This window comes from Mercurialis annua, linkage group LG3, assembly GCF_937616625.2.
Source record: "Mercurialis annua linkage group LG3, ddMerAnnu1.2, whole genome shotgun sequence".
In the NCBI taxonomy this organism is placed as follows: domain Eukaryota; kingdom Viridiplantae; phylum Streptophyta; class Magnoliopsida; order Malpighiales; family Euphorbiaceae; genus Mercurialis; species Mercurialis annua.
This window is the reverse complement of record NC_065572.1, coordinates 60,112,395-60,184,146: the sequence shown is the minus strand read 5'-3', so window position 1 is coordinate 60,184,146 and position 71,752 is coordinate 60,112,395. Positions and strand designations below refer to the sequence as shown.

The 71,752-nt window shown below is 32.2% G+C and overlaps 8 protein-coding genes and 1 long non-coding RNA gene across 12 annotated transcripts in view; 3 read left to right on the top strand and 6 right to left on the bottom strand.

The window, feature by feature from the left end:
- The window catches only part of LOC126672780 (two-component response regulator ARR12), a 4,934-nt gene extending 2,230 nt beyond the window's left edge, over positions 1-2,704 (bottom strand). Inside the window, exons 1-3 of the mRNA XM_050366732.1 lie at positions 2,584-2,704; positions 1,181-1,330; positions 138-665 (exon numbers count right to left, since the gene is read on the bottom strand). Of these exons, the coding sequence (XP_050222689.1) occupies positions 138-665; positions 1,181-1,330; positions 2,584-2,704 (799 nt within the window). The remainder of the gene's footprint in view (positions 1-137; positions 666-1,180; positions 1,331-2,583) is intronic.
- Positions 2,705-23,195: 20,491 nt separating this feature from the next.
- Positions 23,196-27,600, top strand: LOC126675378 (uncharacterized). Its single transcript, XM_050370012.2, has 7 exons — positions 23,196-23,349; positions 23,460-23,535; positions 23,611-23,678; positions 23,762-23,907; positions 25,082-25,298; positions 26,154-26,357; positions 27,258-27,600. Exons 1-6 carry the CDS (start codon positions 23,347-23,349, stop codon positions 26,319-26,321), a joined length of 678 nt encoding a protein of 225 aa, XP_050225969.1. The 5' UTR covers positions 23,196-23,346; the 3' UTR covers positions 26,322-26,357; positions 27,258-27,600.
- Positions 27,601-29,461: 1,861 nt separating this feature from the next.
- On the top strand, positions 29,462-34,088 carry LOC126674825 (putative zinc finger protein At1g68190). 3 transcript variants are annotated; one of them, XM_050369347.2, is made up of 6 exons: positions 29,464-29,604; positions 30,077-30,609; positions 30,787-31,092; positions 31,794-32,021; positions 32,166-32,479; positions 33,815-34,088. In XM_050369347.2, the coding sequence occupies exons 2-6, from the start codon at positions 30,166-30,168 to the stop codon at positions 33,942-33,944; spliced, it is 1,422 nt and encodes a 473-aa protein (XP_050225304.1). In that variant the 5' UTR covers positions 29,464-29,604; positions 30,077-30,165; the 3' UTR covers positions 33,945-34,088. The 3 variants fall into 3 exon arrangements, with proteins under 3 accessions (XP_055961197.1, XP_050225304.1, XP_050225305.1); XM_050369348.2 differs by lacking the exon at positions 29,464-29,604 and adding an exon at positions 29,708-29,841; XM_056105222.1 differs by lacking the exon at positions 33,815-34,088 and having other exon boundaries at positions 29,462-29,604; positions 32,166-32,484.
- A 3,991-nt stretch (positions 34,089-38,079) lies between these two features.
- On the bottom strand, positions 38,080-40,697 carry LOC126672779 (uncharacterized). Its single transcript, XM_050366731.2, has 4 exons — positions 40,634-40,697; positions 39,312-39,494; positions 38,686-39,224; positions 38,080-38,606 (listed from the first exon to the last, which is right to left on the bottom strand). The coding sequence occupies exons 1-4, from the start codon at positions 40,695-40,697 to the stop codon at positions 38,130-38,132; spliced, it is 1,263 nt and encodes a 420-aa protein (XP_050222688.1). The 3' UTR covers positions 38,080-38,129.
- Positions 40,698-46,473: 5,776 nt separating this feature from the next.
- Positions 46,474-49,458, top strand: LOC126673035 (zinc finger CCCH domain-containing protein 15). Of its 2 annotated transcripts, none has more exons than XM_050366988.2 (3): positions 46,474-46,691; positions 47,106-47,674; positions 48,699-49,458. In XM_050366988.2, the coding sequence occupies exons 2-3, from the start codon at positions 47,108-47,110 to the stop codon at positions 49,026-49,028; spliced, it is 897 nt and encodes a 298-aa protein (XP_050222945.1). In that variant the 5' UTR covers positions 46,474-46,691; positions 47,106-47,107; the 3' UTR covers positions 49,029-49,458. The 2 variants fall into 2 exon arrangements, with proteins under 2 accessions (XP_050222945.1, XP_050222943.1); XM_050366986.2 differs by having other exon boundaries at positions 46,476-46,691; positions 48,690-49,453.
- Positions 49,459-49,741: 283 nt separating this feature from the next.
- On the bottom strand, positions 49,742-50,955 carry LOC126673034 (cytosolic sulfotransferase 12-like). Its single transcript, XM_050366985.2, has one exon. It carries the CDS (start codon positions 50,829-50,831, stop codon positions 49,836-49,838), a length of 996 nt encoding a protein of 331 aa, XP_050222942.1. The 5' UTR covers positions 50,832-50,955; the 3' UTR covers positions 49,742-49,835.
- Positions 50,956-51,788: 833 nt separating this feature from the next.
- On the bottom strand, positions 51,789-53,025 carry LOC126673033 (cytosolic sulfotransferase 12-like). Its single transcript, XM_050366984.1, has one exon. The coding sequence runs from the start codon at positions 52,944-52,946 to the stop codon at positions 51,939-51,941; it is 1,008 nt and encodes a 335-aa protein (XP_050222941.1). The 5' UTR covers positions 52,947-53,025; the 3' UTR covers positions 51,789-51,938.
- A 3,736-nt stretch (positions 53,026-56,761) lies between these two features.
- Positions 56,762-58,136, bottom strand: LOC126673031 (cytosolic sulfotransferase 15-like). Its single transcript, XM_050366983.2, has one exon. The coding sequence runs from the start codon at positions 58,034-58,036 to the stop codon at positions 57,029-57,031; it is 1,008 nt and encodes a 335-aa protein (XP_050222940.1). The 5' UTR covers positions 58,037-58,136; the 3' UTR covers positions 56,762-57,028.
- A 3,206-nt stretch (positions 58,137-61,342) lies between these two features.
- On the bottom strand, positions 61,343-63,139 carry LOC126673037 (uncharacterized). Its single transcript, XR_007639255.1, has 2 exons — positions 62,653-63,139; positions 61,343-61,867 (listed from the first exon to the last, which is right to left on the bottom strand). It is a non-coding gene; the product is annotated as an uncharacterized LOC126673037 (long non-coding RNA).
- Positions 63,140-71,752: the final 8,613 nt, after the last annotated feature.

The following is a 71,752-nucleotide window of genomic DNA, read 5'->3' as shown; positions in this document are numbered from 1 at the left end:
AATCACAAGTGCAGTCACAAAATGACCGCTCGTCTTTATATTTTAGTTCTGCCCCCTGTTGATCAGATTCGGTCACGATGAATAGTTCATACGATATATTAATACGTCATAATATATATGAATTGTAAAACGCGTACTTTTGTCGCCTAATGCACTAATAGCAGCAGTAAATTTGAGGTGAAGTTCAGAATTCCAAATATTTCGACAGTTTTGTGGCAGCGAGCTAATTTTGTGCCCTAATTCTTCCTCAAGCATTCTCTTCTTCCACGACAAATTCTTATTATCATATATGATAATACCTCCTTTTCCTCTTTCTACCTCTTCATTTTCCTCCATTATCCCCTTCGTTTTCTCATCGCCTTTCTTTTCGCCATTTTCCGCAATTAAACCTTCATCGACATCTCTATTATTTTCGAACTCAGCCCCGTCTTCTTTCCCAACTTCAACTTCTATTAAAGCATTATGATTATTACCACATTGCGAATCTTCTGCGATTGCTACATTATTAGTAAATTCATAATTCTCGTTTTGATCCATATCGTTCGTGTATGCAAATTGCCACACATTTCTTAAATCGTCGACAGCAATCGGTTTGAAAAGAAAAAATGATGCCCCTTCAGCTAGGGCTTCTCTAGCTGCACTTACACTTGTTCCTGACGCCATCACTGTATCAAAGAATAAAAATTATGCTACCAACGATGATGATTTTTGCTAAGTGAAGGGTTAATTATTTTTGCGGATACTCAACTATAACATTTTTACAAAACGGTTACTAAATTTTAAAAAATAACAAAACTGTTATCAAACTACATACTTTCGACAAAATGATTGCCGGATTATAAAATTTAACAATATGACTACCAACTCGTACTTTTTTGCTCAATAGCTATCAAATTTTTCTTTTTACAAAATGATTACCGACTTGATTCTTGACTATACATCTTTGACTTATCCACATCAGTAAGCTAATGTCCACATCAAAACAATTATAATCCAATAACCGCTTTATAACTTTTTATAATTCGGTAACCATTTTATAGAAAACCTACAGAACGGTAACCATTTTATAACTTTTTATTATTCGATATCCGTTTAATAAAAAGATTATAGTTCGGTAGCTGGAAAAATATTAAACTCGCTAAGTGAATATGAATGAGAAGTTAATTAGTTGACGGCTTACGAATAACAGCAGTGTTCATTTTGAAAAGTTTGCGAACGAATTCAAGAATGTCCATATCTGGCATGTTTGCATTAGCCATCACAAGTTTGAATCTCTTATTTTGTTCTTCAACCATTGATAAACCATCCTTTGCTAATCCTGTAGCCGTAACTGAAAAGGGGAAAAAGGAAATTATTAATTCCGGGTCAAGAAAAGTATATTATTTTAATTTTTTTATTAAATTACATGTGGAGTACATTTAAATTGTTAACAAATACCAACTCGGATATTTAAATTCTATCCATTAAAGTTGACTCAAAAAAAAAATTCTTTTATTTTTTATTTTTAAAATTTAAACTGGAATTTTGATATAATTGAAATCAACATCAACGTTATTCAACAAATTCACAAGAAAATGAAGAAAATTATTCCTGACAGGCGACAACCCGATTAAAAAAAATTAGTAGCCTTAGCAAGAGAGTGTAATATTCTGTTCGTAGATCTTTTAACAAACGGAATTTTATAAACTTTAACATTTAAACAATTCTAAAAGTTAAAGATCTATGCTAAAAATCTTTAGATCTATACAAGTAACTAAAAGGAGAGAAAAAAATATTAAATCTTAAAATTTTATACCAATGACTCAATCTTGATCAACACATAAACATTTCTATATATATGTAGCACATTGTATAGAATTATGGAGATTTTCATAGGCATGGAGATCGCTATGCGAATATAATTCAAAGAATGAAGAATCTATTCTAAAATAAAATTATATGTATATGTATAATGAAAAGAAATTTTAAATAATACAACAAAGTAACCCAAGTATGTATATCTAGCAAAATTCTTATTTAGATTTGATTCATAGAAAGCCAAATAACATGAGTAAATTCTATGATTAAGAAATTCTCATGTATATGCTTTCGAATCTTTTCTCCAAATATTTTCATTTTTTTATTTTCTCTTCCCCCATTTTGTTTACAATTTGTTTTTCCTCCTAAAACTATTTAGAGAAAATAATTTAAAATGGTTGGGGAGGCAAAAAGAAAAAGCTAGAATGTTTTATTTGGGGTAAGAAAATCTAAAAAGAATACTTTGGGGTGAAAAAACTAAAAAAAATACTTGGGGGGCTAGTTCCCCTATTAGCCCCACCTTGGCTCCCCAAGAAACCGACTCGAATATTATCTCTCACGTTTTAATGAATTATGGCAAGATTTGAATAATCCGACAACAATATTATCGCTCATGTTTTAACACGAGAGAATCCTAATAAAAGTACTTAAGTTAAAAAGCAATCTAATAGTTATAATGATTTTTTTATGACAAAGAGTTAATCAAAGAAATACTAAACTAAAAATTAACCATAATTAAAAGTGCTAATGATTAACATCAATCTAATTTTTTCATCATCAATTTACCCTTGAATGCATATTGTTCAAGCATTGATGATAGGCCCATGAGTGAAGCTTCATCACATTCCACCAACAGAACATTGAGTCCTCGAGCAAAGCTAGGTATTAAACTACTTTTATCTTCCATTTTCTTATATAGCTCCAACAAACACTAAGAAGATGAAAAATGAACAAAGAGGACTCAATAGGCCTAAGTAATTGTAAAAAGATGCATAGAAAGGAACTTGAACCCAAGAGTGTTTTATAGGCATAAAATCAATAGGCCTAAGTAATGATTAAACTTTTTTTTTTGTGTTTGGCTCATCTTTTAGAATCCTCGATTTTAGTCTAATTTTCAGTTTCAATTGTAACCATTTGCTCAAACATGAGCGAAATTTTTTTCTATTGCCTCATATTGTTTCAAATTGCATTTTTATCATAAAAAATTTTAAACATAAATAATATGAAAGATATATATGAATTTGTTTTCACTCCAATTTAAACAAATGTTATAATTAAAATTGATATTTGAAAAATGAACTAAAATTAAAGATTTTAAAAAATAGAGCTATAAACAAAAAAAAATCATAAAGATGGAGTATTTTTTAATGATTAATCCCAGAATCAATGGAAATACATAATCCTATCTTTACTTTTTGTATGGCTAAATTTTTTTAAAAAAATAAACTTTAGTATACTTTGTAATTAGCTAATGACCAAAATTTTCTAACCCTTTTTCAATTTCACCTGACGTTGCAATTTCGTCATTTGCACCCAAATTCACAATGTTGGCTTTTAATTTCACCCGCAAAATCAAGTTGGACTCTTTTTCACTTGAAAAAGATTCATAAACACCCTTATAAGTACTTATTGAACTCTTTTCCATTCAAAAAAAATGTCCATTCAAAAAAAAATGACTTATTTGAACTTTTTCCAAATGAAAAAGAGATCAATTTAGTATTTGAGAATGGAATTGAAACCCTACATAGTGGATTTGGGTGCAATTGACGAAATTGCAATGTTAGGATGAAATTGGAAAGGGACTAAAAGGTGGATGGTTTTTTTGTCAAAAGCCCTTTATAATTTTAACACGAATTTTTCAATTTTGGTAATATCAGACATAACTTTTAAAAATTTATAATTAGAAACAACAAGCAATTTTTCTATCAAAAAATGTTGATCTAGACATCAGAACAATATTTATTAGGGTGTCACCTCATTATTTTTTTAATGGAAAGTTGTTTGTTGTTTCGAATTGTAAAAAAAATCATATAATAAATTGTCAAAATTAAAAATTCATGTTAAATTACGAAACACGTTAAAGTTTATGACTTTTAAAACAAGTTTAGCATTTTTATATTGGCAAAATATATTTATCTACTAACTACTACAGTTCATTTTCATATATATCATATTTTTCAAATTTTGTTAGTTTGTTCTATTATTATTCTTTTCGAGCGTTGTCAAACTCGTTTAGAGCTAACGTGGCATGATGTTTTATATAAAAAATATGATAAATATTATACACGAAGGTGTACAATATTGTGTCACATCAGCTCTTAACAAGTTGTAAATATATTTGATAAAAATTGAAAAATTGATAGATCAAACTTATAAAATTTATAGATCGTGATACATTTAACACTATAGATAGATGACTTTTTTTTTGTCTTTCTTTATTTAGACAAATATAATTTACAAGAAATCAATTTTTTTCAAACAGATCTGATTAAACTTTCAAATTTTGGTTGTATTAATTCAAGTTAAAATGTTTTCTTTTATATAATTAAAGTTAAAATGTTAATAGTAATTTTACTCTAATTTCATTAATTATTCATATTGAGCGACATATATTTCTAGCACTTTCAATCGCAATTAAAAAAAATCATTTACTACGACAAAGTTATAGCTCAAAGTGTTGGGCAACATTCTAGCAAAATCGTAACATTATTTTCTTTTACAAGTGCCATTTTTTTAATTATTATTATAAAAAGTTTAAATAAATTCACATAGATAAAAACTTTCAACAGTTGCAAATTTAAAGTAACATTAATATATACATGTATATTAATTTTAAAGAGAGAGATAAGGTGAATAAAATTATGCTAATAATTTTTTTATTTCTTGATAGTATTTAAAAAAAAAATTATACGATGAATAGATATTTATTATAATTAATGAACTATAATTTAAATGGTATACATACTAAATATCAAACTTTTAAAACTTGTGTTCAATTTCTTCCACAAACACTCTCTCTTTCTATAATAAAAAAACATTTATTATAAATTTGTGCAGGTCCACATATATTTGACTGTAGTTTTACTCTAATTTTAAAAATTGCTCAGTTGTAATGGATTAAAAAAAATTAGTTACCTTATTAAAATTGCTGGCCAATAACTATCTTACATGTGTGTCCTAATTGTGAGAATTCAACCTTTTTCGTGTGTTAAGACCTGAATTGGCTAACAAATTGCTGACTATCCGTTACATTTATATTTCCGACGTGGTTTTCCATTTTTGTATTTTAATTTTAATTTTAACTTTTATGAGTTTTCTTAATTTTTAGAGAAAATAAAATGATGACCGATTGAACCTGATAATTTAGTTTTAGACCCCTCCATTTGTATCTTAATGTTAAATTTCCTTAATCCACTACATTATTTCTATAATTTTCTTAAAGAAAGAGATATAATGCAACAGTTTAAATTGATTCAATATATGTTAAAGTTTTCAATACTTATCATTTATATGTTATGGTGAAGCCAATAAAGTAACATGTGTATTAATTTTTTAAAAATCAAACGACTACTTTTTTATTTAAAATAAATTGCGAAATTTCAAATATAAACGATATTGGTCGAACTAAGTTCAAACCGAGATTCGAAACTTTAAGTTTAATTATATGATAAAGGCGAAATGCTCATATCTATCCATAATATTAATATATTTGTCAATTATACCCTTTTTTTGAACTCGCGTCATATTTATTGGAGTATATGTTTAAATTTATTATAATTTTATATAATTGAAGAGGGTAAGCGCTTGTGGGAGAATTTGAACTCACGATCTAACAGTTTACTGCTCAACACTTATACATTTGAGAAATAGTTAGGGGGTTTATTTGTGCCACATTAGCCTCAAATCGATTGAGAAAATATTTAACGAAGGTCAAAAAAAAATATTGATACTTATGACAATATTTTAAATATATAGTATATCTAACAAAAGTAGTAAAGTTGTGGTTTAAATATGAAAATTTTACCTTTGATAAATTATGAAACTAAAAAATATGGTAATATTTTGGTTTCTATCAAACATTATTACCTTGTTTAATTTGGATTCAACGCAATTTACATTCACAAATCATTACATTTAATCAAAATTTTGACCGCTGGGTTGGCTTAAAATATTACTTATTAAAGTTGATATAATACTAAATACAAAACAGGAAGTAATGAAAAAATTAATTCTCTACAACCTACTTTCCATAAAATAGAATTGATTACTCTTATTTTAATTTTGAGTAATTATTATTTTTCCAATTTGTAATTTTTGAATTGGACTACAGCATAAAGAACGTGTCCTTCTAATTTATTTATGGAAACAAAGTACTTAAAATATGCGTTAAAAATTAGAGCATCATAAAAATATTTGCACATGAACTTTTCATTTGTTTTCCTCTACAAATTGGGAACATATATATTAAAATAAAAAAAAAAGATGATAAATCCATTAACATTAAATAACAATAACACAGATAGTCTTTCATTCAATTTAATCATTTATATTTATTAATTTATTTAAAAATTAAACAAATTAAAAAAATTATTGAATTCATTAAACTATTAGATCTTATAAAAATGCAATTTTTGTTTTTATTTATATTAAAAATAAATTTACCAATGAGTTAGATCTCAAACGGTATAAGCGTTGGACATCAAACTATTAGATCGTGGGTTCAAATCCTGCCACAAGTGCTCCCTCTTTCTTTATTATCAAAAAAAATAAATTTAAAAATCACTTTTTTGACTTAATTGACGAATAGTAAAAATAAATAAATGAATAAAATATTAAAAAAAATAGAGAATCATATCATTTGATTTTTAAACAAGCATAACAAAATTGTGAATTATATCATAAGTGAAGAATGTCCGAATAATTTGTTCTAACATTATTTATAAAATAAAATTAGAAATTTTTAGTTTAGATAACATTATATGAGAAAAAATTATGTAAAAACTATTACCTCAAAAATATAATCAAATAATAGTGTAAAATATATTAAAAAAATTAATTAAATGAAGAGCAGAATCGCATCCCACCTGAAGAAATTTTAGATATTTTTAATTTTATCCCAGATGAACTCAAGAAGTTCATAAAAGCAGAATTTAGAAATACCTGCGAACTCTAGAATGTTAGCCTGAGGTAAGAATCTACACCAACTCGCTTACCTATCGCTACTTTTATAGCTAGAATCAAATTAGTCGAAGCTAAAAAAAGCAAAATTAAACTTTTATAAAACGCGTTGCTTGTCAGATTTATTAATACAAAAAGTATAAATTCTACTTAAAAACTATTCCATATATATCGTAGATATTTGTTTTAGAATATCTATCGTAGATATCAAATGCTGTAAATTATGAATATTTTTTTTGCATTCGATGTTTTGTTAATTTTTGGTATATATTCCGTTAATTTTATTGATATTAAATGTACATAGTCAATGTTCCATAAATGTCTTGTAGATATTTTGTTAATATTTTGGATTGATATTAGTTTAAAATTTTATGGATATGTTATTGGTGTTGCTAATTTAAAAATCTCTTTATCCCCAAATTTATATGCATCTGTTTCAAATTACAGACATTTTATTATCAATTAATTGCTTAAATGCTATATGTCTTAGGTTTTGGGTGTACTCGTTTTTTGATTTCAGGAGCTCTAATTTAGGTCAGGCTTCGGATTTGGATTTAGACCTTGGGATTTCACAGTTGTTCATCTAACTTGTGTCTCATTATTCATGTTTCCCACTATGGTCATTATTACTCTGCATGTTTCTTGAGGTGATCCTTAGGTTACCGGCTTCGGCTTATTTTCTCCTCTATTCATATTTTAGCATTTTTTAAGTACTATTTTCAACTTTTCTCTTTTCTTTCGTACTTCTTCTTTTCTAATTTTGATATTTTCGTTACTTTTTTTCACCTTTCTTAAAATTCTTACCTTTGCCAGAATTAGTAAGTTGTTTTTCTTTTGATGGCTTCAATTTTTTGCATTCGCTTGCTTTGCTTATTTTGGTGTTTGTGAATTTTGAGTTTGTTTCTGGATTTCTGTTTGTTATTCTTGTGTTTTCTTCGCCTTCCTAAGTTTAGGTGGGTATAAGTTAGTTTTAGGTCTTTTGATTTTGTGTTTGTGTTCTTCGCCTCTTTTTTTTTATAATGTCTGGTGAGGATTCCCAAAATTGCCTTGACCTTAGAGAAGCGGGTGGGTCAAAATATGAGGCTACGTCTTCCACTCGGCCTGATAAGAGGTAGACTACCCGCACTCGGAGAATTCAAATGAAAACAACGTCCGCCGAGGTGTCACAAAGTCAATTGGCCTATTAATCTCGGAAATTTAATATACCAGACGATCATAAACCGGAGTTGTCTCCTCAGAGCGTCTATATAAATGCTTTATTGACGCGGACTATATGGTGATATGTATGGAGCACCTATAGTCGGGTGTTAGGTTTTCTTCAGATACTTATCTACTAGAGGCTCTAAATTTTTACCAATTGTCATCAAGTGAGTTCCACTCGGATAGCATTAGGCATTTCTTCACTTTTCTAGCCTTATACTGCAAGAATACAATTCCTTTTTCAGACTGGTTATGGGATAGCTTATACACACTCATTTTAAATGGTCAGTATGACTTTTCTTGTTTCAAACTCTGTTGATCTAAGTCCCAAAAGGTGGTGAAGGGTAACATTAATTCCCTCAAGTTGTTTAGGGTCGTTTGGTTCAGGGTTCTTCACCCTAAAGCTTTTATTTTGCTTCCCTTCCGTTGGTCAGCTTCAAGTCCTGAACATAGATATATGGATTACGGGAAGTCGAAGGCTAAGGCTTATACCAAGGTTTAAGCAGTCTTGGTAAAGAAGGGGGCTACTCATGCTAATAAATTGGTCCTGCGAGTTGCTCTTGTTCCGATTTTCAAGGTTGACTGTTTTTGCTAAGTTTTTATCTCAGTTTGTTTTTGTGGTATTATCTAACTGTGCCCTGCCTTTTTTTTAGTTTCGGATATAACAAAGATGTAATAGGGGTGAAAAAAAATAAAACAACCGCCAAAGATTTGAGCCCACCTCATGATGTGGTATTTCCTCCTAGTGCAGGTGGCGCTAGGGTTTTATCTCAGCTTGTGGGGATTAATGATGTTGTTGCTACTGATATGCCTTCTATTGGTGGAGCTGGTTTTGTTGTTGTTGCTTTTGGCGGCCATCCAAAATTCTAACCTAAACCTATAGCCCAAAAGGGTATAATTGCCCGAGTCGTATGTTATTGATGAGGATCGTGAGGTTCCTACCCCACCAACGAACATAATTGTTTGTTTGGGGGCGCCGAGAGTTAGAGCAAATGATAACCCGTCTTCTTCTAAGAGGAAGCGCGTTGGTACGGATAATGTCGAAGTTGCGAATTTGGAAGAAGACCTTGTCCTCAACCCTACCATTTTGGCTAAGTGGTTGAAGAAAAAGACCAAGGGTTCTTTTGTTGAGAATTCTAAAATGGCCCTCAAGCTGGCTTATGTGTCTTTTCTTCTAGATGACACAAAGACTATAAAGTCTACTAAACTGAGGGAGTTGGGGGGGACTTTGGATATATGTCTTTTGCACCAAGTGAGTTTTCCTTATCTCTTGATTAATGATTCATTTTTTACTTACTGTGTCTGTTGTTGCAGGCCCTGAACCATTTTTTATCTCAACACGAGTTAATTAATCTTGCTTCCGCGGACCGTATTAAGCCCGAGGAGGCCATAATCAACATGGAGAGCGAGTAGATGTCTCATTGTAACGTGGAATCCCTACTAGAGTATGAAAGATGCAAGTATTATAAGCAGATAGATGATCCCAAGCTGCAGCTCTCAAAATCATGAAAGAAAAATGAGGAGCTTTCTCAGAATTTTGACTCCTTAAATAATGAGAAGTCTGCTTTACAACTTTAAATGAAATCCGAGTTGGAGATGAAACATGCTCATTATGAGACTCTTCTTGACAATAAGAATGAGAAGACTAAGGACTTGACTGAAGGAATGGATGTTGTGTCGATTGAGGTGACCAATTTTTGGAAGTAGTTGTTCCACAAGTTCGACAAGTTCATAGACCGCGTGGAAGAAGAGATTAAGCGTCGCGTATCTTTGAAGTTTGGTCCTGATGTCGACCTTTCTTTTTTGGAGGTTGATATTGGAATTGCCTATGCTCAGATGATAGCAGCTAAGGAGCTAGAGGCCGAGCTTGCTAAAGATGTGTGTGTAATAACCCATAAATTATTAAGGTATTGGATCGTGCCACGTGTCCTAAATTATGAAATTTAGGCCATGTAGGTTGGTAATGGAAGCCGACTTAAGAAATATAATTAGAATAAGATAATTAATTGGACCACGAAGTAATAATTTGAAATAGAAATTATTATTTGTTAGAGCGGGTATTAAAGGGACTAAGAAAAATCCGAGAAAATTAATATAAATTAGAGTTTGGGTCCCGAGCTAATAATTTTTATGCCATCGCCCGCGAAATATTTTTAAGAAATTATTGGTAAAGTTTCGTATAATTTTGACACTGTTTTAAAATTGGACGCGGACGTTAATTAAGTAATTGAGTTAAAGTACGAGATTGAGCCACTTGAGCCTAGTGGTACTTTAGCCAACCCATACGTTAATTTACCTTCTTCTTCATTTGAGAAATGGAGTATCAGAACCAAACCTTACCAAAACTTCATCCTTTTCACGACAAATTTTGCATCCATCTAGGTTTCTCGTTTTTGATTCGAAATTGATGATTCTTGTTGTGATTTAATCGTGCTTGGACGTGGAATCAAGGTAAGCTATCGTTTTGTGGATCAATTGAGTTTATTTGATGTAAGTTATAGTGAAACCGTATCGATTACGCGTATTTGATCCGTTTGAAGCGTTTTTCCTATATTTATTATGGCTTGGAGTGTCTTTGATGATGGGTGGGTGCGGAAGTGTCGTTAGCACGTCGGAATCAAAGTCGGACTCATTTTCATGGCTTTCCCGAAGTAAGGACGTCTCTCACGATGTGAGAAGAAACTCTCACGACGTGAGGGCGGTTCCTCACGACGCTAAGGGACCACTCACGACGTAAGGAAGTCTTTGCAAGGCATGCTAAGCCTGTTTCGTCACGGGAATGACATCCTGAGGCCCGTTCGATGCGTTTCAGCTTGATTTTGACCTACGAACTCCTAAAATGAGAAATTTAGACATAGAACATGAAGATTATTATTAGGTTTTGATATACAGAGTTAGACGTTTAGGTTTAAGGTCTAAGTTGTAAATCTAAAGCCGTATAGAGTTAGTATTGAAGATGGATAAATAAAGATGGATTGAGATGAGATTAGACGCGATTAGAACTCGACAAGTTACGAATAAGTTTATGTCTAGAGTCTAGAATGTCAATAGAGTTAGATTCTTACTCGAGTTATGTTTGTTGTTTCCTAGATCCGGTGAAGCAACCAGCTACCGGACAAGGAGGTCGTGAAACTTGACGGGGTTGGTGTGATCAAAGTTTTTGGAATAGCAGAGTGAGTTTATATGTGTTTACTTTTGATGTATTGAAAATGCATTGTTTTCTAAATGCAAAGTGTTTATATGAATTGTATAGCATGATTTATTATCGAAAATGCTTTGTATGAAATGCACGCATCAATATTTTGAAGCCAATATAGATCTGATGAAACATGTTTTCTTATTGGGCGGCAATAGAAACTACGTGATCACTAGGTAAGTTCAAGCTATATGCTTCTTCGTTGTTTATGAAGACGATACAAGGTCATCTTAGTGGAACTATCCCGCGACCTGTATCTAATGAGTCACCCAGGTTGAACTATCTCGGGACTCATATCGATCGTTGGATTTGAGTGATGGTACTAGTCACCTTAGTTGAATTATCCCAAAACTGTACTATATATATATATATATATATATATATATATATATATATATATATATATATATATATATATATATATATATATATATATATACATATATACACACACACACACACTAGTACGGAACCCTCGTGTTGCTTCGGCAAAGTTTTTTTTTTTTTTGCCAAAGATAGAGTACGACTCTTAAATTCTCAGTTTGTTAGTAGTTAGTTACGGATGTAGGGATCGAACCCATGACCTCTTAATGCACTTGGAGACGCCTTAATCATCTAGGCTAGGCTCACACTGGCTCAGAAAAAGTTAGTTAACTAAATAAAATACAACATATATAATAATAATCTTAATTTAATAATATTTCTAAATTTTAGTAAAATATATCATTAAACATTGATACATCTGTTCAAAATAAATATATGATATTACTGAATATGAAAATAAATATATATAGAGTTGTACATAAAAGCTGCAAGAATAAATAAATTAGTTTGGATATTCATTCTTTAGTTTTAATAGTTAAACTGATATTTGAAAATTTTAATTTACAAAAAAAATTCTGAAAAAGACCCAAAGGATAATTTATCAATTTATATAACCTGCAGAGGGCAATGCTAGGATGGCTCTGATTGCCTTTTTGCTAACTCTGGCTCCACCTAAATTTTAATTGATTTCATTAATCTAATTAGCTAGGCTTATATGTGAAGGGTTCTAAATATGGAAAATCGTAAAATTTACTTTTCTTTACTTTTTATATTAATATTAAAAACAAATTCAAAGGTAGTCCAACATCTACCAAAAAATAAAAACTTCATTTAAAGATATTTATGTGAATGGGCCTGGAAAGCCCAAATGCTGGATACATGTTGATGAATTATTGCGGTTAAAAATCTCAAGAAAACTTAACCTAACTCTTTATTATTTTACTTGATATGTAATATATTAAAACATTAATTTTTTAACTAAAATTTTAATCTAGGCGACCTCTCTTTTTTGTCATCATTTCATTCCCGTCACAATATATTGTTTTTCAGGCTCTCTCTCCCTCTCTACAATCAAATGAACCAATAAAAGCATTCTAAGTAAATCTAGAAAACCATATAAATAGATGACGACGACCATTCAATTTCTTAGGTGGCTCAAAGCGTCTGATGGACGTCTTAAACAAACCAAATACATATCAGATTTCATAACAAAATTCTCAAACTGGCTATGTTGTGGTTTGTACAAAGCCATGGAATCTCACCGGTAACTCCACAGAAAAAGAGGAAAATTATCTAACACACTCATGATAACTTTTTATTTAATTTCTTAATTGTTGAAGCATATTAAAAATGTTGGCATGTTTTGTGAGCCTTATTATATGCAATAGACTATTAGATTGAGTCCAAAATCAGAATTAGATCTACTACAACCCATGTTCATATAAATGGATATTTGTGTAAATATATGTGGAGATGTCCAGCAATTATAATAAGAAAAGTTATTTTAAAGGACTACTGAAACACTCTATATCATAGAACCGAAGCAGAAAAAATAACATTTCATAGTAGGAAAAAATAAGAATATATACATAAGAAATTTAAAAAAAGATTGCAAGTGAAAATTACTGCATTGAAATTGATACAAATATAAACTACTTTAAAGAATAAAAAAATTATTATAAACAAAGTAATTGTAGTGCAAGAATTGTAATCTTGCTTTGTTCCAATAACTGATTTATATACTACATAATAACAGGGGTATAAGAGTCATTATATTATTATAAGTGGCTGAAAAGAAGCCAACTTAATGTGTCTATTGCCGATCCAAAAGGGCAAATGTCAGTAAATATAATAATTTAGCGTCCTCTAGTTAACCCCTAAGTTACCCCCTATGAAATATAGAAGGCCATTCTCATTAACACAGCCATGCCAGCATGGCACAATTTCAGTTAGTTTGTTAAATACGTGTCCATATACCATCCAATGCAAGCAACTCAGGGAATATTATAAAAGAGAAGTCATTTCACTGTTCATTGTACAGTGAAATGACTTCTCTTTATACTATGTATATAGATACTTTGAGCTGTTTCTGATATATATTGATGATATATTCGAGATGTATCGAAAATGTATCTCGAAGGTATTTAGGTACCACCATTGACAAGATGATGCGTATATTATTAAGGATATATCTATCATGTGTAAATCATATATCAAAAAATTTATCTAACAAATACAACTGAAAAACATGTCAAACACATTTAATGAATCAATATATATTTAAAAATGAATGTATTTAAGCTTTTTATGACATGTATCTGAGATGTATAATATATGTATCTGATATGTATCAAACTTGTATCTTGAAGATAGTCACATACTATTAATGAAACATATTTGATACATAATCTTATAATTATTTAAAAAACAATATACAAAACAATATATTCACATAAAAATATATAAATAATACATCTCAAATACATAAATATGTATAGAACATGTATGGATTATATGATTACGAGATCTAATCTACATTTAAAATCCAAAAGTAAGTTTGACAATGATCTATACTAGTTGTTTTTGCAGCTTTTGCTCTTCCTTTATTACCATTTTAGGAATGTTTCATCTTTATTTTTTTCTTTTTTCTTCACTTTATAAATTCTTGAAGAACGTATCACATTGAAATGTTTGTCTATTTCCCATAATTATAAAGTGAAAAAATAGGAGCCTACAATATGGACAAGTTATTCTACAACTGTAACGGTTCTCAGGAGCTAGCAGATAATCCCAAAATTTACAAAAGTTAAAAAAACACCAAATTAGAAATACTAAAATATAGAAGATACATCACAGATACATATGGTATACATAAAAAAATACAAAGCGTACAACATACATTAAAATAATTTATATATTTGCATAAACCAAAAAATACAAATCGACATAATATATTTGCATGGACCAAAGAAATATTAAAACACTCATTAAAATAATTTACAATCTGCACTGAGCTCATTGTAGGAGGGCGTTCCTTTGCCTGCTCAGGCCGGCCCGAGACATACATGCCATTGCTCAACTGATGAGATTGGAACCGAGAACCCATCTAGCTGTTTTTGAAGATTGCATGAGATGAAATGCAAAAATGTGCTTCTATTTGAAGTGATGTAGAGGTCAATGTCCTCCTATCAACAAAAATAGCTACGCAATCAGACAAGTTCTTCACTGCCGAAAAATATTAACAACAGAAAAGAAGATGATGAATATAGTACTGCAGCACATCAGTCAAGCGAATAAAAAGATCAAGATTTCCAGAACCTCAGTAGTAGGTGTTTTCTTAACAACATAATAAGCTACATAAAACTAATGATGGTAGAATTAGGCTGATTTAGTGAACCAGAGAACTAACACAAAACAGATGGTATCTCAACCTTATCTTAACAAAAAAAAATTAATAATAACAAATTATAAACACCTAACTGCACAACTTCAGATCACCTAGTAATTAATAATTCCCATGACACATCAAGAATGCCCACACTCATATTTTAGATGACGAAAACCTATTCAGATAGTCAACAACCGAATCATCGAGTATCTTAATGCCCACAGTCGCACCAAGATCTAATAAAAAAACTACACATTTTCATGACTAAGAGATTTAACAATTACCAAACAAAAAGTGCATCACTCAAAAAAATAATAATAACATAACCATTTGACAGAAAAGAACAATAATTTACTGGAAAAAAACGACTTTAGAGCACACCCAGATCACATTTTAAACAAAAACCAAAAAAATGGGATAGATCTAAACATGGGATGGGCAAAATAGAAAACTTTCCACAATTTTATACCTGAAGTTGTTGAAATGAGGAGACAGTTGAGCAACATGGTAACATGGATTCTTGACAATGGATAATAATAATTAGGAGTAGAGATTTAGAATTAGTGTGTCTAATAATTTGTATTATTATGTAAATGTAAAAAACCCAACAATGGTTGTTAATGGAAAAATCAGAAAAAGGAAGTGGAGAAGAGAAGGAACAAACCGCGTGTTTAAGAAAAAAAAAAGAATAAAAAATGACAAGTGGAAGGCTGAGATCAATCACGTATGAAATGTAATTTTTTACCGGTATTAGCTTAAAAAGGTAAAGAAAAAATTAACATAGGTGTAAGATTTAGGAAGACTTGGCATTTCTATAAATAAAGCCCATTTTCAGCCCAGTTCTGTAATTTTTCCTTGACTTTTTTAGAGGGATTACGGAATTAGCCCAAATTAATTAGATAATTACCACCCTAAGTTTGAAACTTGAGATTTGTCATTTCATCTCTTATTATTCGATTTTTAACCTTTCTAAATTCAATTTTTATACTTTCAAAATGAGAAAAATACGGTTCCAAAATCTGAGAGATTGTATGTCGTGATTCTTGCGAGATTTTCACCTTCCTTTTCTCCATTCAAACTCCAGTTTCCATTTCTTTCAAACTTCCCATTTCAGTAGTTTTTCATAATTTGAATTCAGAATGGTTTCAACTAGGTCAGCCTCCTAAAATCCCCCTGCAAAAAATGAAGAAATCGACACTTCGTTGCTTCGCCGGAGCTTCACTTTGTCTTCCTGCATCAATAATCCAGCGGCTTCTCTCTGTTTATTGCTCAGGTTCGATCATTTTTCTTTTAGTTTATCTTTAATTTTTAATATTATTGCCTACTTATTGTTTGATTTTATGTAGCTCCGTTCTTATGGTTTGTAGTTTGCTGTTTTTGATTTGTATTATGCTAGATCTGATGCATTTCATCTCTAGTCTATAGTGTGTGTCATTACTTTTAAAGTATTGGAATATTAATTTTCAAGTTAGTTGAAAATTATGGCATGTTTATTGTTTGATTTGTTTGCTTTGTGTAGGCTGTTGCTTCGCCGGAGCTGATGAATTTCCAGCAGTGGTGGAAAAGTAGCTGCGAGTGGCAGAGAAAGACCTGGTACTTGAAAATCAATGCGAAGGGAGATTTTGTTTAACCAATGGTTTACTAATGGTTAACCAATAATTTTAATTTTTGAAAAAAATGATTTAAATTTTCTCTGATGGTGGTCTTGAGTTTTGTTGGGTTCTTGAGTTTTGAACTCTAACTTAAACTTTGTCTTAGTGTGCAACAGCATGTCCTGATTTCAAGGTTAAATTTAGTGTTTATTTAATGTAGATAATTATTTTTTGGGCAGGTGCTTTGTGTATTACCAGCAAAGTTTTTACTGAATCAAGATGAAAAAAATGCTTATGAGAATAGGACGTTATATATGTGTAATGTTTTAGGTGTTGGTTAACTAATTGTTAACATTAGGTTAACTGCTAGTTAATTTGTAATACATTTTTTGGTGTTGCGGTCATTTTCTATTTTTCTTTTGTGAACGACGATGGTGATGTGGTGGTGGTTCGATTTTTTCGTGTTGCACAGCCTGCACTTTTGCTGTTTGAAGAAATGTTTATGAGAATATCTATTTATGTTTGCAATATATTAGATATTGGTTAACCAATGGTTAATATTAGATAAACCGTTGGTTAACTTGTAATAAATTTTATTTTAAGTATATCATTAATAAAATGGTTAGTAAACTGTTGCTGAATTTTTTTTTGTTACTAGTTAATCATTATACCATAATTGCAATACAGTGTATGATTTCAGATTGTAATATATTTTGATTTTGTTAGCTATATGTTTTTAGCATAAAATGAGAACTTTCATTAATGGTTAACATTGGGTAAACTTTTGGTTAACTTGTAATAAATTTTATTTTGAATATATCATTAATACAATCGTTATAAACTGATGCTGAATTTATTTTGTTGCTAGTTAACCATTATACCATAGTTTGCAATATAGTGTTAAGTTCAGATTGTAATGTATTATGAGTTTATTAGCTATACGTCTTTATCATAGATAGAATGAGAACTTCAATTAGTTAAATTGTGTGTTAATTAATTAGTTCACAATTTTTTAGCACATAGTTGGTTATTGTTTGGTATAATAAAGTGTTGATGAATTTTGTTTTTTTTATTGTATTATATTTTATTAAATTAAATATTTTATATACTATTAATTGTACAATTGGTATTATATTGGTAAACCAATAAATAAATCATTTTGTTAGTATGTATAACATTTGATCAGTTTTTGGTTTACTTTTAAAACACTAATGAACTAGTTTAATTCAGCTTATAGTTGGTCATCGATTGGTTGACCATTAGATAACTAATTAATAGACTATAATTTTATTAGTGTTTTACTCACAGTTCATTAATGGAGTAAAAAATAAAATTAATAATTTATTTAAAAGGTATGTTTAAAATACAAAATTCAAGTTTATTAACAATCTACTAATTCAGTATATAATTGGTCATCGTTCGGTCGACCATTAGATAACTAGTTAATAGACTATATATTTATTAGCGATTAAAAGTAAAATTAATAATTTTTTAAAAGGTACAATTTGTTTTAAATACACAATTCAAGTTTACCAACAATTTACTAACGATATATTCACAATACACAATTCAAGTTTACTAACAAGTTAACCAACAGTTTACTCAATATTAACCATTGGTTGACCAACACCAGAAACAATACAAATTCTCATAGGCATTTCTTCAAACACCAAGAGTGCAATATCAAAATCAGACCACTACCGACAATGCTTTCTTCAAACACCTCAGTAACTCATTTTTCTATGAAAGAATGCTTTTTAAGATGTACATGACAATTATGGAGCCTTTGAAAATTAGAATCATTAGCCAAAACACTATCGTTTCATTCATCTTCAGATCTAAAATCTTTGGCAGCCATACAGACAACATAAAATTAAATCAAGATCTCCAGGCGGCTCTGTATTTCACTCATGGCTGCACTGGTTTTTTTCTTCAGCATTAATAGTGTTTCTCTCAGCGGCAGCGGCAACGATGGCTTCCAAAAAACGGAGACAAATCTGTTCAACTGGTGGTGATTTGTGCGTCGGCAGAATTTCTTCTTTGGCAGCAAAATCTGGATTCTTCAGCTTTTTGAAAGATTTTAATTGTAATTTTAAAATTTGATTTTTATAGAGATTGTAAGAGAAGATTTGATTATCAAGTGAAACTTACCTTGTTAAATAATATCGTATTTTGCTAATTTAGAAAAGTTAATTTTGAAAAATAAAAGATGGACATGATAATTTTCAATTTTGAAAGATAGCCTCGTAATTGTCTAATTATTGTTGTATAAGTTAGGTATTTCTCAATTTTTCTCTTTTTCCTTAGCATTTTTGTAAAATAAGCCCACTTTTAGCCCATTTGTGTAATTTTTCCTATGAGGAAATTAGACTGGACGCGGTATAAACCAATTTTATTCTCAACGGCACGGCTCCGCAAGTTTCATTGCAGAAATACGACATTATTTCTTCCTCCTTTTTTTTACGTTTTCACTTCCGGTGACGCCAATTCTTGATTATTGAATTACGATTCCAGTCTGATTTGGGTCGCTTCTGCCTTGAGTTGTGACCATGTTTTTCTGGCCGGAATTGGGCCGACGAGCGTGGATGTCGCAGTCTTGTAAACGACGGCGGAGTTCCCGAAGATGAAATCAACTGTTCCTGTGATGAAACAGTTGATGAAAAATTGACGCCAACTCTTAGTGCTACTGTTTGGTGCTTAGACGCCGACTTTTAGTGCCAATGCTTGGTGCTTCGACGACGGAGAAGTAGATGTTTTGGTAGGATGGCCATTTAACTGCAGAAAATGTATATATTTGATTGGAAAGGTTGGTTGCTGACTACTATCCAAGCTTTATTTTTATTTTTTTCATTTGCGTAATTTTTAATCATTTTTTTTAATATTAATTCTTCTTTTCACACTTCAGTCTACTTTTTTGCATTTTAAAACAAATGTTATAACACTTTTGTTTTTGGTCTCGGTGATCTGTTCGGTGGCTTTGGATGGTGATTTTATTAATATTATTAATGATTTTGTTATGTTTTGTGATTTTATTTTGTAATTTATGGTTGTAATGATTCTGTTGTCGGTTTACTAATAGTTTATTAATAGTAGACCAATAAATTTAATTTTAGTAGTACCATTAGTAAAACTTGAGTAAATCATTGGTAAATTTATAATTATTTTTTGATGATGCTCTTGATTTTTATGTAATTTATTTTTTCACTTGTGTATCTGTAATGATTTTGTAGGTGGTTAACCAATGATTTACTAATGGTACACCAATAATTTTAATAGATTAAATAATATTTTATTTTAATATTTTTTAATTTAAAAATAAAAAATAGTAATTTGATTTTTAAGTATACCGACAGTATACCATTAGTAAAATACATCATGATGTTTTAAACTCACTCTTTGACGTAGGCAAAAATTAAGAGCATGGAGTCACAACTCAATGAAACTCTTCGTTCCAATAATGCTACAACAGAGAGATTCGAATCGGAAGAAAAATGGAGTCTCCACTTGAAAGAGAAAAATCAAACCCGTTATGTTTTGTGATTTTATTTTGTAATTTATAGTTGTAATGATTTTATTGTTGGTTTACTAATAGTAAAAAAATTAAATCTGGATAGTATTGCTTTATGTTTGTTAATAGGTTACTAAAGGTTTACTAAATGGTTACCAAATACTTTTACGGATAGGTTACACTTTCAACTATTAAGCAATTCAAAAATAACCAATAAATATCTCTAAAGTTTTCTAATAGATTTCTAAAAGTTAACCAATAAAATTTATTTTACATCCTTTTAACATTGCTATAAATTTACTAATAGGTTACTCAAAGTATCTTAATAGATTACTAAATGTCAATTACAACCAGTAAACAATTACTACTGTTGTTAGTATATTATATAAAGTTTTATTAAAAGTTTACTATTAGATTACCAAATAGCTACCAATAATTTTTTATAAAGAAAAATTAATATAGTTTACTGCAAGTTCACTAACAGTTTACTAAACAACTATTAAATTTATAAAAATTAAAATACTAAATCAAGTTATGTAAGGATATTTTTACTATTTATTTATAGAATTTTAAGTGTTTACGAACAGGTTATCTAATGGAAACTAATATATATCCCAAGATTCAACAATTTAGTATCAATATATTTTAAAAATATGTGTACTATTAAGATATCCAAAGTTTCCAAAAAATGTTTACTAATAGTTTTTCTAATATTCGCCGATAATAAAACAATTTAAATCGGGATAGTATTGCTTTATGTTTGTTAATAGGTTATTAAAGGTTTACTAAATAGTTACCTAATATTTTAACTAATAGGTTACACTTTCAACTATTAAGTAATCTAAAGATGACCAATAAATATCTATAATTTGTTTTTAATAAATTTCTAAAAGTTAACCAATAAAATTTATTTTACATATAATAGTTTACTCAAAGTTGATTTAATGCAACAAAAAGACAAAATGAGGCTACCTTTTTATATGAGATTCCCATGTGTTCCACTAAATGCTCCATTTTGTTGAATTGCCTAAGCAAGCCGCACACTTATGCCCAGAGTCCATGATAATGTGTTGTAGTATGAAATGGTGAGGAGTGAAGAGAAATGTAATGCAGATTATGATATTTATAATAAGGAGGAGCAAAATAATATGTTCCAAGTTGCAGCAAGAGATGAATGAAACCGGAGTTTTGAGCTTTTCTAACTACTAACATTCATTGTAATCCATAGTGCTTTGGGTCCACTGCTCAATTTTATGATTCTATCATATTCCAAACAACATGGCAGTAATATTAAAAGCAGACAACGTAAATAAAGACATTAGAAATGAGGCTACCATTTTCTGGGTTTAGTAAATTGTTAGTAAAGTTATAGTAAATTGTACCAGTTCTAAACATTTCAATTTAAATTTGATAGTAATAGGTTACTCAAGGTTGGTAAGATGGCGAGATGGGACGAGAGATTGTCTCTCCTAGTTCAGAGTCCTCCATCTCCGGAATTTTCAGCAGATGATCTCGTCTCGTCCAAGATTGAAGGCTGGCGTGAAAATATAGACAGACTTGCCCTTATCCCTTTCGACAGGGTGGTTGATTTTGTGAGGGGTGAATCTGCTAATAAAGATTGCCCAACACGATTTCATGTTGAAGCAAGACGACGCCGTCCTCCTTAATCTTCTTACAAGCAAAAAGTTGACAGCGTTCTTGAGTACACTCTGTAAACTTAAACCATAGGGGTTTCTTCAATCCCATTATAACAAGACCCAAGCTTTCAAACCCCAAAAAACTTCAACAACAACTAATACAAATTTGAAATAGAAATTCTTCTGTGCAAATTCTTCCTGCGATTCGACATCACCATCCAAACCCAAAATTTTGTTTACAGACCTTACCACATCGCCATATTCGTTACTGATTACAAAACCCAAGCTCCAATTAATTAAATTTGAAATAAATCGCTTTAAAATCGGTGCTAATATTGGCTTTGTGATTTTAGAAGAGGTCTATTATCTTTTGGAGAAATCGTATTTTTCAGAACATAAAGTCTATTTTTTAGTCAAACGGTAAATATCAATTAACTTTAGTCAACAGGTATTGTTGAGAATATTTGAATGTTTAAAAGGCAGTTGTCTAAAAAACTCTTGGGATGATGACAAAAGTACCTAAAATTTTAAAAATATTTACAAAAGTACCTGTAAACTTTTTTTATTTACAAAAATACGACTGATTTAAAATTAATTACAAAAGTACCAAAAAATGAAAATTAATTACAAAAGTACTATTTGTATAATGTCGGTATAATTATGATATAATTTTGGAATATTAAAACTATAAATCAGATAATTTAAAAATAATATTTGGTTTATTATTGGTATAATTTCAGTATATTTTTAGTATATTGATTATAAATTTTTATATATATTTTCTAGTTGATAACATGTATAATTTTTTTATATGTATTTTTCACTATAGTTGGTAATGAACTAGAGAATTTGTATATTGTTGGTATAATTTTAGTATATTGTTCGGTTAATATTTAATATGCGATGTGGTGTAATGTTGATGTAATAATAAAATTTCAGTATATTTTGATATGTTCACTCTTGGTATACTGTTGGTATAATTTTGATATATTATTAGTTTAATTTTTAATATACGATTTGATGTAATTTTGGTAAATTTTTATTTAATATTAATAAAATCTCAGTATGTATAATGTTGATATAATTTTGGTATACTGTTGATATAATGTTGATATAATGTTAGTTTATTAGTATACTGACATTATACCCACAGTATACACCGTATGTTTGATATTTTTTTTATTTTTTTGTACTTTTGTAAATATTATTAATATTTTTATAAATATAGAAAGTCAATATGTAATTTTGTAATTATTTTCATTTTTTCGGTAAATGGCGTAATTTCCTCAAAACTCTTTTCCTATTTGTAATGCCAGGCCTAAAAAGACTGGCCCATTAAATTAACGAAATGCCAGTTCTAATAAAACGAGAAGGGAATCAAAACCCGCGAAACCATAAGATGAAGTGTGTTAAGTACGCTTTACATTCAAAACCAAAATCAAAACTCCCACACAAATCAAAAGTCAATCGTCGCTGCCAAATTTAAATTAACCTCAAATTAGCACAGATTCTTGAAGCTTTTATTAATGGTGAGTAACTCTCTTGCTCTCTGTTTTCATTACTTCATAATCAGCTAGGGTTTTGTTTTTTTGCTATCTGTATTAAATTTACAGTTGCGGTTTTTTTCAATTATTTTCAGCCGGAAATCACTGAAGAACTGGAACCCTTGTTCGATTACAGGCGCGTACAGCCTCGCGATATTGTAATCCTAGACGGTGCGTTTCTGTTATATTTTGTCTGCTTAAATTTCTTAATTCTGGGTTAATTAGAAGGTTTGAATTTTGCTTTAGATGATGGTCCTGATAAGTCGCCAGTTAGTTACCCGAAACGGAGGAAAACTGTCAAGAATTTGAAATCTGTGAGATGATTTTTGTTTATATTTATTTATTTAGATATCTGAAACGAAGGAAAACTGAGTTAGGTTGTAATTTGAATTTTTAGGTTGGGAAAGTGGATGATGAAGATGATGATGAATTGCAAATAATTGAAGGTAAAAAGGTTGAAGAAGATGATTGGCTACCTCCTCCGCCCATTTCGCATGATTTTGAAAATCGGCTTGGTGAGGACTCGACTATAAAGGAGTTGAGGTATTATATGAAGCATTTGTTGAAGTTTTAATAACGGTTTGTTGAGGTAGAATAGCTAGTTATTTGACAATGTCATGCTATATGCAAGGGGATTATTTGCCCCCTTTAAATTTATAGTTTATTTATTATAATATGAGTAGCTATCTGCATTTGCTAGTCATTCGCCATAATTATTTCTGTTCGATTAAGATTACCTGAAAACAAACCCTTCCTTGATTAAGAAAATTATCAGCTCAATCCTCTAGTAGACTTACTACAGTAGGGATGTTTCATTAGTTTTGTAATAATTTTCTGCTGTGCTAAATTATTTAGTGCTCATCATAATTGGTTACTAAATTTACAGCAGATTCATATCTGAAAGAATGAAACTCTATTTCCTGTATAATCTGCGGGTTCCTTAATCTAAAGACTATGACGGTTTACTTTCTTGGCATTCCGCTTGCAATACCTGAATGCATCTAGAAGTAAACTTTTTTCTCGGTTAAGTTGGCCAGCTTTAGCATAGATGTCCTTGCTTTTCCGTACCACTCAGCTCTCTTTTATTACGGATTTCATTTAAGTTTATACAAGTCTAGATCAAATCTTAGGCAGAATAGTTGCAGTGGGCATAGTTAGACGCTATAAATGCAATGCGTGTCTGTATATATATAGTTTTAGTTTATGAAATAAAAAAAATCCAAGTCTTCAAGTCATCGACTCATTATCCATCACCATCAAACATAATATCAGTATTGACTCCTTGTGTTCTTTGACTCGATCATATTGCATATCCTATTTTTTGCACTTTTTTTTGGTATGAAGGTGGACCAACTCCTTGGTGACAATGCAACTTCTGTTTTTCTATCCTATCTTAATTTTGAGTAGTATTAAAGCACTGGACTCTGAAATACAGTGTAAAGTGTAATAATTAACCTTAGCAAACTTGGTGGGTGTTTTATTCTGCATTTAAGCTTTATGCACTGCTCAATCTAATTGAGCAGAGAAGCTATGAGCCCGAGGGACATCGTATGATTTGGTAAGACAGCAGTTATTACTTATCAGCTACAAATTGTGTGGCCAAAAAATATTTGAATGAAATTCAAGCTGTAATTATAATTAAAGGACCATGCATTTATTCGTCAGTCATGGCTATAAGCGTCCATTTCTGCGAGTAACATATGAATAACGAATGTAGGTTAAAGAAGCAAGAACTGGAAACACTTGCAAAATCAGGTGTAGATGTGCTGCGAGCTGTGGAAGAATCTGTTATAAGAGAATACAGCAGTTCACTTTTAGTAAACGATGCTTCAGAGACTGTCGCTGAGAAATCAGCAAAACCTCAATGTGAAAGAGCTAAAATAATAATTTCTATTCAAGACAAGGAAGGAACTAAACAGTTTCGTGTGTACAAGGTATCTTTTCGATTTATCTGGCTATTTTTATATATGTTTTGGAGTTTAACTAATTATTATTCAGATTTCACCTCTTTTCAAGATCCACTATCAAATTTAGAATGGAAAGTATAAATGGAAGTTCTGTTTTTTTAAGTGTCACTTTAGTTTACTAAAGTTTAAATGGAAGTTTATTAAAAAGTCTGCTCAAGTGTCCCTTTAGTTTGATCTTCATTGATTCAAATAAATTTGGTTACTGGATAAGGAAATAGGAAACTGTAATCAACTCTTTCATAATCATCGAAACTATTTTATCTAATAGTCTATGAGCATACTTTTGTAAACTAGATTCTGTTCCATTTAGTAATTTAGATCTTTCATTTGATTTGGTTTATGTGAGAGAACTGTTCAGAATTGTCAAACTTAGGTGTCATGTTAGATGGTGAAATGAGGACTGGAAACATTTTTGCCAATAAACATATTGTGTTTTGATGTTCTATTGTAAGCCCTTTACAAGCAAACAGGCAGCATAAAGCTTATCTCACCTTCAAGATTACCTTCCCTTGCTGCGACATTCTTGTCACCTTTGCAGCTTCAACCTAGGTTGAGGATACTGGTATCTTAGAAGTTCTGAAATAAACAATCTTAAAGACGTTCTGTTTATTGATGAATCCTGGGTACTTCCTCAGAAAGCTGTGGTTGACTAACAATCTGTTGACCCCTTTATGTTAGTCATTAAAGATGTTAGTTTGAGAATGCTAGCAGCCATGTACGGTGTACCTCAATTTTCTTTTTTCTTTTTATTTCCGTTTGGTGTACTTGGTATGATGTATGATTTTGACAATTAGAACCATGTGAACTTTTCTGTTTTTACAGGATGATAAATTTGAGCGGCTTTTCAAACTGTATGCAGATAAAGTTAAACTTAATATTCAAAAATTAGTATTTTCCTTCGATGGGGACAAAGTCAATCCAATAGCAACTCCTGATAGCCTTGACATGGAGGATAATGACATCATTGAAGTGGATGTAAAGAAGAGCTGATTCAGCTGAACATGTTGTGTCCTTATTGGAAATTCGGTTAGATTCTCTCAAATGCTTATAAGCCTAGCTTGAATTAGAATTCTGTCGATCAGTTATTAGTTTCGCTACCAATTTGTTTCTGTAGCATTTTAGTGTCTACTCGCCGGTAAAAAGGTGGGGGCTATAGTCCTTTGTGTCTGGGTTTAATGGTAGATGGGTTGCATACAGTTCTGGGGATTGCTTGGAGTAACCGACTCTTATTGCAGTTCTCCCTACTCACAGGACAAACGACATGTTACATTGAGACACTCTTGTTAAATGTGCACAGTAAACACGTTTCTTTTTACTAATATTAGGCCTAATTATCTAAAAATACTCTTTACCTTTTTGACTTTTTTCTTTACTAGTTTAAACTTTCAAAATTGTCAATTTTATCCTATTTTCCCAGTTTTCAGCTTCAATTGTATTTATTTATTGAAATTGGAGTTTCTACACTCTGATAAAGGTTCAAATATGTTCTTCAAATTTGACTCGTAGTTTAAATAAGCCTTTAATGCTCTAAAAATTCCTACAAATTAGGACTACGTGTCAAATATAAAGTACATATTTGAACATTTTTCATGTGAAAAAACTCCAATTTAAAAAAATGGGTGCAATTGAATATGAAAATTGAAATGTGCGATAAAATTGACGATTTTGAAAGTTTGATATATAAACGAACAAAGTTGAAAAAGTGAGTTATTTTTGGATGATTAAGCCTTAATTGTAAGATGCATATGAGTTTGAGTTAGAACTAGTGTTAAGATGTTCGTGCAAAAATAATCAACTTGGGTAATCATATCATTCTGATCATGAAGTGGAGCTGTACCTTCTTTCTCTTCATTTGTTTATATGCTAACCTGCAGTATTTTTATGCTTATGGAAAAAATTGCACTTACTAGGCTTTACCAATTGCAGGTGCATCATCTTGGTGCTGCTGAAAATTCTTACGGCTTTTTTCGGATCACTTATTTTGTTCTATATTAGCTATTTTAGCGCTCTACATATTAATTCGACCTAACAGTCTCAGATTTTGGCCATTAAATGTACAGGACATTGCAATTTTCGTTTCTTTAATGTTGTTTGAAGAATTCTAGTCTGTAAAATAGCCTTAAAAATACTCATTTTAGGAAAGTGTCACATGTAGATGTGCTTTTCGTGTACTTGAATTGGAAAAGGACTTTTACCTAATCATGTTGGTTGGCATTATGAGCTTTTCCATTAATTGTTAATGTAAGTGGAATTGTTTGTTGTTGCATAATTAAGGTTCTTTTTCTGGTTAGTGCTTTAGTTTTTGCTGTACTAGGAAACTACGAAGTGGTGACTTATCTTTTTTTTAGAGATAAGGTAAAATAATACTCCCTCCGTCCCGTTTAAGAAGGGACAAATGATTTTTTCACATATATTAAGAAAACATTAATTAGTATAGTGTTTTTTTATTTTACCCCTATTTATAATAGTGTTGTATTTTGTGTATAAGCTTATAGTCATTAATTATGGAAAGAGAAAAGAGGGTAAAAAAGGAAAATTCATATGAATTGGCACAAAAAACACGATATGGCCTTTTTAAGTGGGACAAATAAAAATGGGATATGTCCCTTTTTAAATGGAACGGAGGTAGTAGATTTGTTTTTTTTTTCTTATTTCCCTGAAAACTTTGAAGAAAAAAATTTGGGTTGACATGGAAAATACTAACTTATTTCTGTGATATTAAAACCATGCCCGATCTTATTGACATGGAAGTATTTAATGATGTATGAGAATATTACTCCTATTTTTAAGTTGCCCATTTGGATAAATCTGTGTTATTATTTGTTCATTTACAGTTTTTAGATAATTTTAGAAATAATAGTCTAAATTTACTTTTATTAATAAATCACTTAATTTAACTATTTGATTCAATTTACAAAACTAAATTTGGATCAAAATGAACTTAATTATCATAAACTTCATGTAATAAATTAAATTATAAATCAACTAATAGCTTAATAACTAGGGTTATATGGATTTCAAAAAAAAAAACTAGGGTATATTAGTATAGTATTCAACACGCAGTCTACATAAATTTTTAATGTCTTAAAAAGTACTAAAATAGAAACTATGTATCAAATATAAAGGATGTGTTTGAATTTTTTAAATGGAAAACCTTCAATTTAAAATAATTGGTAAAGTTAAAATTAAGAATTAAAAAAAGAGACAAGAATTGGTAATTGTAAGAGTATGAAATATAAAACCAAAAAATCAAAAATAAAATAAAATATTTTTTTAATAATTAAGCTTTTTATATAATTGGTTGGCAAAATTGGGGAAGTATTCGGATTGCAACAATAAGATGGCCGCAGGCATGTGCGTCTGCTTGGATTTAATTCTCTGTGTGGACTGGTCACAAGTTGGATGCTAAAACTTTATTTGATTTTAGTGAAAAAAAGATTTGCTCAATTTTAAAAAAAATTAAATTTTTTAAAAAAATTAAATTTGAAAAAAAAATGAATTAATTTTTATCGATCAAAAGGATATGATATCAAGGAAGAAAACCTACAACCTAAAAGCGAATGCAAATCTCCTATGGTCCTTTATTTCCAATATTTTTATTTATTTCATATAAATTATTCAAATTTCAGATTTAATGTTTATATAATATGGGACCAAATAAATGGCTATTTTTTATTTTATTTTAACGGGACAGAAAAAATATTATTTAGACATAATTTTGAGAATCTATGATAAACTATGTACTATCTTATTTAGCACACAAGATATGATTATGAATTTATGATTGTTTAATCTGAAGGTCGAATGATTATAAAAGGGTCGTTAATGTGCGCCACGTGGACGTTAACGCCGTCAAGAAAACCACGGCTGCATGCATTTTTGATACCTGGAAGATAATGATTGGATAAAGCAGGTAAACTTCTGGATCACATATGACGGACGCTGCTTATAAAAACTAACAAGTGTTATGAGGATAACGTCCCATAACTTCTAGTTAAAAGTGGGCCCTACAACCACGTGTTCACTTCCACGTCAGAAAAAGTTCACTCTCTAACTCACACGTCAGCTCAAAAAGGTGAAGATGATGAGATTGACACTGACACACACATATACACTTCTCTTCTTCTTCAACAGAATTATGAGATACACATGACAAACTGAAAAAAAAAGAAAAAAATATTTAATGAATTTTTTGATTTGGTTAGAGGGTTTTAATTGTCAATTTTAATGAATCTTGGCAAATTTTAAAGCAAATTGTCAATTTTAATTTCAGGTACTGTTTCTTCACTTAGATTGCTTTGTGCTCTTTTCTTGATTCAGATCCTAGATAGCACGGACACGGACGCGGGAAAACTGGACACGGACATGGAAAAATGGCATTATTTTAGAGTGTTTTTATGTTAAAATTGAAGTTTTATGTCCGAAACGCCAAGTGTCTGGCATGTTTCGAAATGGGAAAGGTTGATTGAGTGAAGTGTTCGTGCTACCTGGTTCAGATCTTCTTATTTTTGTTAGTTATCTATATGATTCCTGAATTTTGATGTTAATTTTATGTAGTAGTGTTGATTTACATTTCGGAAATGTATTTGATTTGATTTGATTTGGATAATTTATGTCTAATTTTATGTGTTTTTTTTTTGCTGAATTTGAATAATCAGTGTTAATTAGACAGTTCTTTTTTATTATGTTTGAAATTGTGAATTCGTGTAGATTCACTAATTCTGTTAATTTCTTTTACATGACAGATCTTTGAAACTGCTAAAATTTTAAAACTGAAGCTTCAACTTATGAGGTCTACAAATTGTGGAGAAATTGAGGATCTGGGAATAATAAAATGGAGAAAATCTGTGAATTCTGCACAGCATTGAGGCCAGTGGTTTACTGCAAGGCTGATGCAGCTTTTCTTTGCTTATCCTGTGATGCAAGGATCCATTCAGCTAATGCACTCTCGAACCGCCATCTCCGAACCCTCTTATGTGACGCGTGCAGAAATCACCCGGCTTATGCTCGGTGTATGGATCACCGGATGTTCGTGTGTCGTGGCTGCGATCAGAGTATTCATGGCGTCTCTTCCCCGCACCAGAGACGGATTCTTAGTTGCTATTTAGGATGCCCTTCTGCTAAAGATTTTGCAGCATTGTGGGGGTTTCAATTGGATGATGTGGATAAAAATGATGTTCGGAACAATCAACTATTTGCTGCTTCATTCGACACTCGCCAACAAATCGGAAGCTCCTCAAGAACATCTAGAGTGGGAATGAGCATTAAACAAAATCAGGTGAGAAGTTAAAGTTTTGAATACTTCTATTATTCAATGAAAATTTGTTACTTAGTTTAAGATAGTAGATTGTCAAGCATTAAGATTTCGCTAAAAATCTTTAATTAGGAAATAAATTGAACTCAAAACCGTCGAGATCCTTTTTGGAGGTTCGTAATGGTGTGCATCATCTTGCAGATATCCGGCAAAGGCCGAGGACAGCAAAACAATGATTTTATCCTGCAACAAATTCTTGATTTGAAAAAGCTTCAGCTCAATGAGATGGATCATAAGAGTTCATATGTAATACCTGAAGACGGTGATGATCTTTTACGACATTCTCAGGATCTAGGTGACAATGACTGTCTACTTCATGATCTAAAGATAGAGTCTTCGCAGTTACCATTTTCTCAACCAGAGAATTTACCCTTGCCTTCAACGGCTGCAAATCCTTTACTTGGAGAATCCTTTTGGCAATGCAGAAGCCCAAATCAGAGTAGTCAGGTTTGTGTAGATCATTATATTGTAATAGTTAAATTTTACCTCAGTATGTGCATAGTTGTTCTTCTGATAATGGATAAGATAAAATGGGTCTTACTCTGATTGAATGTCAATACATATCATTGTAATTCTTCCATCAGGTTTATAAGGTTAACTATATTATAAGGGGCCCACCCAGTGCACTAAGTGCTCCCTCGTTTTGTGGGGACAGGGGAGGGCGGGCGGGCGCGTATACGATACTTTCCCCTTGTAGTTTGTCAACAGGTAGACTATTCCTCATTTGCAAGCACAGTTTTATGAAAGGATTTTCCTTACCAAAACTAGCATCCTTGTGATCAAGTCGCTAGATAGTTTCTCCCCAATATTATGTTGTGTAATGGCGTCTCAGTCGTTAATTCTAATTCCATTTGTTTGCAAATCATTGAATGTATAGCAATGCCATGTAAATAATGATGTTCTCATGTACAAGTTGAAATTAGAAAGTTCTAGAAATGATAAATCCGTCTTTTCAATCCTATTATTTGTCCTTAGAAAAAGATATACTCATTGTTGTAAATTTATCGAGTGAAAGCTTTACGGAGCAGAGTGGAATTCACAAGAATGTTCCTACATGCAAGTCTGCTATTAGTTTATCTTCATGGCTCATAGTTTATCCTAAACTTACTAAACCATTGGCCTTTAATACTTGTACCTGAATTTTGCAGTTGTGGTCTCAAAATATGCAAGACCTTGGTGTCTGCGAAGACAATGCTTCTCACGATGACTTTAACATGCCCGATGTTGATATAACATTTCGCAACTTTGAAGAACTGTTTGGAACTGAACAAGACCTAGCTATGGCACTGCTTGATGATACTGATGCTTCGTGCTCCTCTTTTGAGAAGGATATGTCTCTCGATACCTCACAGAACAGAAATGCAAGAGCAAGGGAGGTAACGTTTCCATTCTTTTCTACTCATGTTTTTGGACTCTTTCGAAAATTTCAGTACTACGTATCATTAACTAGCTGATAATTTCTGTTTTTTTTCTCCTTTTCTTCCATTTTATTCTCCTATTCTTTCCTTGTGTCATGACAGGAAACTTCTGCCGCATCTTCAACTTATGTTGGTCTGCCTATAATCAATAGAAATATGGGTCCTCCTAACCAAGTTTACAGTTTACCAGCTAGTCTAGATTCCCCTCGGACAGTTCATCAATCTTATTCTGCTATATCATTCTCTGTTTCAAGATTTAGTGCTGAAAGCAATGGCAATGACTATCTTGACAGTGGATTTTCACCGTATATCACAGCAGCAGAACTTTCACACGTATCACCGGATGTGGGATTTGCACATTCAGCAGCAAAAGAAAATGCAATGGCGAGGTATAAAGAGAAGAAAAAGGCCCGAATGTAAGTATTGCCTTTAACTCTCCCCTTTCAGGCATTGAAATTGAGGCATCATGAATTTATATATTTAGTATCTTCGTCGAAATTATCATATCTTGGCGTTAATTACCTCTGAAAGTCTGAACCTAAAATCTCAAATTTCTAAGTGGGGACTTGATAATAAGATTAATGTTTAAACTGTTTTTTAAGCAACAGTCCTCCTCCGTGCTTGAGTGAACTGGCCTAACATATCGTGCTTGAGTGAACTGGCCAAACATATCGTTCCATTCAACTTTTCTTGAAGCTGAAGAGAGATGTCACAGTGGCAGGAACTATACTAAATCAAAAACAAAAACGAACTCCTATGCAAATTACATAGTCATCAAATATATTATCTCAACTTTGCAGTTCCCCTACGCATGAAAAGTCAAAATGTATAATATATTTATGCATCAACTTCGACATATTTGCATGCATTTACAAGGAAACATTTATTAATATTATATACTTCATGCTTTCAGACTAGTTAAAACCAGATCTAGATTTAGTACAGACAAGAAGATTGGGAGTTAAGATTACTGAATAGCTACTGTTCCGTATGTGCAAATTAGAGATCGCTAAGAGTGGTGGTTGATGAATAAGAACAAAAAGAGTTAGTTGTATTAGAGAATAATTCTTAATTTTTAAAATTACATCATTCTTACAAATATGCAGCCTATCAAGAAGAGGTATGGCCAGAGTAGTGACCGATGAACTGTTTTTTTGTATGATTTTCTTGTCGGAAAGGTATACTTTTGGACGCGCACAATGAGTAATTCTTTTACGTAGTTCTGTTCTACAAATACTGATCTAGATGTCATTTTCTTGCATACATGTAGTGATTGGTGAAGCTTTATTTTGTTGCTTTATTGACTTATTATTGCTTAGAATTGAAGCAAAACTCTCTTGACAACCCTTGTTCATGGATCATAATTCTAACAACCTTCTTTAAGCAATTATTCAAAATTACAACAAACCCGTATAGAAAATGCCTACACTTTGCTCGTCTTGAGCGGTCACATACAAATTTTAGGTCCAAAATACTTTAGTATTACTAGATTAATTAGGTAATGTGCTTGCACTAGATTGTTTCCTTAACTTATGATTTGCAAAAGCACTTCTTCTGACTAGAGATACTGAGTATACAAGCACGAACTAAGGGGCAGGTGGGCGGCTGGCCCCTGTCCGGAACTTACTGTTTATTACCATATTTGTTTTCTCTTTTTTGCATTATTTTCCTTTTAATTGTAGGATTCTGTCATTTTCTGATTCCGCCACTGTTAGTAGGGAAATATGTAGCTAATATTGTGTGTTTGGCAGGCAAGAAAAGCAAATTCGATATGCACCTAGGAAAGCAAGAAATGATGTCGGGAAGCGCACAAAAGGCCGAGTAGCAAAGGCGACAGAAGACTACGATTCCGATACCGTGGATGTAACAAGAAGCTACTGATTGTTGAATGTTTTAAGGCACGGATTTGTACATAAAATCAGAGACTGATATTCAGCTCTAAGTTACTGTCATGTTAAGACATTTCAATACAACCAATTCTTTTAAACCCAATTTTTTAATTAAAGCCTAGATAATTATTGCTTATTTTATACCTTGTTTATTGCTTTTCAAAGGTATCAGGAGATTTATAAGTTCCCTTTATGAAATCAAGAAATGACCATAAGTTTAAGTTTAAGTTCTAATTTGCTTATAAAACAAGGAATTAGAAGAAGAGATGGCAAAAAGTCTTATAAAATAAGCAGCTTTTAAAGGGAATGTGGACCTTGCTTTTAACTTCATTAATTGTTTAATGAAAAATGAATAGGTTTTAAAATTTAAACTACCTTATGGATACCGAATCCTATTGAAAGTATAATGGAGCCGAGTTACAGGAGATCCATTCTCAGGTGATACCGGACTCCCCCTGAAGATCGGGAAATATGAAGGAAATGCCGAATCTCATAAGATTCGGTGACATGCTAATAAAGACCGAATCCCACATGATCCGCCGAAAGCGCGTCAGGTCCGGGATTCGGATAATCGACTAATTATGGAAGTGTTGTCCTATTCGGACACAAACACTACATATGGAAGGATAAGCTCTACTTTAGGAAGATAAGACTATTTAGGAAGACGTTCCTAAATAGGACTCTTATCAGATTAAGGTAGATCCCGACAAATCAGGAGAATCTCTACGATATTGCCGAATCCCTATAAAGTAGGATTCACCTGCCTAATATAACTCTACTAGGTATATTCGACTACTATAAAAGGAGCACGAGGTATGCCTAGAATCACAATTACATTCATATACTCAAAACGCTGCTCAAAGCTCTAGACTGACTTTAGCATCGGAGAGTTAATCGGACAACCACCGTCCGGTTAGCTTCTACCCTGTTTTGCAGGTTCACTCACCGGTTCAGAAGGCAGACTCCATCAATTGGCGCCGTCTGTGGGAAAAGCTTAACTAAACTTCAAAAGAAGGAGCTTTTCTGAACTCAAATACAAATCTCATTGAAGAAGATGACTTCTGAAAGAGTAAACCTGAAAGACAAACAACCAATGGACCCAAAAAGCACTCCGGAGATAATCAACGTGACGGAAGACGGGCTTCACAACTCCGGGGAAAAAAGCAACACCGGAGGGCCCTCTTTCTCAACACCCCAATACCAAACTAATCCGATAAGGGGAAGCATCCCAATTGCTTTCAATCTAGGCACTGAAGAACAAGCACCAAATGCAGCAGCACAAGATTCACACAACGAAATGCTGAAGAAGATACTGGAATCTGTACAGGCAAATCTTGACAGATTGGCTAGCGAAGCCAAAAGAACAAACGACAGGCACGAAGAAACTATGAAAATCCTAAGGGAAAACTTCAGCCCTACAGCTCCCAGAAGAAGAGAAAGAACAGAAAATGCAAACCCAGGCCGACGAGAGGCAAGGGCAGAAAACAATAAAAGCAAGGAACCCCGAACCAGAGGGAACGGAGAAAGAAACGAAGCAAGAAACCAGCGAGAAAATAGAACCAGCGACGAGGAAAGTCCGAACAGAGACAAATATAACGAGGAATCACCGGAGACACCCAGAAATGAGCACAACCAGGAGGACGCCCGGAGCGGTCTGAATTCAAAGAGAGACGAACGAAGGGAGAAGGAAAAAGAAGACGCCCCGCCAAGGAGTAAGCGACAGGAAAGAGATGCAGGGAAAGAGCAAACTAAGAAAAAACACCAAGAAGGAGAGGGCGAATCGTCAGAGACACCCCAAAAAAGCAAAGCCACATATGTGGTGGAAGAAGATTTGGAAGAGAAGATCGCCAAAGCGCTCAAAAAGCTAAAATCTGAAGAATTGGATATAGACGACCTCAGGTTGAAAGGATCACCCCTCTCGCCCGAGATCATGGAGAAAACTATCCCGCACAGCATGAAGTTGCCGATCCTGCCAATTTTCAATGGGGAAGGAGACCCCCGAGACCATACTTCTAGGTTCACAGCGACCATGGGGCTACTCAGCGTATCAGACGCCATTCTTTGCAGGGTTTTCCCCACCACACTCACGGGCACGGCCCAGAGATGGTATAACAAATTAAAACCAGGCTCGATCAAAAGCTTCGCTTCGCTCTCAACAGAGTTCCTTAATAGATATCTCACAAACATTCCAGCTAAAACCACTACCAGTATCCTGAGAGCCTGCATCCAAGAAGAAGGAGAAACCCTGCGAAGCTACATCGAACGATTCAACAAGCAAGCTATGAAGATAGACAACCTGAACGTCGACATGGCGACAGAAGCATTGCGAGAAGGGACGCGATTCGGAAAGCTGGTGGACAAGTTGCTAGTCAATAAACCCACAACTTTCTCGAACCTAATGGGCATAGCCCAGAAATACTTCGAGTTAGACGAAGGGCGAAGGGCGATTCGCGGAAAGGAAGCAAAAGGAAAAGAATCGAAAGAGAGATCCAGAGAAAAAACCAAGTCCAAACCTGATGACAGGAGAGGAAGACCCGAAGAAAGCAGACGATTCGCCCCCCAGACAAGATATGAATCGAGATACGATCCCAGAGATGACGAGAATAACTTCACTCCGCTAAACACCAGCCGAACTAATGTCCTCATGTGGATCAAAGAAAACGTCAAAAACGTGGTATGGCCACCAAAGATGAAAGCAGAGATAAGAGACACTAGAAAGTACTGCAAATTTCACGACGATTACGGACATGAAACGGATACCTGCAGGGACTTGAAGGTCGAGATCGAAAGAATGATCGACACAGGCGAGCTGAGGAAATTTGTGGCCCGAAAAGAGAAGAGCAATGACAAGGGAGAAAAAAGAAACAGAGAAGACAAGCCGAAAGAAAAGGAAGACGAGCGCCCATCCAAAATTCTGGGAACCATACACATGATTAACGGTGGAGGGCATAGCAGCTCCACGATCAGGAGGAAGCAGAGGAAGGAAGTAATGAACATACGAGAAACTCACATGCCGCCAGTGATCTTCGATGTAGAAGACTATGAACACGTCAAAGCACCCCACAACGATGCTTTGGTAGTGACTATTATCATTGAAAATTGGAACATGGAACGGATCCTAATCGACGAAGGAAGCGCGGTAAACCTGATGACAAACGCAGCATACAAAATGCTGGGAGGAACAGCGTCAAGGCTACGCCGAGTCCCAATTCCGCTATCAGGACTCGGCGGCCCCTCCATCACTCCACTGGGAGCAGTCACCTTGGAAGTAATAATCGGCCCAGAAAGAGGAATAAATAAGAAAATCATGTCACTATTTAACATAGTGGACATGGAACTGACATACAATGCCATCCTAGGAAGGCCTTTCCTCCATGATTCGGCAGCAGTAACCAGCATAAGAGCGTTGGCAATGAAAGTACCAACCGAAAAGGGAGTAGTGACGCTGAGAGGAGACCAAGGAATAGCCAAGAAGTGCTATGACGAGTCAGTGGTGGATCTCCAAGAAAACAAGACCGAAAAGAAGGAAGAATAGGAACGGAAAATGACCCATCATCGGTAACGACTTTCCGTCTTACCAGATGGCGTCAAATCTATCTTTAATATTTTGTATGCCATCTTTTTATCAATAAAAATTCAATTTTGCTACCATCTGATTAGCCAGACGAATCAATAAAGAAATAAAAATCAAGAACAGCCACGAATGGCTAAATCAAAGACGAAAGAAGAAAAAATAAATTCAAGATCAAATTCAAGAAAAGCTAAAAGCCAAGAAAATGAGTTTAAATTAACTCAAAGCAAAATCGCCGAACTAGGCAAATCGCCACAAAAGGCTAAGAGCCAAGAAAATGAGTTTAAATTAACTCAAAGCAAAATCGCCGAACCAGGCAAATCACCACAAAAGGCTAAAAATGAGTTTAAATTAACTCAGAAAAGGCAAATCGCCAACAAAGAGTTTAGATTAACTCGAAACAAAAACAAAAATAAAAAGAGTTTAGATTAACTCTATAAAAAGCAACGCCAAGAACAGGGTTTAGAATAACCCTCGAGGCAAGACAAGTACATAAAAATAAGGCGAAAGCACATTTCGAAGGAACACGAAGAAAATATATTCATAAATTGTGAATTACAAAAAGCAAAATTAATACATCAGCAAATACAATCAAAAGAAAAACTACTAGACGCGGTCTTTAGACATCTTGACGAGGAGATCACGGGCGATGGCCTGGGGATCCAACCCGTTAACCCCAGAAAGATCAATATTAGGATTCTGCTCTAGAAGCTTCTTCCCAATCGCAAGGCGATACTCGCTTATCAAAGCAGAGTAAAAAGCCTTCGTATCTAGCAGACGGATGTGAAGACCTTCAACCTCCGATCTTAGACTGTCCCTCTCCCCACCAACAAGGGAATTGATCCGAATGAGCTCCTCAATCTCTTGAGTCAAGTCATCGGTCTTTTTCTCGATCACTTTCACTTGGCGATCATTAATCGCATCCTGCGCCTTGAGCTGCGCCAGAAGGGAATCATGCTCTTCCAAAGAGGCCTTCAATTTCGCCCTTTCAGACTCGGAAGTCGCCAAAAGAGAAGACAGACGTTCGACCTCCTCCTCGGCACACTGTCGGCGGTCGTTCAATACCAGAACAGATTGAAGAGCCTACACACACCAGAAATAAACAAATAAGAAAACAACTGAATACAAAAAACATATTATACTCAAGAAAGAAAGCACTTACAGAGAAACCATGAAAACAAGCCAGATCGGAAAGCTCCTGACCCGGCCTACCACAGAACCACGTGACATCATCAGGAATCGCCAGAGTTCGAATATATTCCGCCAGCACTCTAGGATTCAGCAAACTAGCAGGATCCTGACCTTCGACCCACTGAACCAAATCTGGAGCAGAAGAAGAGTTTCCAGGAAAACTCTCCCTCGATGGAGAACCATCGCCAACTCGACGTCTTTTCCTAGACGGAGAATCCGGGTCTCGACCTAGAGAAATCTCTCCCGAATCAGCAACAACCGGCCCCTCTGAAGCCACACCCCCAGCTCCCCCCGAGACGGTAAATGATGCTAGAGGGGGAAGTGGCGACGGAACCGCCTCGTCACCCACTGGATCAGCCGAGTCATCATCATCATCTACAACAATAACCTCAGGCAACGCTATCTCGGCGGGAGCTATGGGAATATCAACAGGAGCCCCATCCACGTCAATGTCGCCAGGAATAATGTTGGCAATAGGAACGTCAGGACCACCCATCGGAACGTCCAAATCTACTTGAAATCCGGAAAGGAAATCGTCAGAAGAAGAAGACATCCTACAAAAGAAACATTAAAAAGAACTTAAGCAAATTAATATACCTTGAACAAAAGAGTAGCAAAGATCCGCCAAGCCTCGAGGAGGATCCTCCAAAGGAAACCATCGACGCCGAAGACGACTATTGACCAAGACATCTAGAATGGGACGCGATTCAATACTATAGGAAGATATGTCGAAAGCAAGTTTTGACTCGGATAAACTTAAAGGAGAAGGACAGCTCCGAACTTGATGAGAAGAAAAACCATCCGAAAAATGAAGAAAAGCAAATTTATGGTAAACAATAAAGAAACGCCTTCGCCAGCGACTGGTTAGGCAAGGAAGATAAATACGAGATCGCCCTTCTCTGCCAAGGGCGAAAACGAAGCAACCATCACACTTCCTAAAGTCTACAAAATGATATAACACTTTGAGAGAAGGGGCACAGCCCCGGAGCCTACATGCCTCCGAAAAGGCGAGCACTACTTTAATCGTACCAGGGTAAAGTTGCCCCAGAGCAACCTTTAAATCCCTACACACTTCTACTAAAAATGAATCTAAAGGAAACCTAAGACCAGCAGCAAATTGCTCTTCGAAGAGAACCGCCCTACAAGAAGATCCTGGAGAATCGGACGCAGCCATATCGGCACCGGGTAATATTACCCTATAATCGAAAGGAAAGCTATACTTAAAATAGATATCTAAGACTTCATCCCTACGAAGCTTTGATCGGGTAAAAGCCATAGCAGCGCATGCATCTTCCACTCGACTAAGAGGCATCCTAGAACAGGAAATCACAAACATAAACACAGAATAAGGATCAAACAAAAAATATATTGAAGAACACGTTGAAGAACACATCGAAGAACACCAAGTACAGAAAAGGAATTTCCAGAATATAAATCATGGAGAATATACACAAAGAAGAAAGCCATATTAACATCCAAACGACGAAAGAAAACATACCTGAAAAATCTGGAGAAAACAAGTCACGAAGAATCAAATAATCAAACGAAGAACGAAAAGGAAATAGCTACAAGAAATGAGAGTAAATTCGAAAAGTAAGTAAGAGGGAAAAGAAGAAATGCAAAGAGATTAAATACAAAACGCTTTTGAATCATTAACCGTTGGATCATTAAATGCCGACACGTGGCAACACAGAATCTTACTAAAGAAGAAACGTCACCCACAAACATATGAAACGACTCGCCCGGAATACAAAACGACTCGCCCGTATAAGAGAACTCAGCTCCAAAAGAGCTAAAATCCACTAAGGCATAAATGCCAAACTACTTCAGCTCACTTGCGGGGGGGCTAATGATGGATACCGAATCCTATTGAAAGTATAATGGAGCTGAGTTACAGGAGATCCATTCTCAGGTGATACCGGACTCCCCCTGAAGATCGGGAAATATGAAGGAAATGCCGAATCTCTTAAGATTCGGTGACATGCTAATAAAGACCGAATCCCACATGATCCGCCGAAAGCGCGTCAGGTCCGGGATTCGGATAATCGACTAATTATGGAAGTGTTGTCCTATTCGGACACAAACACTACATATGGAAGGATAAGCTCTACTTTAGGAAGATAAGACTATTTAGGAAGACGTTCCTAAATAGGACTCTTATCAGATTAAGGTAGATCCCGACAAATCGGGAGAATCTCTACGATATTGCCGAATCCCTATAAAGTAGGATTCACCTGCCTAATATAACTCTACTAGGTATATTCGACTACTATAAAAGGAGCACGAGGTATGCCTAGAATCACAATTACATTCATATACTCAAAACGCTGCTCAAAGCTCTAGACTGACTTTAGCATCGGAGAGTTAATCGGACAACCACCGTCCGGTTAGCTTCTACCCTGTTTTGCAGGTTCACTCACCGGTTCAGAAGGCAGACTCCATCACTACCAAACTGCTCTTATGCATCCATAATAGTACCCAACAACAGCAGATGAGTGAAGACCAATGAGAAAATTATAAAAGTTATACAAAAATAATAATAACTAATAGTCACTCCGTCATAATCTAATTAAAAAGATTTTTTTGAGTGTTCCATTCTAATTAACAATTTAAATTTATAGAATAGTTTTTATCTTTATTTTATTTTCTATCCTTTTCAATTGAAATTTATTATTAGAAAAATTTAAATAAAATTGATGTATTTAATATAATATAAGATTAAAATGTATCTTATCATTAAAGTTTTTTTAAATAATCTCTAGAAAAAATTATTACTATCAATTAGATTGAAACGGAAGGAGTAGCTAAAAGATCGAGTAGCCAATCATCCTATCTCTTGTATATGCTTTAATAATGTCAACAAAAATAAATAACACCATCAACTAACTTTAGTGAAAATAATAGAGAAATCAAAGTGTGTTTATTACAAAAGGTTGAAATAATTATGTATTTTTCTTTGTTTTAACGTTAATGAGAGATTCGATTATAAAAATTTGAAAGAGTTTTGCTCAGCACATATACCACGTAATTTAAAACTCATTGATAATTAATCAATTAAGTTTTGTATTGCAAATATATGTAAATCCATCATCTATTTGATAAAGAGAAGGACGTACAAAAATTATATTGTAGATCTTATTCACATTTATCATTTAATATTTTTTTTTAAAATCAGAATTTAGCTCATAATCAAATTAAAATTTACTAAAAAGATAATATATAAAATTCAATTAATTAATATGTTTAATTTATATGTTAAGAGAGGCTAAAAGATAATGACATGATTGATATAATTTTATTAAAAATAAAATTGTCGGGGCTATTAAATTTACACAAAAAAAGTTTATTTAGTTGTTAATTCACCAAACACCATTATTTAATAATTAAAGTACATGCTATAAGATAATGATGGTGAAACCATTAAACAAAAAATGAGGTAGTTATGGACTATAGTTGTGAGAAAGAAGCAATCCACTTGAACAACAAAAATGAAAATGATTTTATTTCTTTTTCATGTACTAAGCAATATATTTTAGTATTTGTATACTAATCCATGCATGTTTAAATTACCTTAAATTTGGCCTCTATAGCTATTATAGCACTACTAGCTATTAGGGGCGACTAAAATATTATACCTATCAAATTAACTGACTTGAATCACTAATATTTCATCAGTTTGATTTGACGGTATATTTGAATTCGATCAATTTAATTTTAGAAAGTTAAACTTTTTAATTTTTAGTTATCGATTCTATTCGAGATACAAATTATTTAAATTAATCGAACATATTAAATAAACTGAATATTTAAATTTTTTAATTTTTAATTTTTTTTGTTTCTTATTCTTTTTTCGATTCTAACTGGACTGAATGAATTACCGGCTTATTTGATTCGGTTTAGTTTTCAAATTTTTATTTTTCGATGAGTTCAGTTCCGATTAAAATATAATAATATTCACTCAATTTGCTTTTTTTTTTTAAAGCATTATATCGTTTTATTTTGGATTGATTCGGATTTAACCAAACCGAGGCTCACCAAAACTAGCTAGCTCCCACTTTTCCTTTCTACATTAACTTCAAAATCAAGCCATGCCATCTCTAACAGCCACCGGACCTTCCATCTTAAGCTGTTTCAACTATTTTTACTATTATTTTTTAATCAAACCTCGATGCCAATAGTCCCATGGAGGAAAAAAATAGATAATTTTTTTATAGGATTTATTAATTTTTTTGAACGGATCTCAACTATATTTTAAATAAGCTCAATCACTTCTAGCATATATTTTTTCAGTTCATAAAAAATTCATAACTATTTTCATAAGATTATTTAATAATAGAGACATTATGTTAAAATCAAAAATCAAAAATCTTTTCATTTAGGTCCTGTTTAGATTACGAGATTTTACATGAGTAAATTTCACATATCTTTTCAAGTTCATAAAATTAAATAAAATAAATTATTCGACAGAATAACAATTATAAAAGTTTATAAATTTTGAAATTCACACATTCACTATATTTTATTTAAGCATTATATATAAAATAGAACTAGCCTAATGATGCCAAAAAAAATCTAAAAACATTGGTGAGTTCTTGCAATTTAAACTAATTTTTTTAGTTTTTTTATTTTTTTTCGTTATAATTCTATCCAACTTTCTAAAATCAGTTTAATTTTTTTCAGGTGGCAATGTCATGCTGGAATTTGATAAAAATGATAATTTTATCGAATTACGTGACATCCCATTCAATGACCTAATGGTGCCAAAATAACCAAACGTTTTCAACTTCTTACATATTTATCTAATACTTTTCAAGTTTGTAAAACTACAGATATTTTTTCAATAGCATCGCATTTCTATTTCACATTTTCCAATTATTTTAATTGTGTTAATCTTTCACCTCAGTACGCTACCTATTTATCTTATTTGGTCTTTCTGATAATTTTTAGCTTATGACTTGTTTTTTTTTTGCATCAACCATCCAAAAATAAAAAATTTATAAAATTAAATTTTGATGTTGTTTTTAATTCTTTTAGATTAAGAGTTAAATTTCAAAACTATAAAAAAATAGATTTTTCTATTTACGGTTTTAGTATAACTAAAAATTTAGACAATTAAGTTGATTAGAAAAATATTAGATAGAAGTGCAATAAACTTATCAATTTGAGTCGAAAGTTTAACTTTATGGTACTATTAATACGCAGGAAAAATTAAATTGTTTTTGAAATATTGGATAGAATTGTAATAAAATCTCAAAATTGGAATAATATTACATTGTTTATAGTTATTTTAATTTTTTTTAAATAAAGCTTATTTAATTAGTTCACTTTGCATTAAACGAAATATTATCACTTTTATCTAGTGGTAAAATTAACAAAACTCGTGATGCATACAAGTGTTTATAAATACTAGTTTCGCATTACGTGCTATGCACGTGGCTCGTAACGTAATTTGTCAATGAACCTATTAGTAAATTTATTATAATTATTAATAAATATATATATTTGGTTATTAAATTTTTTTCATACTGAATTTATTCTTCTTTTGGTTTTATAATAACCATAATTAAATAATCAATTTATTTTTATTAGTAATATCTTTAAGAATAACAAGATAAAAATTTAAATAATAATATATTGACCAAATAAAGTATTTTAATTTTATAGTTCAATCAAACTAAAAGATAGGTATTCCTACTAATTTGGAGACAATTTGGTTATTTTTTACATACTAAAAGCTAAATTGGAGATAATTTAGCTACCTATTCTAATTAGGACTTTAATTACAATAGTGATTAATTAAATAACTAATTAGTTAATGACTATAAAACCTTTATTTAGTATTAAACTGAAAAGGATTATTCCGTAAATTTGCCTGTCCCCCCCCCATCCGTGCTTTTATATATAGTATAGATATAGATATAGATGTACTCTCTCCGTCCAAATAGAATTGTCCACTTTTCCTTTATTACACAGTTTAAGAAAAGCAATTATTGTTTATAGGTTTTGTAAACTTTTTTTTACTTTTCTTGTCATACCCCTATTTAATATAGAGTCCACTTACTATTTACTTCTAATTTATTCATTAGTGGATCTTTTATAGGGGTAATATAGAAAAGTTATGTGTAAAAGTTAATTACTTTTTAAAAGTGGACAAGAGTTTTGGGACAAAAAAATTTCTCAAAGTGGACAACTCTATTGGGACGGAGGGAGTACAAATTTTACGTTACTCACATTCACGCTGTTTACGTTGAATGTATCGCCTACGAAACTCGCCATTATAGCGGAACAATGTCGCAACCGACGCTTATGATGCTTGTAGCTAGTCCAAAATGACCTTTTATAAATTTACTAATAATCTCTACCATTTTGTGTCTATGAGATGGAGTTGAACCCAAAACCCTTAATTTCAACCCTGCCCAATCGAGCTTAAGAGGTCATTGGTGTCTTTGCAATTTCGAAAATTGGAACATTCCTCATATGTTTATTGATTGCTGCTGCAGCTTTGACGCAGGGTCGAAACCAGCCATTTGGTTGAGGTAACCGCCCCGGTAATTTATTTATTTTTGTAAAATTACCCTTCAACTTTTATTTTCTTTTAAAAATATGGTTACTTAATTTTAATATTAATACAATTAACTCCCTCAAATTTTATTTTGCATAAATTAGCCATTTTATAGTAGAATTTTTAGTTCCGTCCTTGCTTACACCGAGACGCTCCTGTTTTTGGGATATAGCAGGAATAGTTTTTGTTGAAAAAAAGAGACTAGTTTCTTCACCTGTAGAACTAAAGGGGAATCTGTTGGAGCCAAAGACCATAAAGCTATATTTTAGTGTCTCAGTTTGTTACGAATAATTTGATTTTCAACAAGAAGGTGTTCATGTGGATGAAATTTTCTGGAGAATCAAGAATGAAATAAAGATGAGATTTACTAGTATATAGAGTAGCAATCTATAATTATTAGACAAACTTTTTTTTTCTTTCTGATTTGTGGTGTATCTCTTGATTCTCAAGTAATAATATTGAGTTTTTTTGGTTAATTTGACAAAAACAATTATTACTATATCTTTTAATTTAAGTCTAAATTCATTTTGGATCTTTAAACTATATTGTTTTGATTTATCAGATCCCTTAAATTCTATTTGACTTTTTCGAGTCTTAGAATTTTTATTTTTTGATTTATTAGATCTCTCAACTTCTATATGACTTCCTCAGATCTCTTAGATTTTTGTTTTTTTTAGTTCATTAGGTCCTTAAACGCAAAAATAAAAATTTAGACACCCGATCAATTAAAAAATAAAAATTTAAAGACCTGAAGAAGACAAATAAAAATTGAGACACCTGATTAAATAAAAAAAACAAAAGTTTATAGATCCGAAGAAGTCAAATAAAAGTTGAGTGACCGATGAACTAAATCTGTACAATTTAGGGACCTTAAAATAAATTTAAGTTTAATTTAATTATATATTTTGTTTTTTTAATAATTAGAGAAAAAAGAGCGCTTGTTTGAGAAATTGAATATAGTAGAATTCTGTTTAATGTTTACACCATTTGAATTATAACTCATTGGTAATTCAATTGTATATTTATAAAATTATTTCTTAATTGAACTTTTAAAAAACATTTATAAAAAATTCGACAATTCATTTAAACGAAAAAAAGCAAATTACAAAATTCATTTAAATAATAATGAAGAATTTTTTTTTTTTTTAAATTTGATATTCCAGCTCTAAAATAACAGGAGACTAGAGAGAAGCCGATTAAGCTCATTTTTGAAACGGTTACTACTTTTTTGGATAGATTAAAATTGTTCCCTTGGCACCAAACATGCTTCTTCTATTTCCCTCCATTTCTTTTCTCTCTCCTCCATAAATCCATTTCTTTTCACTCTCATTTCTCCTCTCCGCCATAACCGCTCTCCTCCTCTCTCTGCCGGAGCTCATACACCGGAGAAAAACTTCACCGTAGCTGCTTCTCAGGTATGCTCATTCACTTCCTGTAATTTCAACCTAATCTTACTTGATATTTTGTGTTCAAATGTGCTTGATTAGCCTCTTATTTTGATTAATATGAAGCTTATTGTGTGTTCTAAGCGAGTAAATTGTTATCAGTCACTGATTAATCGTAAATTTTGAGTGAGTAAAATGTTATCAATCTCTGATTAATTGTGCATTTTGATATGTAGATACGATCATAATGGATAAGAAACTTTGTTTTTTTAATTTATTGCTGTTTTTTGTTCTGTTTTTGTTAGTTTAAGCGTAATTTCATCAAAATATCTTCGTTTTTGAAGATTTAGATTCAAAATGATACTGTTTGTTTCTCTAGAAAATGTATTAGAAACTGTGTAATTGAAGCTTCTTATAGAAACTGTAATTTTTGTTCGAATTCAGAAATGCAAACCGGCGTAGCTAACGACGGTCGAACAGCTTCTGGTTACGCTGTTTACTCTCAGAAACCGTCACCACACGTGAAGGACTCTCGAAACGTAATGCAATATCAGGACCTGATAAACCGTAATGCGCTTTGCCTCACGCGCCTCCGTGAAGCAGCCAAGGAAGTTGAATCCTTACGCCTAGAGAATGCTTCGCTCCGTTCGATTAACAGTGAACTCAACAACCACTTGAAATACCTCATTCAAGCCGCCTCTGTGCAAGAACAATTCCTTCCTCGGGACTATAGCTGTAATACGATGCCGTTTGAGACGATGAGTAATTTCTACAATTTTTGCAATATCGGTGGCGGAAACGACGTCGGAGAAGGTGAAGAAGAAATATGCGAAGAGGAAGATGACGAGAGTCCTACGAGTGTGATTGAGGTGAAGAATGCTGATACGATGTCGTCCGAGAGGATTTCATTGCCGAAGAGTATTTCTGTGAGGTCTAATGGTTACTTGAAATCGAGTCAAGCTAGTGGAAGCAAGATGACTCGTCCTAAACCTCTGAGTCAACTCGAGGAAGCGGTAATTCTTTATTCCATTTTTTATTTATTTATTATTTAATGCTTTTTTTTTTATTTATTTGTGAAAATAAAATCTGGTGTGAGCGGTTAATATTTGTTGATGCACAGGAAGCTGAGATTGATCGCACGTGGTTTTTGCCATAGAGTATTATATTTATGCTTGAATACTGCATAATGTATTCTTAATAATGTATTAATATTAGGAGAGAGAACCAATGGGAGTTGGTCCAAGTGGTAAGCGGCTTGGTATCGCTTAAGCAAGGTCTCGGGTTCGAGTCCTTGTGAATGCAGAAAATTCCCACTGGAAGACTCACCCACCATGCCAGGTGCGCGACACGGGTCGGATCCGGATTAGTCAGGGCGAAGCCTTGGAAACCGGATGGGCTTACCAAAAAAAAAAAAAAATATTAGGAGAGAGAAAAAACATCTGCTGGCCAAATTAACCGGTTGAACCAATCATTTTTGATTGGTTTGGTTCGGTTATAAGATTAAGTTCGATCGGTATAGTTTTGAAATTTTTTTTTTTTTGGTTTTCGGTTTGGTTTGAAATATTTGAATTATTCAAATTAACCTGACTGACCAAATTAACCAAAAATTTGAATTTATTTGTCGGTTTTAACCGGACCGGCCGAAATACCTAACCTATTCAATCGATTTGATTTTGAAATTTGTTTCCTTTTTTATTTGGTTGGTTTGGTTTTCTGTCAAAATTTCTTATTCGGTCGGTTCGATTTTAACTATTCGGGCGAGCGGTTAATTCGGTTAAGAGCCTAGTTTATCAGATTAGTTGCAAAACAGCCACTGGAACTGGCCATAAATTATTTAGTGATTCAAATGTGACTGTAATGTTTTTATTTGTAAGTTGTAACAGTTTGGCTCTTACAATTTAAATACAGTTGCCCCTTGATTGATTGAATTCTTATTATAAAACATCTCAAAATTATTGTAGTAAATCTGGATATATATGTCAGTAATTTATTGTTTGGTGTGATAATGATATTACATACTGTGTTTAGTTAATGCAGCAGAAGGTATATGTGCGTGGAGGGAAAAAGGAAGAGGAGCCAGTAGAGCTAGAGGTGTACAATCAAGGAATGTTCAAGACCGAGCTGTGCAACAAATGGCAAGAGACTGGAGCATGTCCGTATAGCGATAACTGCCAATTTGCTCATGGAATTGAGGAGCTTCGTCCAGTTATACGTCATCCTCGCTACAAGACTGAAGTCTGTCGAATGGTACTCTCCGGTGATGTCTGTCCTTATGGCCATCGCTGCCACTTCCGTCATGTCCTTACTGAACAGGAAAGGCTCATGGGTCAACTCAGTAACCGCAGATCAATCAAGCTCCGGAGGTAAAATATATATAATCTGAGAAGCATTGCAAATGTGGGGCTAATGTAGAGAGATATTCGGACATGTTTATAATCCTCCAACTGAGTGGTAAATAAACGAGGCGATAATAAGTATAATAATATGGTAAAAGTATAAATATACAAATTAATGGTGGACATATATATAACCTAGAATAATTAGTTTATATGTCGATTTGGTGAAAGCCAAAGATGAATATATTTCCATGTGGAGATTGGTTCCTAAGTAGAGAGCTTTCTCGTTCATTTTTGATTATATGTTCTATTCTTTTTACTCATATATTCTTCATTATCAATATACTCATGTAAGTGACATTTGGTGATTTGAAATCAAGCAACCAAATTAAAGAAACATTCTACTGTAATCATGATGTTTTTTTTATCAGGCAAAGCAATTTCTTCTGTTGATATAAATGATGTGTTTCTATGTATTTTGGCTTCTTTTGTCGGTTCATGTCTGATTGCACTGCTAACGCAAGATCGATGAAATGATTATCATTACGGTTGAAAATTACAGTAGGCAGAATGCGAATTAGCTCTTACAATCTGCATTTTGCAGGGTATATATATGGTTTAAGATTAGGACTGTTGGTTTGATTACATGAACAGAAATCATACTACGCCTTTTTATACTCATTTCAACATTACTTTTAGATTGTTTACTTCTCATCAAATTAGTTCTTTATGCGATGCCTCATCTGAGAAATTAAACTAGTTTTAATCAACGAAAATTGATTAAAGATAATACAAAAGAACATACATAATTATTGAAATGTGGATATTAAAATGAAATCTATGGAGATGTAGCAGCAAGAGTTAACCCAGAGCCATGTAGCTTCTCATTTGTAATGCTATCAAGTTTCTTTGCCATTTCAGGTGTGAGATGATTAATCCAGTCTCCAACTTCACCTTTCCTAAAGAAATCGGAAAATTTAGCCACGGAATGAATGAAGTTGTTACTTTTGTTCACCTCCAAATTGCTCAGATTCTTCAAACTACACAGCTTTACAATTTCTTCCACAACACTCTGTTCTTCCACCGCGAAGGGTTTGCCCAAAAACTCGGCCAGTCTCTTCACTTGAACCACAGGCTCTCTTTTTAGATCCTCATATTTCAAGAACAATACCTTATTGGGTTCTTCTAAGCTAACCTTCCAATATTCTAACACATGCTCCCAAAAAGGTCCATAGTGAGAGACTCCATTACAGAACATCTCAAATGCTTCCTCAAATGAAAGAGGTGACATCTCTTTAGGCCTTATCTTTTGAGCAAAGTGCCATTTTGAAACAAAAGCATCTTTTGGATCGCGGCATATGTAAACAAATTTGCAGCCGGAACTAGTCATAGAATCTGGCAGCAAACTGTAAGCCATGTGTGTAGAGAAAAGGCGAGGCGAGGGCGTAGTCTCGTGGTCTTGTTTCATAATCAACTCCAAGCTAATAAAAAGTTGGTGAGGGTTAGAGGTGAGCAAAGGGTTGTTGGTACCAGAAGAACCAAAACGGTGTCGATTAATGGTAGAAAAAAGCAAAGACTTAAGCCAGGTAGTACCGCATTTCGGGTAGCTTGCTAATATGATATCTTCAGGCTCAAACTTGACATGTTTTTCAATGAACATGAGAGCATTAATGGCAAGAGGAGATGTTAGCCAGAAGCCTTTATACTCTCGGAGATCACTCCACCAACCTTTTTCCTTCGGAAGGGTTCGAATCACTTCATCATATGCCTCCAACGAGATTTCGGGTTTGGTGGATCGAACATTTTGTTCAGATGGAAGGAGAGATTCTGCCATGATTGCTATAGAATTACTGAAATTGAGTTGTTCTTGCAGATGGATGGCTACAGACTTTTAATGACTAATTACTATGGATGTAGAATTATAAAGGTGCTCTATAAACTATACTTATGCTGAGTTTAATGCTTTAAAAAATTAAACAAATGGTGCCTGCCTACAAAAGAATGTTTAAATTAAGGTGTGTTGGCAACAACAAGCGACATGTTCTTATTGTTCCTTTCCCTGAAAAATATGCTGAACCGCAATGGCCGGCGGCCTTAACTTTACTAAGCACTTCTTGTTTTTGGTCTCATATAGGTGTAATATGCTTTATGCACATATTAGAAAAGAGACAATTATTTTATAGCCATATCATCCAAAAATAGTGAAGATTATATGTCAAATATAAAAAACATATTTGAACCTTTTTCAAGTGGAAAATTTTCAATTGAAATTGAAATTTAAAAATGAGACAAAACTGACAATTTTTTAAGTTTGAGATATAAATGAAAAAAGTTAAAAAATTGAGATATTGTTGGATGATTAAGCCTTATGTTAAAGTTAGGTAGCACAAAATCGAAAATGAAAAATGGACACGGGGAAACATTATTTTTTCCAAAATAAAGAACATGAAATGTGAAAAGAACGTATATATAATATAAATAAAGAGATATATTTACAAATTTGAAACTCATAAATTTCACAAACTGTAAATTTTATTAATATTCATGACAACTAATGAAATAATCAATTTGAGTTCATAACAAATAACAAATTATCTACAAATTTTATTACATGACTGTGAATCGAGGATGTTTTGGGGGTAAAAGTCCCTTCTATGTCAGGTTTCTGTATTTCTAACATATGTAGCTAATTCCAATTTGATAATAATCATCGATTTCACAACAAAAAGTACAAAAATTTAACAATAATTTAAAAAACATACCATAAGCATGGTGGGTGGAAAATTGGAAATACAACGGAATCATGTGCTTGCAAATTATTAAAACTTGATACAGACAAATAACCTGAACAACTTAATTAATTAACATGATTAGAAACAAAAAAAACAGCTAACTTGAGCAGATCAACGAACAGAATCTTTTGTTTTCTACAACACAATAATTAAGAGGCATGAGCCAAGCTGGTTAACCCCGAGCCATGTAGCTTCTCGTTCGTGATACGATCAAGTTTTTCAGCCATTTCCAGTGTCATATGATTTCTCCAATCTCCAACTTCACCTCTCCTAAAGAAATCCGAATATTTAACCACGGAATTGAACCTTTTACTTTTATTCACCTCCAAATTTCTCAGATTGTTCAAACTGCACAGCTTCACAATTTCATCCACAACACTCTCCTCTTCCACTGAAAAGGGTTTCCCCAAAAACTCAGCCAATCTCTTAACCTGAGCCACCGGCTCTCGTTTTAGATCCTCGTATCTCAAGAACAATACCTTATTCGGCGCTTCTAAGCTAGCTTTCCAATACTCTAACACATGCTCCCAGAACGGTCCGTAATGGGAGACTCCATTACAGAACATCTCAAAAGCTTCGTCTAATGAAAGAGGTGGTATTCCTTTAAGCCTTAGCTTTTGAGCAAAGTGCCATTTCGAAACTAAAACATCTTTCGGGTCGCGGCATATGTAAACAAATTTGCAGCCCGAACGAGTTACAGTCTCTGGGAGAAGACTATAAGGGATGTGCGTAGCGAAAAGGCGAGGCGATGGCATAGCCTCGAAATTGTTTGCATATGGTAACTCATCGTCTTGCTTAAAGATTATATCCAAGATTACAAAAAGTTGTTGAGGGTTTGAGGTGAGCAGAGGGTGTGTGGAAAACTCAAAACGGTGTCGATTTATGGTAGCGAAAAGTAAAGATTTAAGCCAGGTAGTACCACATTTCATGTAGCCTGCTAATATGATATCTTCAGGCTGAGACTTGAAGTGTTGTTCCATGAACATGATCCCTTTAATGGCAGCAAAAGATGTTAGCCAGAAGCCTTTATAGCGGTGAAGATCGGTCCACCAGCCTTTTTCCATGGGAAGGGTTCGAATCAATTCGTCGTAGGCCTCGAGGTAGCTCGTCGAAGACCGATCATTTTGTTTAGATGATGATGGTTGAGCTGCTGCCATTGTAGGGACTATAATAATTGCAGTAAATTTAGAAGTGTGGTATGTTAGATTCTTTATATTGAAAGACAAGCGGCATTGGCGCCTGCATATATTTTAATTGAATTGTGTTGCCAAGGACAAATTACAAGCTGTATTATTCTTATCGACAAGTTCCTATATTGTTTCTTCAGCAAATTACTCCATGTATTATAATTCATGTTTTAATTATTTTTTATTTGAAAATCAAACGATATTGGTCTTTTATTTTTGTTTCTATCAGCGTTTTAGTTGTTTTGTTCAGGTTTGCATAGTCAACTAAGTCAAATGACTTAATTTAAAAAAATTAATGTTCAATTTAGTCTTTAAACTTATATTTTTAATAAATAAATAAATATAATTATATTATTATAAAATTTAATGACTTTAATATAATTTTTTTAAATATTTATAGATATTTTTATTTTATGAAAAAAATGACTTTTTATTTTTTTAAAAGTCAATGAAGTAACAAGACTAAAACAATTTAAAAAAAATTAAAATTATAAGAAAATAAAACTTAAATCTCTATTATTTTTTCTCTCAAAATCTCTCTATTATAATTTTTTTTAATTTTAACTGCGACTTTTTTGCGGCAGTTTGTTTTTGCAATGTCTGCGGTTTTTGTTCAGCGACAATAATTCTTTCAATTTATTATGTATTTTTTATTCATTCATCTTTACTTTATTCTTGTATTTTAATTTCACCATCTTTCATTTTTACTTTACTCTTCTATTTTAATTTTATCATCTCTTTATGTGTGTTTATTTTTTGTATTCTATATCGAGTTTTATATTGTTGCTAGTTATTTTTTGGATTAATTTTTAGATCAGCTTCTTTTTATCTATTTTTTTACTATTAATTTTTGAATTTGGTGAATGTTTGTTATTGTTTGTGAGTTTTTATTTTATTCATGAATTTTTCATAATTTAATGTGTAATTTGTAATCATCATGCTTATAAAGTATTACGTAAAATGCTCAAATAAAATTTATTTTATAAGTACTTTATAACGGTTTCATAACTATTTTATACAGTGTTAGATGTATAAAACTGTTTAAAAGAATTTTAATAAGTTTTCATAGAATAGATTACGAAATCACTATGAAAAGGTTATGAAACATAATATACAATAATTGAAAAACAGTTTCATATTTTGCATTACCAAAATAGCTTTTGTCAAATATTATGCAGATGTCACTAAATTATTACTTCTTACTATTGTTTGTAGTACTGGGAAAATTATGCAATTCCATACAAAGAAATAAGGTGAACTTTTGTGAAGGGAAGTTGAATAATTATATAAAAATTAGAAAATCGCTTATTTGTAAAGTTATATTGATGGACAAGTATCTATTTTAAAATATACTTGCATTATATATCAGTCAATGTGACATTGTCCATTTTTTCTAGCCTGTTTTTTGAAAATATTTTGTGATTTTTTCATCAATCATGTGTATTTTTAAATTTAAAAGTAGAATTCTTCAATTGTCCGAGCTCTAGTAGCTATCATAAATAGTAGTATTTTTTTTGTATTTTTTTGTATTTTTTATAATACTTCCTATTAGTTTTCTTGTATAACCATTAATTAACACACTTAAGTCTATACAACTTTATACTCCCTCCGTTCAACTTTTGGGGGTCAAAGAGATAGAGAGGAAGAGAATGTTCGGGGGTCTATATGGATTTTAGTTTCAATTATTTTTATTATTTTTATTATTTTTATATAGCACCGTTAAATTTAACAACGATTGAACTTCACTCCCTGACTTCCGCCCAACGAAGGGATTTTGGTGCCAACTTTAATAGTACATGGACTAAATAAAAAAGGAAAGTAGAATAGGGACGAACTAAATAAAAGATGAAAAGAACAAGGACTAAAAGATGAAATTTTCCTTTTAGATCAAATTATGTGTACTTAGCAAGTTTCAAGCAAAAAACAAAATAAATTCGGTTGTCACGTAAAAAGTTTTGTTCGGAAAATTTCTAATTGAAATAAAATTAAAATTTAATAATTAAAATGAAGAAAAAATAAAGTTTGCTCACCAAAATCAAAAAGAAACAATGATTTGGGTACCCATAAAATCAAGAGGAAATTAGGCAAGCTACGGTAGAACGCCTAAATAATTTTAATTTTACGGTGCGGTTTCAATCATTGTTGAATCACGATATAAGTTGAATAATGCTCATTTTTCTTCTTTTTTCTTTCTTTTTTACGGTTGCTTAACACGGTGGCATGTTTCTCTTATATCCTTGAGGTGCATCATTTCTTATTCACCGACAAAGACGAGGCAAAAGAGACGATGTCTATAAAAACTACGCCAACACCGACGAAGACGGTTGTGTCCGTTTTTCTCCTATGTTTTGAATTGTATAATAATTGGCTTTTCTTTTTTCTTTCTGGTTAATGGCTTACTGTTTTGTTTTTTTAATCGAGGACACGTATGAGTTTTTTGATATTTTGATGTTTGAAATGTTTTGACGTCCAAGATAACGAGCATAAAATGTTTAATAAAAGTTCTAACTGAGCCAAATTAATTCATATTTACAGATGTAGAAAACATGGATTGAGATTCCCTCAAGTTCAAATAAACTTGAGGGGGTCAAGTTCTTAATCTACACCGTTCATTGTAAAATAAACGGTACATATTAATTTGATTAAAATTGTATTTTTTATCTATTCCGTTCATTTTACAATGAACAGTGTAAATCGTGAACTTGATCCCAATCCAGAAAACATATATAGACGTGGTCAATCGATAGTAAATTCGTAATAGTTAATTATGTCGAAGTAAATTATAGTAAATATGTTGTAAATTAAGTAAAATAATTTTTTTTAACTTTAATAAATCCAATAAAAAATTAACAGTAAACTTATTTTTTAATATATTAAAAATTATCTGATAGTAAACTAATAGTAAATTTGTTTTTTTAGTAAAATAAAAATAAACAAGTTGCAACTAATTTTATTACATGTTTTTATAATATTGATAGTAAATTAATAGTAAAGTAAGTCATTATTAACTTTAACTTTAACCTTTATAATACAAAAAATAAACTAATAATACACTTTTTTTGAAGTAAACCAATATTAAAGTAATAGTAAACTTATCTTTTAGTAAATTGATAGTAAACCGTTAGTAAATTTAAATTAATTTAAAAAAAAAAAATTAAAACTGTATTTATTAATTTTTTCCAGTTAAACTGTATTTTTATAATAATGTTGGTCAATCAATATTTTTAAGATTATTTTGCTATTTTGTGGATATTTCTCAAAAAGTAAACCCTAATATCAATTATTCTTCTTTTGCTCTCTCGCCTAATAGCTCGTCCGGGTAATTTAATCTCCTATGAGGCGCACTGGGATATTCTTGTGTGAACCTAATTCGTCACATAGGATTATAAACCATCCATTTATCATTTGACACGTGTCAATAACAAATGTCATAACTAATCAATAAATATCACATTAATTATGGCTAAATATAAGCAATTAATGTGATATTAAAAATACGTAATTTGCCTAAAAATAACAAACAAATTTTAAGAATCATTATCAACATTTGAGTAGAAAAAACGAGCTTGCTCCATTTTAAGTTGACAAGCACTAAGCCTCCATTTATCTAGATGCAATTTAAAACTTCTAAATAATATTTTCACCTGCCATTTGAATCATCCAACATCGAACATGTCCAGCTGCTTGTTATTTTATATATATATATATATATATATATATATATATATATATATATTTATATATATATATATATATATGTGACTTAAAAAAATAATAGCGAGGAGAAAAAAAATATCAGATAAATTAATATCAAAGCACATACAAATTGACGACCTCTCATTTAAGAACATGACAATTTTATAACACAATCATGTGCTAGACAACTCTTAAAATTTGATACAGATAGCAACTTAAAATTAATTAACAAGATTGGAAAACTTAAACTGCTAAATTGAACATTTCACTGAATGAAATCTTTTTGTTTCTTAGAACTAAACGAAACAATAATGGAGCATCAAAAGCAATAAAATTCTCAGTTCTTAACATAATAATTAAGATGCATGAGCAAAGGTTAATCCCGAACCACGTAGCTTCTCGTTCGTAATACGATCAAGTTTCTCAGCCATTTCCAGTGTCAGATGATTTCGCCAATCTCCAACTTCACCTTTCCTAAAAAAATCAGAATATTTAACCCTCGAATTGAACCTTTCACTTATGTTCACCTCCAAATTTTTCATATTCTTCAAACTACACAGCTTCACAATTTCCTCCACAGCACTCTCCTCTTCCACCGAGAAGGGTTTCCCCAAAAACTCGGCCAATTTCTTAACTTGAGGCACAGGCTCTCTTTTTAGGTCTTCATATTTCAAGAACAATATCTTCTCAGGTGCTTCCAAGCTAGCTTTCCAATAACTTAACACCTGCTCCCAAAATGGCCCGTAATGCGAAACTCCGTTACAGAACATCTCGAATGCTTCTTCAAATGAAAGAGGTGGCATCTCTTTAGGCCTTATCTTTTGAGCAAAGTGCCATTTCGAAACTAAAACATCTTTCGGGTCGCGGCATATGTAAACAAATTTCGTCCCCGAACTAGTTATAGAGTTCGGCAGCAGACTATATGCCATGTGCGTAGCGAAAAGGCGTGGCGAGGGCATAGCTTCGAGATCAATAGTATAGGGTAAATCGACGTCTTGTTTTAAGATTACATCCAAGATTACAAAAAGTTGGTGAGGGTTTGAGGTGAGCAAAGGGTGTGTAGAAAAATCAAAACGGTCTCGGTTTATAGTAGCAAAAAGTAAAGATTTAAGCCAGGTAGTACCACATTTCATATAGCTTGCTAATATGATATCTTCAGGCTGAGACTTGAAATGTTGTTTGATGAACATGAGAGATTTAATGTCAGCATATGATATTAGCCAGAAGCCTTTGTACATGTGAAGATCAGTCCACCAGCCTTTTTCCTTGGGAAGCGTTTGAATCAATTCATCGAAGGTCTCGACGTTGCTTTCGGATTCGGATTGATCATTTTGTGAAGATGATAGTTGTGGAGCTGCTGCCATGGCTATACTATGTTTGAATCTTTGGTAATTGCTGTAAATTTCTAGGTGTTCTGACTAAACTATGTTTGAATCTTTATATTGAATTACAAGTGGTGCCATGTCTATGAACGTTAATGTAAATTAATATGAATTGGGATGGACAATGAACGTTAATGTAAATTAATTTTGCTTGTATTTCAACATAGAATAGTCATGAACCTTCTAGAATATGGGCCTTAAAACACTTAAGTAAACAAGTTAGTGGGTTTTAGTTATCATCAAAATTAAGGCTTAGGATACAACAAAGCTGTATTATTGTTTCACTACAAAAAAAATTAAACATATTAATGTATGATGGATTTTATATATTATACTGAGATCTATGCTCACGTTAGTATAGATCTCAGTATAATATATAAAATCCTATACAAAGATGAAATAAAGTTTAAGTTACATCAACTTAATAATTGAAATATTTCAAAATCATACAAGTTCCTCTTTCCAATATCTCTTTTTTTGGCAACTTATTTACTGATCTTGTATTTATCCTTGATCATAATGAATATTTTATTAATAAAAAAATAAGAGTACATTTGAGCAACTATTATAAAAAAAACATATTTGAGAAGTACAAAATAAAAATTTCAACTAAATATATAAAATTTATATAACATATTCTTCCGTCGCGTTTAGAGAACTCTTTAATCGTTTAATCTCAGCGATCTGCTGCTCCACTCAATGAGTAAATTAAATAACAAACCAACTACTGGGTCTTTGAACGATTCTCATTGAAATAAGATCAAAAACACAATTTTCATCAATAACGATTCCGATTTCAGCTCCACCAATATATTCATGAAAGAAATAATATAATCTACTAAAATATAAATAACATTCATATAAAAAGAATAAAATTCCATAAACGAAAACAAAACAGATTTGCATAATTGTTGTTTGGACCTTCCGATGATTTGCATTTGTTTTCCTATAACGTGTTACTAACATTTATCACTTGAGCGTCACAATTATGTTCTATGGAGTTTTTATCATCTCGAATCATGTAAACCTTCACAAGCTTCTAATGCTTATCGAGTAGGTGGTATAACAAATGGTTTTGTTGTAGGCGCAACTTGTCGAGTTCGCCTATCTTCAGAAGAGCAGATTTCCTTGGCTGCTCGTCGAGCATATGATAATGTTGATACTGCTCGTCCAGCACCTAGTGAAAATTCGGATTCTGATGATGATGGGTTGGCCGATGATGTAAGGATTATGGAGGATAATTTCCAAATGATAGATCTTTAGTCTTTTCTTATTTTATTGACTTGGAAGTTAAAGCTCCTCCACGTATTAAGTTTTTTATTTGGATTACTTTGTATAATAGAGTGTCCACTCTTGATTTCTTGGTGAGGCGTTCCATTATACCGGTCAATATTTAATTTGTGCTCTCTTTGCTATAACGTGGAATTACACAAGCACATCTTTTCATTCATTGTGGTTTTACTCGGAGTATTTGGTGCAACACACTTCAGCTACTAGATTTGGTTTTGATATCTCCTTGCTCTTTTGTGGATTTATATTTCAGTGGCAGTATATTATTCCTAGAGGACTCTATTAGAAGCTGTGGCAGATCTTATGGTTTCTTTTTGTGTGAGAGATCTGAAAATGTTGAACCACAAAGTATTTCAAAACAAACTTTCAACCAAGGATGTGGTAATCTTTAATTGTTTTATCTTGGCGGATTTATTTTTAAGACTTTTAATAGGAATTCTTCTTATTCGGGTTTGAATTTCTTTTGAAACTCTTACTATATTTTATTTTCGGACAAGTGACTCCTATCCCCATCTCATAGTCTATTCCTCTAGTGCGCCATTTTCAATATGTGTTATTAACTGACTGTTGATACCTAATCTTGTCCGGTCAAAATAGACAAAATTGAATAAATTAAAATTGCTAGTATTTTGGCATTCTGTAACCGTTTATAAAAAAAATATAAATAAAAAATTCAGTATGCCCAATATTAACAAGTATTGAATCTACAGAGTCAAATTTAATATTTTACCGTTCTACTACAATATTTCAGTTGTCTTTAAATTCCTTTTTAATATAAAAAAGATTAAATTAATTTTTTTCTTATTAAGCTATTAAAATAAATTAAAGAAAATTAAAACATAAGATTATAATTAAACCTGGCAATTTTAGACACGACACGATTAAATGATACGACACGACACGAAGTTAAACGGGTTTGGGTTTGATGTAAATGGGTTTGGGTCATAAACGGGTCAACCCGTTTATGACACGATTAATTTCGGGTCTAAATGGGTTATACACGCCTAACCCGTTTAAATCTGTTTAAACACGGCTAACTATTTTTAATTAAATTTTTTTTTATGATTTAAATATTATTAAATTCTTAATTTTAATTAAAATTTTTATATTATATATAATTAAAATAGTATTTATCTCAAAATATAGTAATAATTCTTTTAATATTATATTAAATAAATTAAAAAAGTAGTTAACGGGTTTAAACGTGTCACGTTAAACGGGTTGATCCATTAACACGTTTAAATAAACGTGTTTATACGTGTCGTGTCGTGTAACCCGTATAATATCTGTGTCGTGTTTTGGTTTTGTATGTCAAACCCGATTAATAATCGTGTCGTGTTCGTGTTTAGCCTAATCGTGTTCGTGTCTAAACGGGTTTGACCCGTGTTGATACCCAATTTTTGACGTCGATAATTTTATTGATTATCTTAGACTTATTTAACTAATAGCCCAATTAAAGGAAATAAATACAATAATAAAAGGGAGACAACCAATTCCTTTTATTATTTTTAGCTTCTTACAAAATTAGAAAAAAAATGAAGAAGAAAGGGGCAAAATTAATACATCTTACATCTCAAAAAAATAAGGTAAATAGTTGGGCTATTCAATAACCTTTTAAAATTTAGGGACCAAATAGAACTTTACTAGATAGAGAACTTTACTAGAGAATTAATTTGTTGTTTAACTTTAAGGACTAAATATTAATTTATAAAGGGACCATTCAGTTAATTTTGAACCTCAAGGATCAAATGGAATTTTTACCAAAGAGCCAATCTGCCATTTTTTTTACTTCAGGGATTGAAATAAAATTTAGCCAGAGATTATTCTATAATTTCTCTCGCCACAGACTAAATTGCCAAATTTTTATATTCAAGGACTGGAATGAACTATGTGCAAATTCAAAGGACTAAAACTGAAGTTTGCCATAAATATTTGTCTTTTGTGGCACTATTTGCTACAGTAGCCCGAAATAGTGTTTTTGCTGTAGCTGAACTATGATTGTCAAGTGCAAATCCAATTTATAGACACAAAATCAAGATTATGGCTAATTAAGTACATTTAGGCACAATTAATCACATTTATCATAATTACAGAACTGCCATTGCCTTAGCCTATAAATTAAGTCCAAAATTCATTGCAAAGGACATCAGGGAATTTACATAGCAATATGCCCATTGAAATTCTCCACAGCTTCTTCCTTTTTCTCAATGTGTGCTACTGAGCTGAAATGTAGTCCTTTGTTGTGTGGAGACACTATCCAAGTTCTGCCATGACCAAAATACATTGCACAAATCCTCACCATCTTTCTTCCTTTTTCTTTGAAGCTGAAATTCAGCCTGTCTTCTCACATTCTCTCTTTGCTATAGCATAAATAGCCCCCAAAAACTTACACTGAAAATAAAGAAGAGAAGGAACATTAGCCCTCCTTTAGAAAAAAAAAATAGAAAAAGTTGTTGAGAAATTCTGCACATTCTTCCATTCCTTGCTCCTCTCCTTCATTACCTTTGTTCAAGCTTAAGATTTCTACAAACACAAAGAAAGAAACAAAAACAGTTCCATAAATCATCTCAATCACTTTTGTTGTGTTCATAGCCAACAAATAAGTCAATTTTCTTATAATATGCAAATCTGGATTGCAAATCAACTATATTTACAAATCAGAATTCTAACTTTTCTCAAAACAAAATCTAAAATAATTAAATCAAAATCTGGGATTTTACTGTCACAAACCCAGTAGAATGAAATCTCAAACACCAAATTCAAAATCATACATTGCAGCTATAATCAAACCCCGTGACTAAGATTTATAGCGAAAGAGATGAGTAGCAGATTACATCGCTTGTAGCAATGGCAAGCTCTCAACAAACAAGTTAATCAACAACATTCAAGGAAACAGACGACATTAGCAACTAAGGTATACACACATGACATTCAGCTTAATTAGCATTTATACATATATTTGAACTACTCTTTTATTTATTTATCTTAATATATGCTGACTGAAAAGTTCCTCTGGAGTTAAGAAAACATTTCAGTCAGCTTATTTTAAGGGTTCATGGCGTAATGAACCCTTAAAAATCGAACATATGAAATTAGTTACAATCTGAACTTGAAAAGATTTTAAAAATCTGTTCGCTGTGTTTTTATATTAAGATGGATATTAGATTATTCCTCTACATAATTAAAATCAAGAAAACCTAGTTTGACAAAAATGTTTTAAATCAATACAAAAAACTATAATCAGCTATATCCACCCAACAACAGCAAAAATCAAAAAAATCCAAAAGAAATGGTATAATAAAATAAACCTTTCTTCATCAGTTCAGAGCCTCCATCCTTCTCCTCCGGTTCGATCTCAGTTCAACCCGCAAGCCAATCTTTCTTCGGTTCAAGACAGGAACTAACCGGAGAGCAAGAGGCGCCGTCGCCAAACCGAATCCGGCTATCCCATTTATCCTTGCCATTCTCAATTAAAACTGAAACTAGAGCCATTAAACAAATTCTTCAAGAAAGCAAAAAATTTAAAATCAAAAAGAACAGTGGATTAACTTGAATCATTAGAATTTCGTTAGCTATAGTCTTCTTAATCGTGTATTTGTTTTGTTTTGTTAGAAGAGAAGAATTGAAAGAAAAAAGAAAGCTAGGGTTAGGAGCTGAAAATCAGAAATAAAAGAGCAAATAATGGAAAACTTTTAGTGGAATTATGTGTCGGCCAAAATAGCATTTTTGAGACAAAAATTAGGTTAATTAAAATAGAGGGTCTACATTCATTAGGTCTTAATCTAATGGCTAAGAATTTTTATCATTGATGGATTGGACTGAAATTATATAATTATTGGATTTTATAAAGATTAATTTAAGTCCATTGTATAAAAGCTCATCATTTTATGATTATAAACAAATTAATTAGTCCACTTAAAATATTTAATTTTTGTTCGATTTTATTTATTCTCATAACTTTTTATTATTATTATTTTTAACCCCCTTTTTCATACTGTCAATGTTTTTATCAAAAATTTATTTTACATCTTTTCTCACATAATTTCGAACTACGCGGACTTTGATCCCATTTATTGGGTACGTAGGCCTCTCGGAACAACAAATTCCGAGATCAAGTTCACCTTTATCAAATCCTTATTTATTTTCCAAAATCCTCATTCCTCGTTTTCAAACTCTTGTTCCTTTATCAAATTTAAAATACAAACTACGTGGATTTTGATTCCGGCTTAACGGATACGTAGGCGTCTCGGGCGAGGCTCAAATCCAAATCTTTTAAAATTATTTTTCTCTTAAAATATTATTTCACTTCAAATTATGTGGACTTTGATCCCGGAATCCGGGTACGTAGGCATCAAAACTTAAAAATGTTCGATTCAAATCCCTCCATTATTTTTCTTTTTCTTAATTTATTTAAATATCGCTTAAAATAATAACGATTCGGTGTTAGAGCGTTATTATTAAAAATAAATATTAATTCTTACATGTTTTATGTATTTAATCCCAAATCCATATAAATAAATTAAATAATACAATGGTGAAACACTATTAAATTAAACACAAAGCATATAAAGAACCAGTTTATCTGGGCGGGATAGGGTGATGTGATTTCTTCCCTATACGTAACCAACCCCGAACCCACTAATAGACCAGTACCATAAGTGGACCAATCCCACTCATTAGATTGGTGGCGACTCCCAAAAACCTGACAATGTCAAGCACGGGAAGTCAGCCAAGTCGCACAAAGTCTCGAAATAATCAAAAACTCCTGGATGCGACCGAGACCGGACGGCACGGTGCGACAGCTGGCGACTCCACTGGGGAACTTGCTCAAAAAATATATATTTCTTGAGTAGGGTTAATCTTGTCGGTATGCTTTTATTTTTGTTGAGTTTGTGTTTTATTTATTTTAAATGTTTTCATCATTGTTCATGATTGTTTATCATATCATAATTATCAATTATTTTCATCATTTCACCACTTTCACACTCTCACAAATAGGTCGGTGTTAGACTCATTACATGCATTTAAGTTAGAAGGAAAATGAGTATCGATGACTTTGTGGGAAACCCGGAGCTCCACGTGAAAATTTCAACTCAAGCCACCCGAAAGGGGCTCATTTATTGGTAGTTCGCTGTTCGAACGAACACATTTTGAGTATGGCTTGGGACCCTGTACCGCGAGCCTTTCCACCTTTTAGAATTAGACACAATTCATAAATATGCATCATATAGAATGACCTCCCTAAACTGAAAAATTATCATGAACCATTAAGAAGCTCAACGACGAATGCCGTCAAAAGTGAACTCATTCCACTACCACCCATCACATATCACATGTACATAACTATAATATTTTATTTGCTTTAGCCATGACTACAATATGAACGATAATCATATTTTCAATAAGTTAATTTTTTTTCTTTCTTCAGAAATTTATCTAATCTCTTACGATGATTACACAAACATTCCATCGTTCAACACATTGTCATTTTTATTTTTACATATTAATACAATTTATTTCACTATTCATTTTAGCTGTTTTACAAAGTATTCAAAAGTCAATTTTTTATTCTTATGTAATGGATACCAACGCTAAGTGAAGCAACCTGAAACATTGTTTTAAATACCCGGTTTTTCATTTTCCATTTCATTGCATTCTTTAAATCTCTAGAGTTTGGCATTTCTTATCATTAACATAACATTTATCACATTTGCATTATATCATTATATGTTGTATAATTTTTATTTTTATTTTTATTTTTCAAAAAAATTAAAATGAATGAATAACATTTTGACAATTAAGCATAACTTGTTAGATGCATTACATGACATATCATACCATGTCCTTTATTTAAGGAATTCGACTCTATATCAAAACTAACCATTTTTTAAATTAAAAACATTTGTTTTCATTGTTATTATAAATTGATGAGGTTCTTTTTAAATAAGGTACGAGATAGTCCACCATCAAAATTCATATACTTGCCACCACACTATTCTCAAACTCACTCAAATCGACCTCACAATTGGCAATCCCAAATTGAATATAAAATTTGAAACAGCTAAATATGTCCATGATTATAACTTGCAAAAATCAAATTATTGTATGTCTAGCTCCATCGTCCAAAAATTATAATTTCAAACCATGTGGGGCAAAGCTAACATTCATATCTGTTGGGGTAACCTCTGTCAACATATACTCCTCACCAAAGAAAGAAAATATGACTGCTTGATTTTGATAATTCGAGAATCGATTATGCCTTAAGAGAAACATTGAGAGGCATTGTATTATCTACAAAGTTTGACATGACTGAAGAAAGACTAGCTGCCATTGAGGGAACCAACAAGTACGGAATGACGAACAACATTCATCATTATGTTTAGATAAAGATGTGGATGCATGTCGCAAGTTTAAGGCTTTCAAGTTTGAAAAGTACAACAAGCAAAATTTTGACTGGGCCACAACTCATATGATGTTTTCATCTCTATCAAAATCAAGTCAACTGATAAAAGGATCCTGCCGGTGCATTTTAAAAATAATATGAATATAACATAGGCGTGGCTCCTAAAAAAAAATGTTCTCCAAGCCGTAAAAAAAAAAAATATGGCGTGACTCCTGAACATTATGTCTAAAGATGGAGAGATAAGGTTGTCCGCATATCCTCTCTTTTGATCCAGAACAAATAGTGTCGGACCCTGCAGACACTACGAATCAGTTCTACTACTCCATGCTCTTGATAAACATCTCTAATAAGCTTATTAATGTGGTCGTAGTCAGAGAAGAAATTGAGCAATGGATAATAAAATTTAGTCATAATCGGAAGCACCCAAAGAACAATACGGAAAAGCAAAAGGAGATATATATCTAACTCATAGTTACACTATGCATCCTCCAACCAGAGTTTACCCATGCTATCCCAAAACGACTCACACAACCTCTCCAGCTTACAAGACGTAATATCTTCAACATCGTATTCTCAATGACCCAACACCTCATAAAATTCAACCTGCAAACAAAAAGCCATTAATCCCAAAAATAACATTTTGATCTCATGCAAAAAATGTACCAAGCTTTCGCTTACCTTAAAAGTCTTTCAGTTAATTTGATAGCAATAACATCTACATGATTGACATTTACAAAGGCGTGTGATTCTAATACCATGTGTGGGGGCATTATGACGTTCAAAGGAAAGCATTAGAAAGGGAAGTGTATTCACTTAATGAAGAATGGCCATTTCGTTTCACCTGAGAAGTCAAAAAAAATCATTGCTTCATACTCTCGAGGGATAAACAAACGTAGTCCAACTACAAGGTATGTAATCTACATAATACAATTATCATTTCAAACTTTTTAATCTGCTGTCTTTTTAAAGGCACTTTTAATCTTTAAATAAATTTTAATAAAATGAGTTTATATTCAAAGTACCAACACTCATCAACTCCTTTCTTCAACTACCATTGATACCATTTATCATTTGCGCATAAAATGCATGCATAACATAATCGGTGATGATAATGACATAATAAAATTCAATTATTGTCAAGCTAAAAAATCAATTTGATACTAATGATCAAAGAGTTTCCACAAGAAATTAGAGTTGTGAAGGTTCCATGAATACATTTAGGTGTTAAATCCTATCAAACATGTATGTGTTTAAAAGGACATGCTCATAACCTAGGAGAAGAAAACAATCTTGTTTCTTTCTATCAATTTGTCCATCCAAAATGACCAAGGAAATATATAAACTGGGGGCAAGATAATGTGGATAGTCTTAGCATCCCCAAAAAAATTATTTGAACCATTGAATAGAAACTTTTGTTGATAAGGTTTAGTATCAAGAACCCACTTTGAAATATTCTTCATATATAGTGAAAGCAAGATGTCATAGTCAACTCAAATACCTTATAAGCCGTGGATGTATATGTTTATCAAGAAACACATATCAACCTTTTTGAGTTAATCAAAATTAGAGTATTCGGCTCCAGTGAAAAATCCACAATATTACAGTGCATTCACTGGATTTATGATCATAAGCAGTCAGTTTGTCAATAAAAAAGCATGTCAAGCTAAAAATTCAAAGCATAGAAAAAAAGAGAGCTTGCGCGCTAAGCTGAAAATTCAGAAGGACGGCTAGGAAAAATTCAAGGCAAAGAAGAAAGAAAGCCTGCTAAGCTGAAAATTCAGAAGGACGACTTAGGAAAAATTCAAGGCAAAGAAGAAAGAAAGCCTGCTAAGTTGAAAATGCAAAAGGACGGCTTAGGCAAAATTCAAGACAAAGAAGAAAGAAAGCCTGCTAAGTTGAAAATCCAAAAGGACGGCTTAGACAAAATTCAAGGCAAAGCCTGCTAAGTTGAAAATCCGAAAGAACGGCTTAGGCAAAATTCAAGGCTAAGAAAAAAAAGCATGCTAAGTTGAAAATCTGAAAGGATGTCTTAGACAAAATTCAGGCAAAGAAAAAAGAAAGCCTGCTAAATTGAAAATCCGAAAGAACGGCTTAGGCAAAATTCAAGGCAAGAGAGCCTGTTAAACTGAAAAATATGAAAGAATAGTTTAGGCAAAATTCAAGACTAAGAAAAAGAAAGACTGCTAAGCTGAAAACCCGAAAGGATTACTTAGGCAACATTAAAGGTAAAGATTAAAAAAGCTTAGCAAAATTCACAAGCACGTCAAGCTCAACAAAAGGCAAGCAACGTACAAAAGCGTAATAACTCATTGATAATGTTGGACACTCCTCATCTTATTCTACATTGACTTATACTTCAAGACTCGTCTTTGATAAGAAGGGTATTTATCGATCTACGGTTTGATAAAAAAAAACTTATCTTGTCATTATCATTGCCGATTAAACAGCATGTTTTGAAACCATAGCCGAACTACGTAGGCACTCAAATCATTGAGTTCAAGTCCAATTTCTAAAAATAACCAATTTCTTTCACACCCTTCCATTAAACATTAATTATGGTAGTCCCATCCGAATTACGTGGACTTTGAACCCATAAAGGGGTACGTAGGCATTCGGAAAATTTATCTCTGAGTTCAAGTCCAACTTTTTGAAACTAAATCAATTTCGTCACATTTTTAGAATTAAAGCCTCAGAAAGCCAAATTCTTACAAATCCATCCAATAATGATTCTTCCAGTAACCTCGTGTTATTTTAAAAAATTGGACCCATTTTTTTTAAAAAAAAACGCCCTAACTTTGAATATACATGCTCATTTTGTTATGATTTAATTATCGATTAGATATCAATTAAATGAGATATGATATGCTTGTAGTGTTCATATTGTGAATAGGACAACTTTCAAGACTGAGGACTCACTAGTCAATTTGATTATGGACAAAACCAATTACTATCATTGACAATGAGAAACTCTTCTATGTCAAAAACCTGATATGACAGCCCATCTACCAGTCGAAAAAGCTCTCTAAATTGAAAACCTGGAAGGGGGATTTAGAGAAAGAAAATTGAGCACGAAGAAGAAGCTCGCTAGATCGAGAACCCAAAAAGGCGGTCTAGGCAAAAATTAGAGCATAAAAAAAAAATCACCCAAGTAAATTGTCATAAATTAACAATTGCAGAGTCATTATGTTGTCCAAGACTTTGAAGAGGCTTCCACGATGTGAGAATGAATCTCATAACATGTAAGGTACAAAATTACCCGATATGAGTAGGTCATGAATGTTGGTCCCTAAATAAGAATTTGCATTTAAGACGTATTTTTACATTTGGAAAAATGCACAATCATGCACGAATTGAGATCTGCCAAGTCGAGACGTGTTATAATAACATAGGTGAATCAAGCCATTGCCATTTCTTTTAAATAACCAGCTAACCTTTTATATCTTTCCTTCTATGAAAATCACAAAAGACAAATACCACTTCTCTTGACAAATAGATGGTGGACTACCTAATACCTAACCAAAAAATTTATTCTTCAAAAATACTAAAATAATTTTAATTTTCTTTTCTTTTTCAAATGCATCTTTTAGTTCGACAATTACATGCATAAATTCATCCATGAAGTCATTGCATGTCATGTTTTTACCAATCCACAAATACATTTTCTTTACCACGTTGATTTCCTAAAAGTCTTAGGAAAAATCTTTGCACGAGCTGCATTTGTAATTTAGCATATTCATATACATCTGCATATTACACAAAGTCGAATCATGTCAGGTATCTCCAGTCAAATAATCGAAATTTCATAAGGGTAGCAGAATCCACCCTAATGAAAATATTTTTTTTATAAAGGGCTTAGGGGAAAATGGTCATCCGTGTGGCAAACAGACTATGATCAAAATCCCCAAGATTAATTAAGAATAAATCATGAAAACAGATTGAAAGTCTCGCTTTAATATTTCATACCATAGGATCGCATTCATATTAAACTTCAAACTATTTTTGGCTAATATTTTTTCATGGTTTATTTATATCTTAATTATTGCCTAGGTGAAGAAGAATTCCCTTAATCAATCAAGCGCATGTTTTTAGAAACGATAACGCTTATTCAAGATCAATAAGCGAAATTTCATCAAATATTAATCCCTAAGTAAGCTTAAGGGGTAATCTATCATTGCTTACCTGAGTAAACGCAAGGTCAACGCATCATGCTTCATAGCCAAAACATAACTATGTCAACTCGACCTTGCATCACACACTATACTACAAGTTTTTAGGGATAGAGCACCTTTACCCTCTTTTGACGAGTTCACCAATCTGTGAACATCTACACTTGCTTAGAAAACTAACATGACATCCGCTTGTAGGATTTTCTCCTTCTAGCACCATTAACTAGTACAAAAAAAAACTCGCTTTGCTTCGGGCAAGACTTCTTTTTTAAAAAGACAACTCGAACACTATAATAATTAGTCATACAGTGTCCGAATATTGAAAACACAAATATTTTTAATAAAATTATCACAATTACAATTGAAGTTTTAACATTTTGCTAACGCAAATGTTGAACTTACATTGTTTTTATTACAATACTTCAAACTAAACATTTATGTCAAAGGAAATTCATCACCGGTAAGTTGAACGATCGCCGGACTTCATAAGATGTTGCTAGAAGAAGCGCTAAATCTGCTCTAATCACTTATAACTAAATGAAGTGATAACCCCACTAATCAAGTAGAAAAGAATAAAATAAAAATACATTACTAATTTTCATATTTATAATATGTAATCTACAAAAAGTGCAATAGCAAATGAAGGTGTAACACCAAATACAAGAAAAGCCAAAAAAAGATAAAATTCTTTTGATGACATATTACACATAATAATGAGCAATACGATTATCATTATGATCATTACAACATAAAATGATTTCATTTTGAATTGTATTTTTTAAGTAGAAAAGAAGTGAAATAAATTAGGATAAAAATAAATAGTAAAGTGGGTATATATAGAGAAAAATATAGCCGTTTATTACCGTTTTGTAACCGTTGGTTACTTTTGGATTTTTGTTAAATTTTATTAGATAAAAACAATAAAGTTGATTGTTAACAAAACTCAACATTTTAATTTGTTATTAAATGAGACTTTTTTTATATGATATATTATTATTATTAACAATTAATAATATAATTAATTTTTATATAAAGTCATTTTTTTTAAATCAACAAATAAAACCACTATTTTTTTTATTCTAGACACATATATTATTTAATTAGTCAGGTGAAATTATAACCCAATTAAACTATTATTAACAATTGATCAAAAGCATACAATAAGAATTATAAAAAAAATTAATCTAAATTAAATTGGTTTGGTATACTAGTCAAATTTCATGCAAATGGGCTAATACCTCAACGAAAGATGACCCATATACAAAAACAAAAAACAAAACTTGATTTGTACAAATTTTTTTGAACAAATAAGTCATTCACATATGTTCTAGAACAGTGGGCCATTTTCAATTGGTAACAAATTTCAAAAAAAATATAACAAATCTTTCTTTTTGGACATCCTAATGGTTAATGCCATTGGGGGCATGCATATTAAAGTCAAAAGTCTTTATGTATTAATTATTCACCAATATGAAAATATTTTTTAAAATTGTCCAGATTTTTTAAAACATCCGAATTTTCCTCAAAATTTGATTCCCCTTTGCCAAAAAAAAAAAAAAAAAAACGATACATATCAAAGTTATCTTAATCGGATGAAAGCCATATCTGAATATACATGGAAAATCCAAAAGAATCAAAGTGTCTGGATAAATTTACCATATAAAGACTATTGACTCCTCAAAAAAAGTCTCAATGCATGTCGAAAAAACGAAGATATTTTCATTATATCCCCAATAAAATTCATACTCTACGAACAATCTATCAGAAATACATTTTTCTTGACTTTTTTTTTCTCAATACCAAAAGAGAATTTAACCTAAATCATTCTTTAAAAGAAGT

Bases quoted from the DNA above. Each gene is read 5' to 3' on its own strand.
- LOC126675378 (XM_050370012.2), top strand. The intron at 23,536-23,610 runs GTGCGTTTCTGT...ATTTTGCTTTAG, and splicing joins CGATATTGTAATCCTAGACG to ATGATGGTCCTGATAAGTCG. The intron at 25,299-26,153 runs GTATCTTTTCGA...CTGTTTTTACAG, and splicing joins AACAGTTTCGTGTGTACAAG to GATGATAAATTTGAGCGGCT.
- LOC126674825 (XM_050369347.2), top strand. From the start codon at position 30,166: ATGGAGAAAATCTGTGAATTCTGCACAGCATTGAGGCCAGTGGTTTAC. The intron at 30,610-30,786 runs GTGAGAAGTTAA...ATCATCTTGCAG, and splicing joins TGAGCATTAAACAAAATCAG to ATATCCGGCAAAGGCCGAGG. The intron at 31,093-31,793 runs GTTTGTGTAGAT...TGAATTTTGCAG, and splicing joins GCCCAAATCAGAGTAGTCAG to TTGTGGTCTCAAAATATGCA.
- LOC126672779 (XM_050366731.2), bottom strand. From the start codon at position 40,697: ATGTCACCGAATCTTAAGAGATTCGGCATTTCCTTCATATTTCCCGAT. The intron at 39,225-39,311 runs GTATATTAATTT...GATTTCAAGTAG, and splicing joins TTGCTACTCTTTTGTTCAAG to ATTTGGACGTTCCGATGGGT. The intron at 38,607-38,685 runs GTAAGTGCTTTC...TGGTGTGTGTAG, and splicing joins CTTGTTTTCATGGTTTCTCT to GCTCTTCAATCTGTTCTGGT.
- LOC126673035 (XM_050366986.2), top strand. From the start codon at position 47,108: ATGCAAACCGGCGTAGCTAACGACGGTCGAACAGCTTCTGGTTACGCT. The intron at 47,675-48,689 runs GTAATTCTTTAT...TACTGTGTTTAG, and splicing joins TGAGTCAACTCGAGGAAGCG to TTAATGCAGCAGAAGGTATA.
- LOC126673034 (XM_050366985.2), bottom strand. From the start codon at position 50,831: ATGGCAGAATCTCTCCTTCCATCTGAACAAAATGTTCGATCCACCAAA.
- LOC126673033 (XM_050366984.1), bottom strand. From the start codon at position 52,946: ATGGCAGCAGCTCAACCATCATCATCTAAACAAAATGATCGGTCTTCG.
- LOC126673031 (XM_050366983.2), bottom strand. From the start codon at position 58,036: ATGGCAGCAGCTCCACAACTATCATCTTCACAAAATGATCAATCCGAA.